The following is a 72,089-nucleotide window of genomic DNA, read 5'->3' on the forward strand; positions in this document are numbered from 1 at the left end:
GCGTCGTCATCACTTCCTGCTGTGACACAGCCTTCTAGTGTGTACCTCTATAGCGGGTAGAGAGGCAGGGCGAGGAGCCAAAGAGTTCGCATTTCGATATACTATAGTTCCGGTTATGTTGCCCCGGAAGAATGGCTGTGCGAATCCCGTTTTTTTTTTTCTGCGCTAAAACGGAGTCCAGGAGGATGAGTAATGGGCCATCCCTGTCTTGTCCGATATAGCGATGTAGTTCAACTGAGTTGTGACGTGACTCCGGCGTAATAAAAATTAACGGCAGGCGGAGTGTTCTTTGGGTATGGGCTCTGCGGACTATATAGGTCGTATTATGCCCTGGGAATTGCAGATGTAGCTATGACAGGGTAGCGTATAACGTGCTACACTCAGAATAATGAAAAGCCAGAATTATCAGGAATATGTTCATTGACACAAGTCATTCAAAGTGATTGTACTATTTTCAGTCCAAATTCAAAAGTATACCAAATAGATGTAGATAATTAGCTCATACTGATCGAGTGATATATCGGGTTTAATATCTCAAAGCAGCGGTGGCCTAGCGGTAGAGCATCCGCATCGTACGCGAGAAATACTGAGTTCCAATTCCGGTGACGCTGGCAACCCACCGGTTCTTTTCTAATGGGTAGAGGCGTCCCCTGGGGTAGAGGTGTCCCCTCGGGGTTTTCTAATGGGTAGAGATATCTCCTTCTTGTGGGGATAACATCTCGAAAAGGGTCCCAATAGAGATATTCTGCGTGATCTCTGGGTGCCTCTTGTCCAACCACAGACGGCCTTGTTGAAGAGCATCCGCCGCTGCTAGGGGAGGCAAGTGCTGTCGCCCGGTACCCTACCGGCCAAAGTATGAACAAGCGCGCTCCCGGCCTTGTGCTCGGCCATTATGCAGACCTCAACGCTTGAAAAGGGGTGTTTTGTCCCCAACCCGAAGGCGTCTCCACCTCAATAGGTCCACTTGAAGCGCTACATGGGGAAATCGAGATGGGAGCGGCCCAAACCTCCTTAGATTCGCCATCCATCGAGCTATGATATAACTTGGCCCGGTGGCTGTACAGAACTTCTTGCTCCTCACCATGTGCGTACCTATTGGGCTGCTGCGATAGACGCCGTATAGTGAAGTGCTCCGAATTAATTGTGACCACCTGAGGTTATGCGCCTAAATATAACTACGCGAGCGTTCTTGCATTTATCCGCAATCAAGATGTGGCCGCCACAGCCAGGAGCTGCAACTGTGATGATGATTCGGTTTTAATGGGGCAAGGGTCAGTTGTGGCCAAAGAGCGCCAAAGCGCTGCAACTCTCGCTGCTGAACGCCATAGCCCCTGAGCTTCCGCGAAGGGTAGTTCAGTTCTGAACGATACGCGTATACTCAGTTCAGCAGAGTGTTGAACCGAATATTTTAGTGTGATGGCAATAGATACTCGAACCTCGCAAACCTTAACCGCCGTGGTGGCGTAGTGGTCTTGGCGTTGCGCTGCTATAAACCCGGGTGCGCGGGATCAAGTCCGGGCTGCGGCGGCCACCTTTCTATGTCAGCGAAATGCCAATAACGCCCGTGTACCATGCATTGGGTGCACGTTAAAGAACCCCAGGTAGTCAAAATTAATCCGGAGTTCTACACTATACGGCGTGCCTCATTATCATATCGTGGTTTTACGAGGTAATGTCGCAGAGCTTCTTTCTTCTTTTTTTTTCGTAGCTTATCTGCTGGTCCACCCGAGGCTTATGGTTCCACTCCTTCCGTGTGCTCTGCTTATACGCTGGGCTCGTCCTTGACCTCCTTGTCACCGGCTGCGGTCGTTGTGGGGCTGATTTGGTTTAGTTTGGTTTGGTGCCTATACATACAGCACGACCCACTACGGGGATTGGCCATGAATCGGGTGGCAGTGGGTAGAAAACTGATCATCCTAGCCTTCGAATGATACTCGTGCCGACGATGAAGCTCGTCGTCTTCAGCCCTGATGGCTGCCACGCGGGAGCCTCGCGGGGCGTGCACAAAACCTGGCTGAAATCTGGTCCCTGCACTGCAGAGATCCTACGCCACACAGGGTCTCCAGCTTGGCGGGTCACGGGCCACTCCGATACCTGTGCAAGAACATGAGCGCGACACGATTTTATCCAGCAGGCAACATTTTTTAACAAACCCACTCTTCTCTTACCTTACTCACTTTACCTTACCTTACCTTACCTCACCTTACTTACCTTACCTTACTTACCTTATCATATCTTAAGTTCCCTTACCAACTCCTTCTCAGACAACCATCCTTCTCAGACAACTATCCTTCTCAGACACCCATCCTTCTCTGACGCCCATCCTTCTCATACAGTCATCCTTTTATGGCAGTCGCCACGCATACCTCGCGTAGCACGAGGGGAGCTTGTACCCATTTAGTGCAAATAATAAGCACCTTTAACAATCCGGGAGTACGCTATTAAGAAGGCTTCGCTTTAACAATCACGCCGTGGAAGCGCACCTCAAAAGGAATACGCGTCATTCTTTTGCACCTACTTTGCTCACTAGTGTGAGGAAACGCAACCACCCGTTTGACTGTCACCAATTTCAAGTGTCCACAAACGTGTCCTGCCTCCATACGCGACACGGGTGAAACTGTACTTAGGATACAGCCACTTCTGAAATCACTTGACGCTAGCGCTCGGTTACAAATGAGGCAGCATATAGTTAAGTCACAAACGCTGACAGTGCATAGATCAAAAGCTTCAGAAAATGTGGCCAATCTGAACGAAAAACTGTTATTATTATTTTTTTTCATTTCGGTTTCGCTCCGGAGTGAAAAAAATCATAATGTTCGGCTCCAGTTCTGGCTTGTTCAAACATACCGTAGTTATTATTCTCAGTTTTCAGTTCAGTTCCAGTTCAACATCTTGCTCTTCAGTGACCTTTCACAAGTATGCACAATAAAGCGCAGTCCAACGATTTTAAAACGAAGTTCTTCAGACCTCCAAGATCGTTCTTTATATAGGTCGCTCCGTTGTAAAGATCGCGCACCGCACTGTTCACAAAAGAGCACATTCTATGCATGTTCAACAACATCTTGTCGTTAACAACAACGATGTATTCGTCAGCCGTCGCACCCGTTGTTGTGTTACAACGAGCAGCCTACGAGTGATTCCTGAAGCAGTGCAGCAGTACTCAACGCTCGCCAACTTCGGCACGTTCTTCAAGTGCATCGTCGGCGCTACCGTTAGTGCTAGCGCGGAGAGCAGCTTACCGGCGTCTGCGGAGGGCAGCGGCGTCCGCGGAGGGCAGCGGCGGCACCGGTATTCGTGGCGTTCGTTGTCAAGCAACAATTTAGCTGTCGGGGACGCCTGAATTTCTTGGTTGTAACAGCGAATTCGTTATAGTGGTCTTCATTGTAGAGGCGTTCACGATACGTTTGAAATATAGGAATTCGGCCGGGGCATGGCTAATCCTCCGTTATACAAGTCATTTTGTTGTAGAGGCGTTCGACTGTATTATTAAAGTTTGGGAAGTGCTAATAAGCCATGTCTCACTGTGAATCGAGGCTTAGCAAGGCGGAAAGGAAGCCAGAACTGAAACGTTATGACAGTTCACATTCACATTCGCGTGCCTCGTAATAATCATATATTGGTTTTTGGCAAGTAAATCCCCAGTATTTATATTAAATTAGCGCTAACAAATTCAAATAGAACCCCCGTCCTCCCTCGCTAAAGCTGTCCGTGATGTTATCGATATGAAATCGAGCTGCGAGGGGCTACGGCTTATCAATCAATGCGCATGAAATGCTGTTCAGTAAGCAATTAGTCAACGTTGCGCCTTCCGACGTGTTCGTGGAACTTCAGTCGGAATAACAGAAGGGTTCCCATTTCGCATACGTTGGTCCCTAAACTACGTCTGACGATACGGCTGCTGCGATTTTCCTACGGTACTCACCAGCGATAACGGTTGCTGACGTTTAGTACAGCCCCGCGATTCCATAAATGAGTATCGCTTTGTTAACCTGAGGCTCAGTTTTCGGGCCTTAGTTATAAAGTGTAATTTAGGTGCCGTGTCGCTGCTACAGACTACAGACGCCGGATCTTCGCTCAATGGGCCATTTGACGCTTTCGTATCAAAATAAACACCATGCCAAGCGGACAACTGACGCAGGGTGTGCAGACGAGAAACCGCAATAAATCACTGATAGGGTCTAGGCGACACTATAGGGAAGCGGTCGCGCGTCAAATCAACACCTCTGTGTCCGCCGCGCTATAGCTTTGCGGCTATGCCATTTCTGGAGGTCGCGGGTTCAATTCCGACCACGGCAGCCGCATTTCGACGGGATCGAAGTGCAAGAACACTCGTGCACGGAGATTTAGATGCACGTTAAAGAACACCGAGGTGTCAAAATTAATCCGGAGTTAGCCGCTACGGCGTGCCTCATAATCCTATCGTGGTATTTTTGGCACGTATACAACCACATAATTCAATTAAAGTTTAACACTTATGCCACGATGCGATGTGCCATGTGAGGCAATGACAATGCTCAACCCTTTTAGAGGTTATGAACACTGGCGCACAACAACGTCTCAAGCAAACACGTGTCCCGCTGTGTTCTGTGTACTATACGCAGACAAACAGCAGTGGTGCACGCAAGGTAACGCTTAACATCGACTCACCGTTCTAGTATTGCACTAAACGATAAAGAAATCAAACATTCATCGTCAACATCGCCGCTAATTATCGTCAATCCAAGCAAACAGCACAGAAAGCTTAGCTCACATCGATTGCCACAGCGCGTGGGATCCGCATAATTGTTTTTCTTCTTCTTCTTAACCACTCTTGTTTTTCGTCAGTGCCACGTGGCTAAGAGCGCGAAGTGTTTCGAAATTGTGGCTTATGTGCTGAGCCAAATATATCAGTATTTGGCATCTATTTTCGCCGACGAGTGGTCGTCTATAAAGTGCTACACTACACCGGCTCTGAGAAGTCGCACAATAGCCTTTCGATCAACCCACGTCGTTCTACGCAGTAAAATTGCCAGAGCGCGTCGTGTTCCCGACGGCGATGCACACGTGCCCACAGTATCTTGTTCTGTGTGTTTTCTTTTTTTTAATTATTGCACGAGAGAAGCTATTAATTACACTGTACACTGCACCTATGGCGAAGTCTCAACAGGGAGTAAAGTGGGACGTCTTTCGCAAGCGCGATCACTCTGCTATTTCTGCAGACAATGAATAAAATAACTCAGCTGTAAGCTTTGGTTTCCACAGTTATTTTTGTCAGCCTCAGACGGGCCGGCTCATGACAGCTCTCTTTCTCTTGATTTTTACTCATCGAAGTATCAAACCAGTGAGCTAAATGCCTACGAAAATAGGAGGGTGACCTACGCGACACTCGACTGATGCGGTAGGAGATTCCTGAACAGCGAACAGGACCGCCCACTAACCTACAAAAAAAAAAAAAAAAAAATCGCGCATGGGTTTTGTCATGCATACGTGATTTATACTTTCGGAAATGCAACGCTCACTATCCAGCGCATTGTCGTTCCACATCGCTGTGGCAAGCACACAGTAGCTTTTAAGCTGAATTGTTGTACTGTTGTTTCGCGTGACTATTTGATTAATTGAAATGAAAGTAAAAGAATGAGATTGAAATAGCTAATCATACTTCATTGATCCGTTGATTGATTTAGTGGTTGGTTCGTTGGTTTTAATGAAAAGGGAAACGTTAGCATTGGCAACAATTTTGTCCCCGGTTTCCCCGAAACTATGACCCGCTCGACGGTTCTGGCGACTGTCATAGAAATGGTCATTTTCATAGCAGACTTGATCTTTGACTCATTTCTGCAACGAACATTTTTTTTTTTTTTTTTCGCAGGCGTCTCGACCTATAGAACACATTTCGGGTGACTGCAATTTCAAGCGTGTTTATTGTACCTATAGCTGACAAGCTTCGTTCTCGGATTGGCTGCGCGGGCGTATAAGAGACATGAACAACTGAGTAATCTTCCATACACGCCTGCCCTCGACACATAGGGTCGTCTTCCTGTGGCGAACGTTTCAAAACCGGCCATAAGCTCCTGCTAATGTCGTTTATTGGAACATTGGTAATCATTTAGGGGGCTTTGGGTTTTCCCCCAATATGTGTGCCAGGTCTACTTAGTTGCGCAATGTTTTACCTCGATAGCTCTTTTCTAGGCAAAATGACTGAGCAAAATTGACAATGTGTTGTGTCGGCGTCATACCAAGATCGGCGCATGCGCAGTACGTGCCCTTTTCTTCTCCCCGTTCCCAAATCCTCTCCCACTTCGGGGATAAAAGCAATCCTACGCCCCAAATAAAGGCTTTTGTATGTTCGAGCTGTCTGTGCCTCGTAACTGCTCCGGCCCGCGTGCCGTGGCTATGCTACACAATGACTCAGCGAAAAAAGATTAACACTCAAAAACCACTGAAATCGGTTCGGACGTGGGTACTAAGTGAAGGAAACACTTAATGATGATAGTAAAAATTATAGTCATGAGCATGACTCAGCAAAAATGACAATGGCTCAACGAAAAAAGATTAATACACAAAAAAACAGTGAAAGGGGTTCTGACGTCGGCGCTAAGTGAAGGAAACACTGAAGGCGCGTTCTGAAAGGAATAGAGGATGTTTACCCACCGATCGCTCTGGTACTGGCTACTTGGAGATATCCGGGAGAATGGATTTATTTAAGTATAATAAGAAAATGTGTGTGGCAATATAAGATTCTCGAGTCCTTTCGACACGTATACATCACTCTGCCAATTATTGTTCGCTGAATAACCGCTTTAGTGACATTTTAAATGCGAAGCATTTCTTGGGGGACATTTGCTACTTTCACAGTATCTATCTATCTATCTATCTATCTATCTATCTATCTATCTATCTATCTATCTATCTATCTATCTATCTATCTATCTAGCCGCCTACGTCTTTGTGCTCTCGTGGTCGTTTTGTTAACTTGGTATGTACCAAAATTGTCATACTCTGACAAGAGTATATGACGAACATAAATTATATGTCATGAGTGTCATGACATGTGTTTCATGTAGGTCCTGAAACAGCCGCTTGCGTCTTGGCGCTCTCATGGTCGTTTTGTTAATTTGGTATGTACCAAAATTGGCCAAGTATGACAAGAGTGTATGACGAACATATGTGATAGGTCATGCCATAAATGTCATAACATGCGTGTCATGTGGGTCATGACAATGACCCAGCGAAAAATATTAACACACAAAAACCACTCAAAAGGGTTCGGACGTGGGTACTAAGTGAAGGAAACACTAAAGGATGCTGGTAGAAGTCATAGCCATGAGCATGACTCAGCAAAATCGACAATGACTCAGCGAAAAAAGGTTAACACTCAAAAACCACTGAAATCGGTTCGTACGTGGGTACTAAGTGAAAGAAACACTTAATGATGATAGTAAAAATTATAGTCATGAGCATGACTCAGCAAAAATGACAATGACTCAACGAAAAAATATTAATACACAAAAGCGCTGAAATGGGTTCGGACGTGACCACTAAGTTAAGGAAACGCTAAAGGATGGTGGTAGAAGTCATAGTCATAACCATGACTCAGCAAAAATGAGAATGACTCGGCGAAAAAAGATTTACACTCAAAAACCATTCGAATGTGTTGGGATGTGGTACTATATAAGTGATGGAAAAGGCTAAAGATTGATGGTCGAAGTCAGTCATGAGTATGACTAAGGCTTTCGCCTGAAGGTCTCTTAGATATAGCTAAAGGGACTCCTGAAGACTCATGACATGAATGTTGTGACATGCGTGTCATGTAGGTCATGAAAGAGCCGCCTACGTCTTGCTGCTCTCAGAGCGTGGGATCGGCCGGCTTTTTAATCTTCCGTTGTACGCCACCGCGATTTTCGAACAGCCACAGTGAGCTAAAGGGCCTCTAACGATGACACATAGCAAATTTTGGAACCTTCTGTGGTGGTATAGTGGGTTTGGTGTTGCGCTGCTAAGCCCGAGGTAGCGGGATCAAATCCCAGCCGCGGTGGCCGCATTTCGATGGGTGCTAAATGCAAAAAAAAGAAAAAGAAAAGAAAGGCACCCGTGTACGCTGTATTGGGTGCACGTTAAACGGAACCCTAGGTGGTCCACGAAAACCAAGGTGGTCAAAATTAATCCGGAGTCCCCCACTACGGCATGCCTCATTATCATATCTTGATTTTGTCCCTTAAAACACCAGAATATATAGATATGTATAGCAAATTTTGGTTGAATGCTGGAAGTTGTTACGTGCCCTCTTGTTAGTCACCAGGTCATATCTAGAATGTGGGTACAAATCGGAATTCAGGTGTACCCGCGTGGTGACTAGTCATAGGGACGAATATGCTGGCACTATCGCTGAGCCTGCGCGCATGGTGCGGGAAGATAATTGTGTTAGCATAGCCTTTTGTGGCATTGTCATAAAAATAATTAGTCTTTTTAGAAAGCACAGGCATGGGGAGATGGATGGTATCGTGGTCGTGTTTTTTGCAGTTTTATTTTCTGAATATGCTGTTTTTATTTTCTGTTTGTGATTTCTTTTTTTTTTTTTTTTTGTCACGTCACGACTTTTCCTCTGCGTATATAAATCCGGCCAAAAAACAAAACCCTATAGTTGCAAGTTAGTGCTTCTTCCCGTGCATCTCTTTTTTCTGTTACCTTGATGCAAAATATCTACTGGCCCCATCTCTCACAATTACTAAGGGGAAATGACGATGATAGAAATACCACTATCACGATGGTAGTAGGATAACGAATGTAGGACGGTGAGTGTGCGACAACAACCCAATGATGGTGATGACGTGACAACGGCGGCACAATCACCATTGAATTGGCGACAGCATGATTACAGTGAAATAACAAGGAAGAAATGACGTCGATGGGATCGACGAAGGTGGTATGAAATGCTGGCAATATGACAGTTAATTAGATGACGCTTCCGAAATGATGACGATGGCGTAACGATACGCCATGGCGAGAGCAAGATGGTGAAGCAGGAATGACGACGTTGGAATGACCATGACGGCATCATGACCAATATATCTAGTGGTCGCTATCGGCACATTTATCCAATGGTTCAAGACAACTTAGCCCACTGAGTCAGAGTAAAAGGATAGATAGATAGATAGATAGATAGATAGATAGATAGATAGATAGATAGATAGATAGATAGATAGATAGATAGATAGATAGATAGATAGATAGATAGATAGATAGATAGATAGATAGATTCGAAGTGTCTGTAGTAGGGAAAGAATGCTAATCACGTTAAAGGGTTATAACAGTACAACAACGACGCGAGCGTGAACAAGCCATAACAGAAAGTAAACGGCTTCCCACAGCTGACAAGTAAAAGGTTCATTTTTTATTTCGGTTTAATATCGTGAAATAAAAGGCATGCGCGCCTTACAAAGTATTCAAGACATTACGGCGTGTGATGCTCATATGAAATATTAAATAACTGCCTAGCTAAAATAAGACGCGCAATAAATGAACGGCATTTTGGTGTTTTTGAAAGATTGCATGCAAGAGGTATTTGTTCTACCACTACGGCTCCGCCGACGCCGTCTCACATCGCCGTTTGCATTCTATGTAGCTTGCAGCATGGCCAGTATGCACATTTTTCAAGGTTGCATATTTCCCTGTTGAACTTGCGTCTAGAGTTCGTATCAGATATACCGACGCAAGTTGAAAGCATTTAGTGCAAAAGGGCATGGAACACTTTCGCGTTTCGTTGAATAAGCTTTCCTTGGTCACCGCAATTTTCATGTCGTGACAATAAGGTAATATAGAGATCACTGAAACGCTGCTGAATCTTAATCGTCTGTGACGTAATAAATTTTTCCTTAAATACAAAAGTTTGCGTATCCATCACAAACAGTCGAACCTATGCGAACCGACGCTTTAAGCCTGCTTTACATATGGTGCGGCCTTGCTTGCGATTTCGTGCTGTCTTAATTCGAAGTGCGGCAAATGTGCCCTGAGCTAGAGCACGGCACGGGCCGATTTTTTCAGCCCGGGCCCGGCCCGGGCCCGTTTTTACGTTGGTCTGCCCGCCCGGGCCCGGAAATAATCTACGTTACCCGCCCGGCCCGGCCCGCCACCCCTTTACCTTAGGCCCGAGCCCTGCCCGAGACCAAAAAAATAATGTTTTTCAGAGTTGAGACGCCCGAGAATAACTCGCTGCACGTTACATGCGCACCACCAGAAAGCCCGAGCCCGGCCCGGGCCCGCGTCAAAAAACCCGAGCCCGGCCCGAGCCCATGAAAAAACTGCTCTACCCGGCCCGGCCCGTGGGCCGGGCCGGGCCCGGGCTTTCGGGTAAGGCCGAGCCTGTTTAGTGCTCTAATATAGAGATCACTGAAACGCTGCTGAATCTTAATCCTTCGTTACGTAATAAATTTTTTCTAAAATACAAAAGTTTGCGTATCCATCACAAACAGTCGAGCCTATGCGAACCGACGCTTTAAGCCTGCTTTACATGGTGCGGCCTTGCTCGCGATTTCGCACTGGCTTAATTCGCAAGTGCGGCAAATGTGCCCTGAGCCCCTTCGTTCGTACAATGTTACGATGCTCCGAGGGGCTCAACTGCTCTGCGAAATCGCACATGCGATGTGGGCGGGGAAGCCAGTGAAAACGAAGATCCTCATACGCGTCACTGTGGCCTGTTCATGTTCTGTTCTGATATAGCGATGAATTCAACCATCAAAGTCGTTTCACCAGTAGATTCTCTAGCGACAATGGGAACTTTGCCTTTGCGGAAATTTCGGCTGCAGAACACGCATTGTATACCGTCACTGCACGTGAAACAGGCATAAAAATTATTTTTTTTTTATCCCATGCAACGTGTAACGTCGTACGATGTTTATGTTTCTCCACTGCCCAGGTCCCAATTTTAATCTAACGCAATTTATATGCGCTACGCCATTCCCAAGCTATGGTGAAATGCACACAACAAATAACCCGGATGCACGTCCGTGATGTTATGAGGACGAAGGTGATGTATGACGCTGGTCGATCAAAGAATAATGGTGATGAGAGGTTTATGCTCATACATATACAACACATATGTAAATAACATTTGAGGATTCGACAACTCCCGATATATAAGCAGTCATGGAGGCATTGCGAAATCAAGGAGTACAGGAAGCATTCGTGAATATCTTAGCAAATATCTGTAAGTACTCCACAGCTACCCTAATTATCCACGAGAAAAGCGGCAAACACCTATCAAGAAAGGGGTCAGGTAAGGGGACACAATATCTGCAATGCTATTTACTCACTGCATGTTTTGAGAAAGTATCCAAGATGTTAGGCTGGGAAGAATTAGAAGCGAGGATCAACGACGAATGCCTCAGCAACCTATACCGTTTGCCGATGACATTCTCCTGTTCTGTAACGCTGGTTACCAATTGCGACAAATGATTGAGGACTTTAAGCTGAGAAAGTGTAAGAGTAGGGTAAAAGATTAATATGCAAAAGCAAAGGCAATGTCGAATAGCCTGGCAAATAAGAAGTCATGATTGTTAGATGACTATTAGCCAGCAGTCAGCCACTACAATTTGTGAATGGGCCGGTTTATGTAGGACAAATACTCACAGGGGATCGACTTTGATCATGAGAAGAAAATTTACAGAAGAACAAAAAATGGGTTGGATTGCATGTGGCAGGGATTACCAAATCACGACCTGGAGCTTACCTCTATACTTGAAAAAAAGGTAAAATCCCTGCATTCTTCCAGTACTAACTTATGGGGTACAAACTTCGAGGTTAACATAGAAGGTTGAGAAAGGTTAAGAACCATGCATCGGAGTGATGGAACAAAAATTGTTAGGCGTAACGTTAAGAGACAGAAGGACAGCGGTGTAGATAAGAGAGCAAACGGGGGTAGCCATTATTTTAGCTAACGCAAGAGAAAACAAATGGAGCTGGGCAGGCAGTGTAATGCGTTGGGCAGTGGACCTGTGGGCTATCGGAGTTACAGAATTGGTGCGAAAGAAAGGGACGCGCAGTCGAGGATGCAGAAAATTAGGTGATATGCCGAAATCGGGAAACTTTTTGATGACCCCATGTGGCCCCAGTGGTACATAGCCATTCTAGAGTATTGGGCGATGATGGGCACATACCTAATAGGTATGTTCCTAATGGCCTAACGCTGGGGTAGGCCAAGCGTAAGGCATTTAGGAAAACCATAGCAAGAAACCGTTGGATATTGTGCGGTGTTTCAGTAAGACGTCCATGTGCTTTAATATGCTTAAATAGACCAACATTATTGTTATCATCATCAGCCTATATTTATGCCCACTGCAGAACGTAGGCCTATCCCTGCGATCTCCAATTACCCCTGTCTTGCGCTAGCTGATTCCAACTTACGCCCACAAATTTCCCAACTTCATCACCCCACCTAGTTTTCGGCCGTCCTCGACTGCACTTCCCTTCTCTTGGTATCCATTCTGTAACTCTAATGGTCCACCGGTTATCCATACTGCACATTATTTATTTATTTATTTATTTATTTATTTATTTATTTATTTATTTATTTATTTATTTATTTGAAGTGCCTTACAGGCTCGTAGGGCATTGTGTAAGGCGGGCATCAAACTCTCAACAGTGCATACACAACCAGATAAAAAAAGTACAATACATGGTAAATAAACTTTGAGCACATAATCGCAGTTCAGGAGGGGAGACCAAGCAATGCGGAATTAACAAAGAGAAATGTGGCACACAGTTTAAAGCACACGATAAAATAAAAATTGCATGACGCATGGATAAGCGCACAATTCATCAAAGCGTGTTATAGCACGATGTAAGGCAAACAAAATGTAAGAAAAAAAGCGGACGAAATGCTTAACACGAAATGAAAAAATAACACTTCAAATGATGAACTGAGACATGCTAAACGACGGTCTCAGTGAAATGTGTAATAAGTTGGTGATGGAATGTATCAGGATTAGACAGAGATGCGATGCTGTCTTGTAGGTTATTCTATAATCTGATGACTCGTGGAAGTGCTGTTGAATTAAAAGCTAAAGTGTCACCATAGATCCGTGTAAAGCTCAAATTATTGTGCAAAAGCAATGATTACAGGGCCTGCCCAGCTCCATTTTTTTATCTTAATGTAAAATTAGAATATCGGCTATTCCCGCTTGCTCTCTGATCTATACACCGCCCTCTTCCTGTCTCTTACCGTTTAGCCTAACATATTTCGTTCCATCGCTCTTTGTGGGGCCCTTAACTTGTTCTCGAGCTTCTTTGTTAACCTCCAAGTTTCTGCCCCATATGTTAGCACCGGTACAATGCAACGATTGTACACTTTTCTTTTCAACAAGAGTCGTAAGGTCCCAGTCAGAATTTGGCAATGTCTGCCGTATGCACTCCAACCCAATTTTGTTCTTCTGTAAATTTTCTTCTCGTGATCAGGGTCCGCTGTAAGCAATTGACCTAGATAAGCGTACTCCATTGCAGCCTCTAGAGGCTAACTGGCGATTCTGAATTCTTGTTTCCTTGCCAGGTTATAGGACATTATCTTGGTCTTCTGGATGTTAATCTTCAACCCCACTCTTACACTTTCTCGGTTAAGGAGCTCAATCATTTGCTGTAATTCATCCACATTTTTGCTGAATAGGACAATGTCATCTGCAAACCGAAGGTTGCTGATATATTCGCCGTTGATCCTCACTCCTAAGCCTTCCCCATCTAAGAGCTTGAATATTTCTTCTAAGCATGCAGTGAATAGCATTGGAGAGATTGTCTCCTTGCCTGACCCCTTTCTTGATAAGCAACTTTCTACTTTTAGGTGCGAAGCACTTTATGCGCCCGGCTGTCGGCGTCTCCTGTCGTAATCGTCGTCGTAGTCACGGTAAGCAAGCGGCTCGCGCACGCACTCGTGCAACTGCTCCGGCAGTTCGTCGTCGTCTTCCACAGCTGGCTGCGTTGCCGCTCATCATTCCAGCGTAGAATTTCAATTCTCTTTTCTGTCGTCGTAATAGGGAGGCCACGTTTGTCATACTGCCTTAAGCCAAATATTGCTTAAGGCAGTATGAGCCCATTAGCGGTGCATGACTGCATGCTTCGCACCTCCCCATGTTTCACGTTAGTGGAGCTGCATTTTTTTTTTAATGGAGAACCAAGGTAGCTGTAGAATTTTTGTATATATTTGTCAAGATATTCACGTATGCCTCCTGTGCTCCTTGGTTACGCAATGTCTCTATGGCTGCTGGTATCTCTACTGAATCAAAAGCCTTTTCATATTAAATGAAAGCCACTGTAGAGAGGTTAATTGTACTCCGCAGATTTCTCGATTACCTGATTGATGACATGGATGTGATCCATCGTAGAATATCCCTTCCAGAAGCCAGCCTGTTCTCTTGGTTGGCTGAAGTCAAGTGTTGCCCTGATTCTTTTGGAAATTGTCTTGGTGAATATTTTGTACTAATACGCAAGCAAGCTAGTGGCTCTATAACTCTTCAATTCTTTAACGTCTCCCTTCTTATGGATAAGTATAATGTTGGCGTTCTTCCAGCTCTGTGGTACACTTGAAGTCGTGAGGCACAGCGTATAAAGGGCCACAAGCATTTCGAGCATGATATCTACTCCATCTTTGAATAAATCGACTGTTATTCCATCTTCTCCAGCAGCTTTTCCCTGGGTCATGTCTCGCAAGGCCCTTCTAACTTCATCGCTAGTTATAGAAGGAGTCTCCGTATCCTGTTCATCGCTACTTCGAATGAAAGTAGCTTGGCTGCTCTGGGGTCTGTACAGGTCAGTATAGAAATCTTCCGCTGTTTTTACTATGTCATCAAAATTGCTGATGATGTTACCCTGCTTATCTGTCAGTGAATACATCTTGCCTTTTCCTATGCCAAGTTTCCTTCTGACTGATTGCATGCTGCGTCCATATTTTACGGCTTCTCCAATCTTTCCCATGTTATAATTTTGAATATCCCTTACTTTCTTATTGTTGATCAGTTTTGACAGTTGAGTGAATTCTATCTGATCAAATGAGTTTGACACTTTCATGCTTTGCAGTTTCTTTATTAGGTCCTTTGTGTTGGGACTCGGGTAGCGTTTAGGCAGGTGATCCTTAGCGATAGAAAAATGGGTTTATACTACATATTTACAGTGGCTCCAAATATGGAAGCCCACTCCATGAGGGAGCACTTTGAAAGTCTCAGCTCACTACATGTCTGAGCACATATCAGAACACGTCAGGACACTCCACTGCACCCAAGGCGCCTCCTTATAAAACATTCGTCTTCCCTAGTAGACCCGACTAGGGAATCAGATGACCTTGATGCGGCCAATCAGAGGGGTCGTATTGTTCACTGAACTCCGCCTCTAATGCTGCACCTTCGAAGCAAGGACGAGGCAATCCGGAAACAGGGAGTTCACACTCCTTCCACGAAAGTCGGTGACTTAGTTTCGTGCCCTCCGACGGTCATCATGCCAGGGTCGGGAGAATGGCCTTCGCGCTAATCCCCGCTTCTAACCAAAGGGTGGCGGTTGTGGTCGGTCGCTTCTAAGAGAGCTTCTTTGTCATCGCGTCACTGCCAGTGTCGGGCCGCGTCGCCAGGTAGGCGGCCGCTGATGAAGGGAAGCACCCAAAGAATGCGCACTGCCTAGTTGGGGCACTTGATTGCCCGTCTCGTCGGTGTCGGGCATTGTCGCCGTTTGGGCGACGGTGCCTCGATGGGAAACAATCAAAGAATGCGCCCGGCCGATTCGGGACGCAACATTTGTTACTTGGGAGAGCTTACCTACTGGTTGCCTTGGTGCCTTACCTCCCACTTCGATTGCTGCTTCTGAAATTAGTCTAGCTACGCTTTTCATTCATTACATGTATGTTATCTGCATGCTCCTGTTCTAAAGCTGCATATTTGTTTGTGAGCACTAGCCTGAATTGGTCTGCTTTTACCCTTACTGCATCTATAGGTTGGCCTGTTTCTCCTTGACCAATTTTACTCTTTCTCTCTTCATACTTAGTGAAATCCTACACCTCACCAACGTACGTATGGTCAATGCACTTTACGCTACCTAAGGCTTCTTACATCCTGCACTATGCTGGGGTCGGCAGAGAGTATGAAATCTATTTCATTCCTTCTGTCTCCATTAGGGCTTTTCTAGGTCGACTTCCTGTTGTGCTTCCTGAAGAAGGCATTCGTTATTCGGAGCCTATTCCTTTGCGTGAATTCTACCAACATCTCTGCTCCAGTGTTCCTAGAATCGATGCCGTAGTTGCCAATTGCTTGCTCCCCAGCCTGCTGTTTCCCCACTTTTGCATTGATGTCGCCCATTTGCACATTTGTTATCGCTAATTCAACATCTTCACAAAGCTGTTCTATTTCTTTATCATCGTGACTGAAGGTTGGGGCGTAGGCTTGTGCTGCCTTTATTCTATACGTTCTATTCCGCTTGACTATATCCGACATTATACCTACAGCTTCTGTGTCGTCATTTATTGCTGTCTTTTCAAAATAGAGCTGCTGTAAAGCGTTAAGATGACTGGACGAGTATTCCGTCTCCCGGACGACTCCCGCATGGTAAGCTGGGACTCGCTGCACCTAAGGACGTCAAGGGGGGGGGGGGGGGGTATTCTGTAAGAGTCCACCTAGTGGACTGTCCACTTCGGCTGTCGCCATTGGCTCCAGCTTCACGAGCGCGAAGGAGACTGGCTGGCACCTTCGCGCTCGTGAAACTGGAGCCGAAGTGGACAGTCCACTAGGTGGATTGTAACAGAATACCTCCCAATTAGTTTTGTAGAAAGGCTCAGGAATATGGATGAAAATAAATGGGCGGCTAAAGTGCACAAGTATCTGTACATGAAAAGCGTGAACACAGGCTGGAGGAAGAGGTCAACGAAGTTGGCAACAAAGTACAGGATAATCGAAACTGTAAATAGACAACGAGGAGTCATCAGAAAGAAAGTGAAAGAAGTAGAGACCGTGAATTTAATGCAAAGAATGGAAACAAAAAAGGACAATGGAGATTTAGAAGAATGAGAAGAAAGAAATTAGAAGGGAAAATCTGTACGATATAACACAAATGTCAGTGCCTTGCTATTTGAGGCTCGAGTCAGTTGCCTAAGGACCAAAACATACCGGAGCAAATATTCGGAGCTAGATGAGGCATGTGTATGCTGCAGTAAAGATCCAGAGACCACTCGGCACATCCTAATGGATTGCGGCGGGATCCACCCAGTGAGAACCGTAGGTAACGTGAAATTCCCAGAAGCGCTTGAGTTTAAGGTGGAAGGAAACATCAACAGGTCAGCCGTAGAGATAAGCAAGAGACGATTAGAGTACTGGTGGAAAAAAAGCAGGGAAAAGATGGATACGACCTGATCTCTTAAAATCATAGGTAGCGCGGTATAAGGTAAATTTTTGGAAAAAAAATGAAAAGAATAATGAGAGGTATACAAAAAGGCTAGATAAAGAACATGTATAGTATACCTGATTAAATCAAGCAGGCTAGGTGACTATTTGTCGCCGCCCCGTTTCAAAGGGGATCCCAGTAAATCATCATCATCATCACCCTAGGTCTCGGCCACTGATCTCCACTATAATTTGCTGGATGCCGCATCGCCGCTCACCGCGGCGGGCGCAAGTGAAGTCACCGGAAGTTAGGAGACGCCCGGCGGCTTGTCCCGGAAGGAGGTGTCTGCTGCCTTTACCAGTGCGCGTTTTAAGGGGATCAAGCTGCGTTAGAATGGTTTTTTTTTTTTTTCGTTCTTTTTTGCGCAATAACAGTTATTCTTTTTTTTCTGTCAGGAACATGCCTTTTTGCCAGTCTGAGCCTGTATTCTTGTAATTTTATTCACTTAAAACAATAATATTGATGACCAGCGTTCGAGTGTCCATCATTCACAATAGCGACGCGATCGGCGCGGGATTCCAGCTTTGGAAAGCAGCTGCATAGAATTACGTGAAACATGGCATCACATCAGGAACTTTCAATTGCAGTAGGGATGTCTCAGGATCGATCGCGATTGGGCTCGCGCAAAACGGCCAACCACATTCGAGAAATTCGTTCCCGATCACGCTTGAACGCGATCGAATATGCTCGGCTACTTATGCGCCAGCAAGGAAACATTTTCCATTTTGGATATGTGCTCTAAATTCCGCTTTGCTGTTTTCAGACGGAGTTTATGTATGCTCGTGACTGATATAGCCAGTTTACAGTGCATGGTGTTATAACTCCTCACTGATGTCCTTCCTTTAATACATAGCAAACACGGAGTGGTGAATAACAAAAAGTTTGGTGAAGAAAACTCATGCGCATTTATTTCAAATCATATGTTAACTCTATTAACGGTGCAAGGATATGGTACAAAGGATGCAGGCTAATGCACAAAACATCTTGTTTACTATTAAAAAAAAAAAGCCGGCAGATCCCAGGCCATGTGAGAATCGATGTTATGCGAAGCAGTGTGCGGGGAGCCTACAACGTTAACGAAACGACCATGAGAGCACCAAGACGTAGGCAGCTCTTTCATGACCTACATGACACGCATGTCATGAGTCCTCGGGAGTCCCTTTAGCTACACCTAAGAGACCTTAAGGCGAAAGCCATAGTCATGCTTATGACTATGACTTCGGCCATCAAGCTTAAGCCTTTTCCTTCACTTAGTACCACATCCGAACCCAATCCGTTGGTTTTTGAGTGTTGATTTTTTTTCGCTGAGTCATCGTCATTTTTGCTGAGCCATGCTCATGGCTGACTTCTACCAGCCCCCTTTAGTGTTTCCTTCACTTAGTACCCACGTCCGAACCCGTTTCAGTGGTTTTTGAGTGTTATTCTTTTCGCTGGGTCATTGTCATGACCTACATGATACGCATGTCATGACATTTGTGTCATGACCTATCACTTATGTTCGTCATACACTCCTGTCCTACTATGCCGATTTTGGTACCGACCAAGTTAACGAAACTACCATGAGGGCACCAAGACGTAGGCGGCTGTTTCATGACCTACATGACACGCATGCCATGACATATCATTTATGTTTGTCATATAATCTTGTCATAGTATGCAAACTTTGGTACATACCAAGTTAACGTAACGACCATGAGAGCACAAAGACGTATGTAGCTAGATAGACAGATAGATACTGTCAAAGTAGCAAATGTTCACCAAGGAATGCTTCGCATTAAAAAAAAAAAATTCTGGAATCTTTCTTTGTGCACACACTTCGGCAATGCTGATGACTACTGGTTGTGAAAAAGAATGTTAAAGTGAATTGAATATCGTAGGGACAGCATCAGGTCATAGCCGCGTTCGTGCTCGCGTGCGGTCGAAGCACGACTCCGCGAAGTGGTCGCTACAAAGGCTGCTTCCCGGTGATGGCCTCCACTTGTCTCGCCTTAAGTTTGCAACCCATCGACTGCACAAATCTCTCCGAGACCACGGGAACCTCTGCATAAAATGAACCAACTTGTAGTGCCTGTGGTTTGCAGTGTTGGGATGCACGCCGAAATGCCAGCGGTACAGCCTTGGTTTTATGCAACGCACAATGCAAATTACACTGATTTGAAAAATGCTTACGCGTGAAACATTTTTACAAAAGACTTCTCCGGCCTGCGTGTGCAATTCACGGCACAACAAGCAGACATTTTTGGGCAGAAAAAGAAAACACGTCGAGCGCATGCGAGCTGCAAAGCGATGCGAAGCCGCAAACGGCCGACTTCCGGGACAAGGCCCATCACTTCCGGTAGCTTCAGTTGCGCGCGCTCGAAGCGCCATCCAGCCCCCTATAGTACAGATCAGTGGTCTCGGCCGCGCGACTTCTTTGCCGCTACCACCGGACAACCTTTGGCCTCCTCCATCCGGTACAGCAGGACTGGTGACGTGCAGCCTCTACCCGCGCGAGCTCTGCGGCACTCGCAGTCTTTTCTTGTGCGTGCGACGACGCTGTGGCAGTCTCTGCTAACGTCACTAATCCCATCCCCCATCTGACACAACTTCCGTACAAGCTTTCACCAAAAATGTGACGTTGCACCTGCAAAAATTATAACGCCCCCTACGTGCTCTCCCTTATTGGACAGTGAGTTCGTGCCTGTGGAACTTGCAACCAACGTTTATAGATAATTAGATATACTTGCAACAACACTTACCACACCCGACCACCTCCTCAATACTCTTTCCATACTTTACTCTTTCCTCTACTTCTCCCTATCTTCTTTTTCTTCATTCTGCTCTCTCTCCCTTTAAAATGAGTGAACCACAAAGTAATAGCTTAAAGCGTGCCACAATGGCCGGCAGTACACAGTACCTTTCGCATACCTTCGCATTCGGCTTTCAATCTATCCCTGCCACATGAAAGCTCAACGTGCCATTTAAGCCATTTTAACAACAATTGATAAATATGTCCGTTATTCCTAACTCTCTTTCTACTTGCCACAGACCGCAAACTGCGTTACGTACACTGACACCATTTTGCTGTCGGAGTACCGCCGAGTGCGTGTTGACCAAGTACTGTAACCGAAACCAAAACTCGCGGCTACCGATCGTCATTGCCAGCGGGGAGTTAAAAACAAAATGGCGCGGCCCTGCGTTTTTTCTTGTGCGTTGGCATCTGCGCCGATCATGAGCGTCATGTCACGCAACACGAAATGTGCGCTCGTCATAACCTGGGCGAGCGCCCGTGATATCTCTGGCCTGTCGTGTTAGCTGTCATTATGACAGGACAGCATCGTCCCGCCGCTTCGAAACCACGCCGCTTTCGACCGAGGCCCACGAGTGACGTAGTCGGCGAGCTTGCGTAGCGAGTTCGCAAAAAAGTGATAACCATGTCTGTAGCGCGCATATGGCGTGTTTTTCTAGTCTATTCTACGCTAGTCGTTGCGCTGGTTGTCATCTGCTTGACGTCGGGGTGTTTAGCCCTTGAGAGGAGCCGACCTGACTACAGTGTCTATCACAATCTGTCCGCTGTGTACGCCGAAGTCGGGGCCTTGGCAGAAAGTTACCCGACCTACGTTCAAGTCGATCACAGGTAATGCGTGTCCGTTTTTCCGAAGAAACTATTCCCTATGTCGTCACATATGCGTTGGGAAAGATGCGAAGCACATCCGTTCCTTTGATTCAAAGTTAAAGCTCGTCACTTGGTGAGGTGACGTTTATCGATCATAATGGTTTCTCTGCAAACCCGTTTCCTACCACCTTAACGGATATATGCATTGCCTCAGATTGTAGCTTCTACGTATTTATTCGAGATGTCTGACTGCTTACCGTACAGCACCAGTAAAGAATCAACTTGGTTGTAAATTAAATGTTTTGCCTTCGCATCGCAGTTTAACGCAGACTACTGCACATCTGCTTGTGCAGTAAATTTTCTTGTAGACCACTTTGATGATATCAGGAGGGGGCCTCCTGTATACTGCATCCCCTCCACTTATTGCTTAGAAAAGTTCCGTGGGTATGAATTATAATAATTTAAAAAATTAATACCGTATCATTTTATTAAAACACCCGAACGTTTACATCCATATTTCCTGTAGCTGTTTTAATATATAGTGTGGCTTCCTATTGGTCCACCCATATGTAAACTTGCATTAAACAGGTAATTTGAATTAGAGAAGGATCTCTAACCGGACAGTTTAAGTTAGCATTGACTTGGGAACAAGCCTTTGAGGTGAAAGAAGCATTCTAACGGAGGAAGCGCGTAACCGTCGTAAATTAAACACAAGCAGCAGCTGGATGTGCTGGTGATTGATAGTGCAAATGCACAAATGTACTCCGCTGTTGTTGACATTATATAATGCACTCAAGTGTTCCTGTGTGCCTGAACCTTGGAGCTGTTGCGATATGGCCATGTCAAGTCTTGCACTGCATTGTTGCTTTAGTGTTGTTCCTTGGGCCCATTGTTGAGGCAGGTATTTGCATCGCAGAAGGAAGCAGTAGAGGATGAATGCTACATCTGTCTTTCAGTGTAAGGGGAATGCACGGTGAAAAACAGCACGATAGATGCGGATACAATACGGAAGACAAAACCATCACCAACATAAGATTTATTCGCAAAGCTTAGAAACACACACCGCTGTATTCTGTTTCCTTCTATGTGTGTATTGGAGCTATAATTTTCTTAGGTTTCTGCAGCCAGTAGACTTGGGCGAGCACACGCTAGTATATATTCTTTGAGGCAAGCAATCTGTAGACTCAATTTACACATTTGCGGAAAGAGGAACTTTGTGCTACAAGCCGTCGATAACACAGCAGTTCTTCATTTGGTGTACCTTCTGGCATAGCTAAATACTCTTGCCACTACCTCTGGCATGTGTAGTGGCCTCTGGAATGGCCTGGCTTCCCCAACTAATGGTTCCACATGCTTGCATGATATTGGTATTTTTGGTGATTACTGACATGGCAGGTCTGTGTCAAAGTTTCTTGTGGCATTCCGGCAGACATTATTGGCACTTTCACCTTGGTTTTGTACAAAGTGTTCTTGTCAGCTGAAGTTGTCAAGCGTTTTAAAGCAGTAGTAATGGAAGACATGCGTAAAAGCACATCAAAGAGTCGCATGTGCAGTTGTGCAAGATCGTGTTCATTGCGCAAGGCGGCAAATTTTACTGAGCTTGTTGTGTCAGTCTGTACTTTCTGTTATGCTGTAGTGGTTGGGCCACCTTACTCATCCCTAGTTTTTCTTACATTCTTGCAGTTGTCAGCAATTTGGAAAAGAAAATCTGCTTATGACAATCATCATCATGTATATCATCATCATCACCATCATCGTATATTTGTGTCCACTACAGGATGACGGCCTCTCGACAATCGGTAGATTCTAAATTTTTCTCTTAAAAAGGAACTTACCTCATCAAAATTGGTTCAGTGAATGTTGAGTAGAACAATTTCCTTATAGGTGCTTCAGAAGGACCGGCTGCTGGTCTAGTTCTTCTTACATTCTGAATATGGTAGCTTAACGCAAAGTGTTGGACAGACACAAAGAAAACATGTCCTTGCCTGTTTTGTTGTTTTGTTTGGGCCTCTCCACCACTTTGTGCTGAACTACCATAGTCAGAATTACATAAGGGCTCCCAACGTAAAGTGTTGCATTAATTTAAACTTCCTGGCTGCCCATTGTCAAGCGAAACCAGAAATGGGTGCTCAGAGTGCTTGAACGATGAGCGTGCAAACATGGGATATTCAAGTTGCCGTGCAACTGCCAAGGTGGCCAAGTCGCCGTGCTGTCGGGCTGCCGAGCATGACGTTATAGGCAGAACGCGAAAGCCCCTGTGTACCAAACTTTTGTGGTGCATTAAAAAATTTCAGCTGGTCAAACTTAATCTGGAGCCCTGTACTGTGGTATCTTCCATAAGTCCTTGCGTTGCGTTGGGATGTATTAAACACTATCAGTTAACCAGTCTAACAACTTTGTATGCATTGGTGGCTCAAATATTTTGGACGAACGTGTGTCGTGACTCTTCCTCTCAGCAGTGGAACCTCGTGATAGCCAATTGTTCAGATTGTTCAATTGTTGCTGTCCTGGGTATTGCTTTGCAGGTGCATCTGTTCACATACTGCTGGTAATGGTTCGTGCCATATTTTATAGAATGTTCGGTAATCTCTGCCTATTGTTGCAACTAGAACACCACCACATCAGGAAGGGTGACAAAATTAAAACAAAGCATAGCTTATAGGCATTTTAACTGTCTCAGCAGACTGCTAAAGAGACCCGCTGCCAAGGGGAGGACAGAAAAGCTCGGGGGACAGTACTAAAGCTCGAATGAACAGATGCATCCAAAACAAGCAAAAATTGTCAATAATTAAATTATAAGCAGACGTGAAAGGGCAAATTTGTCATCCACCTGACTGTAGCACAAAGCTACAGTCGAAACTCATACACATTTCTCAGAAAGAAATCGCAGTTGAAGAAAAATATGTCACGCCGCGATGATTGAACCTGGAGCCAACGCCTTTTTTTGGTGGTGGTCGCTCTACCATCTGAGCTAACCAAAAGGCTAGTAGATTTCAGGGCAAGGCTGAGTTTATCAGTAATTTGATGTGGCAGGGATACTGAATGTGGTAAATCAGTTCTGTGGAAATCTGCAAGAAAGTCCAGCCGAGTTCAATTTCCTGGACCAGGACAAATTTTTTTTTTCTCCAACTGCAAAGCTCTCTTTCTAAAGAACTTGTACAGTTGAAACTCGATTCAATGAAGTGTTGACCGCGCTCAGATTATTTCGTTAAATCTGGAAGTGCGTAAAATCGAGTAAGGGGGGTTTTCGGTCCTTCAAAATCTAAAATTATGACGTAGCAACACCCAAAAGCTGCCGTGGCGTTGTATTTGCCGCTAACCCATGCCTGCGCGTGTGAAACGTCTGTGAGGGTGGCCTGAATTGCTTGTGCGATGCAGGCCAGGTAGATGGTCACGTGTAGCTATCACAGGCAGCTGTTATGCAGAGACGCGGGCGCAAAGTCCGTGACTAGGGTGCCTAGATGTTTTAACACAATAGCGTTAGAGCGCGCGCTTGAAGAAAAACCTGTCTGTGTTAAAGGGACTGACAACCGATATTTATGGACCCAGTTTTTTATGACGCAACGAAAAGCTCACCCTCGGTAGTGTTTACATCTGCAGCGGTTACTTCCAAAAGTGCGTGGATATTTTGTAAGCAGAATTTTTCGATCTGAGCAGCCTCTAAAAAAATAAGAGTCCCTCCTCCAGCAATGCTGAGAAGTGATAGCGATGCCGATAGCCCGCCTCGCAAATTGTGAAAGCCGCCCATCGTCCTGCTTTCACTGGAGAAAGTGCAACTGTGGTTAACCACCTATATTGTCAATTTCGAGCCACTTCTAAAGGTAAATAGACTGGTACAATAAGCTTGCGTTGCTGTAGAGACCTGTATTGTAGCTGCACCGTGTTTTTTCCCAAGTACACGCCTACGTCATGGCTGGCTGGCCCCCGTCGTCGTTATTCAGTCGATAGACGAGCCGAGCCAAGTCATCGAAAATGAAGGCGAAGGCAGCGCCACTTTTCTACTCACTACAAACGAAGGCTTATCTGCACATTGTAAGTTACAAAAAACTTATAATAGAAAGAATGTTACTGCATTTCAATATTAATAAAAAGACCAGGAACAGCATACACTGGTAGCAAGTCACGTGGTAGACCTCTTAAATAGGTTCATGCTTTTGCCGCATGGGGCGCCAAAGGTCATTTTTCACGACTTTTAGTGAAGAATTAAAAATATAAAGCCACGTTTAATGAGAAAATCAGAGCCCGTTCTAGCCAATAGGATAGACGATCTTTCCATCCGCGGGGTTATCTCAATTTATGTTCTGAGCGGTTGTCTGTCCCTTTAAAACTAGAAAGGAATCACCTCTTTTTGTACTCATTTATTTCAAAAAAAACTTTGTTAAATCGGTTTTGGTGGCCATTCGTTTCGTTAATTCGTGTTGGTGACAACATTGAACCCTAAAGGTACCTGCCGGGAGATGGAAATTTCTTCGTTAGATTGGGAACTTCGTAATAAAATTGGGTTTCGTTAGGTGGAGTTTTAACTGTATATGTGTTCTTTGTTTTCTTAGCTTTATGCTATTGTTAGGTGGATGCCGTTTTTGTCCCTTTCATTCAACTTCGTCCACCTTGTGGGCTACCACAGAACTTATTTGTCATAGAGGAGCTATGTGACATTTGTCCGATGTTGCACCTAAGGTGCAAGAACTGACATCCCTTCACTGTTGAATGCTTCTTGCACGCAGGTTCAAATCTCGCAATGGTCTTTCCCAGCTGGTGGTCAGGCTCACAAACTTCTCGGACAGCACACTGCACGCGGCGCCGCAGTTGCAGAGCTTCAAGGTCCGCGCGCTGCTCCTGTTCGGGCAGCATGGTGGCGAGCTTGTCACTGTCGAGAGTGCACTGCACTTTCTACGGCAGTTGTTCGCGGGACTCTCGGCTCCTAGTCACACCATCGAAGGGGCCTTCAGTCGAACGCTTCTATCCAAAGTCGACTTGCACCTCATTATTGTGGTGAATCCTGACGGCTTCAACCATGCTGAGCGGACAGGCAACTACTGCTTCGATGGGACAGCATCTGGAGCCAAGATGGACTCTCTCTTCACCTGGGATTTGGATAAACAGCTGATGACTGGTATGCATAGTGTCACGGCTTTCAATGTATGAGACAGACGTGTATGCAGTTAGCAATGAAAAAAAGAGAAAACATTTATGGACTTCATGTCGAATGGAGCAAGCTAACTAAAGCAACTTCTTGCCTGGTTTTTTCACTTAGGAGAACACGAACCTGTGAATATCTTCTTTGCGTCGATACTGAATATCCTATTTAACATTCATTCTTGAAACTCGCTAGTCCAAAGTCCAAATGTCTGAGTAGCTGCTGCCACGGTGTGGTATGTGACCAGAGGTCAGTCAAAGCACCAACGAAGGGGGTTGTCCTTGTAGCACAGCAAGGGACCAGTTGTTGTCAATGGAAACCTTGGCTGAAGTCCCCAGTGCGAAGCCACGGAACGTTGACGAGATGCCCAGGCTGGTCCGACGCCACGGTTTCCTTGCTCCAGCTCCATGTCTTCCACTTTGACACCGTACCTATTCCTGCAGTTTGCTCGAGCTTTATTTTGCTCGTCAAACGCCCTTTAAACTGTCCTTTTCTTTTTTGCTCTTTCACGTGGGATGCATTGCTCGTTGACCGAAGTGCTTTACTTCTCAATTGTTGTTGCAGCCTCCATACATGGCTCGTACCCACCAGAATAGGCCGCACTGGAGGTGACGAAAAGTACGCACAAGGACAAGTGAAAGCAACAAACAATCGGAAAGGAAATGTTGGGTAACATACGGACAACAGAATATCAGTGTAGCTTTCTTTTAAAAAAATTAAAGTGCACAACGATTGACACCTGTAGCAGTGTAACCTTCCAGTTGCTTCAGTGAGCTTGTGTAGAGCTGCTATATTGGGCCTGCTGCTGTTACCCGATTGACATGTGCCAAAGGCCACTAGGTTTGATGTTAGTTCAGTTGAGCTTGGATTTCTAATGCGAAATACCAGAAACATTCTGCAGTTGGTGGAAAATCAGTGACAGGAAAGAAAAATATAATGATAATTTGTTTCTCGTTTGTTATAAAGATAACAAAAGTTAGTAATGAGGAAAACTTTAGACGGCTGCACTTGACTAACATCATGTTGGAGCATGGGGATGCTCTAGCTCAGGTATGAAACTGGTCATACTTTTGGCAGGAGCACTTGCTCCCCCAATCACTTTGATGGAGAAAGTCACTCTAGACCAGCAGTACAACAAAATGCCGAGGACATTGTGGGGGGTTGAAATGGTTGCAGGAGATTTCGGGCAGTTTTGGGAGCTGCCTTTGCTAAATGCTTACGAAAGATTTCACAAATCTTCCAGGGGTACCTCGGAGTATCCTGGGGCTGTTTTGTGTGCTTTCTTACTCATGAGTAAAAGAGGTTTGAAATAATGTCATACTTTTATCATACTGTCAAGTGTAATGCTGCTCTAGTCCTTGAAGATGCTCCTCCAGAGTGTTGGACTGCTTGAAAAGAACCTTGAATCTTTTTCCCATAAGAACTGCTATAAATCGTGCTCTGCTGTTTTGTGCTTGCAGCAGAAGCCGAGACCCAGGTTGTGCTGAACCTGAGCCGGGCGCAACAATATGACGCATTTGTCGCCTTCCGTTCAGGCACCCGGGAGATCCACCTCCCCTATGCAGGTACAGTCTTTTTGGGACTGGGTGGGTATGCTGTCGTGAACAAAAAGATGCAATCAAGACAGTGCTTACTTGTAAAGACGTTTATTCAGAAAAATTTCTTGAGCAGGTTTCTGGCAACTGCAAGATGGCTGAAAAGAAGTCACTGGGATCAATGTGTTACTTGTTAATATATTTGCTGTTGTAAGTTTTCTGCTGCTTGTGTGCTTCATGTTAAGGTAAACGGTTTTTAATGACGTGCGGTTGTATCCCTCATGAAGTTCGTGCTCAGGCCAAGCTTTTAAAAAATGTGTCTTATTCGTTGTCCCTCTTGTCAAGTTCGTTGGTTTCTCGCAAATTTTAAAGTTCGCAGTGTGGCAGGTGTGCATTTGTCGTTGTTGCAGCATGTCCACGAGGCCTGTAGACCGCAAAGATATGCAAACTGGCACACTAATAGTCTTTAGTGCAGACATGAGATGGCCATGCCATTTATTCCTGTTGGAAAGTGATGTTAAAATCGATTTACCATATTGGTCTTTCTTCTCGTGTGGTCTAGGCTACTCCTGAAACTGATAAAAATTAACTCCTTGTGAAAATTAGGTTGGTGTGCCAACTGTGCAACGTATTTGGCACTGGACTACATGAAACAAGCGGTTGCAATCGGCTGGGTTAGTAACAGCAAGAAAGAGGTCGGAGGAAACGTGTGCTTTACCGGGGCAACATGCCTCACATTTTGAGACGTTGATTGTTAAGTGTTTGGGATTATGTAGTTCTCCTAACTCATATAGCGTTTGTGCTGTGTGTGTTTCTGATGGAGCAGCACAACAGTTGATACAGAAGATAGTGGTAAATATCAGAGCTTCGCATTTTCAATGATGCTTGCCACCGACACGACTGAAAAAAACAAGGGCAAAACAAAGTCAAGCTATTTCAGAGGAGAACCTTCATTTGAGGTACTAGAAAAAAATCTAGAGTTTTTAAGCTCTAGATCTTGAACATGAAAGAGAAACACCAAATCATTTTAGGCTGATGAAGTAGTCTTTCAAAACTTTATTCGCAGTAACAGGCTGATTATTAGATAAGAAAATGAAGGTCAGTGTTCAGTTTTTCGCATGTCACGCCAAAATCCTAGCGTCAGTACGCCACTGTGGTGTCACGAATTTTAATGTTTTTTTCATATCTGGACCATTGCGGCTCAATGAAGTTTCTTGAAGTATGCCAATTAACTGTTTGTCTCTTTTAGAGTACAAGACAGCCTATCTCTAATGATAAAACATTAACTGGGCTTGATCAGACGGCATCAAAATTCACGACATCGCGCCGAGCTGGCGTGAGATTTCATGGCAGTACAGTTAAACCTGCTTATAACGAACCTCCATATAACGAATTCCTGGATATAACGAAGTTTTTCTATTCCCCGCCGTTACTCCATAGAAGCACATGTATTTGAGACCTCTACGTAACGAAGTGGCAACGGGAGACCTCCTCAATATAACGAATTTTCCCCTCCGACAACCTAGAGATTTCGCCCCAAATTTTGTCATTTTTGCACGAGCAGCAACCGGAAACACTTTCTCCGCCGCGACGGAATACGAAGCGAGCACACATGTGCGTGCGTGTGCGAGGCGGGTCTGCATCCCTCGACCCGGTGATCTTGCCGCCGCGGGCGTGACCTTCCCCCCTCCCTCCCTTCATTCAAACCTGATCCTGCCGCTGCAGCTGGCCTAGCCCGCCAAGCCGGCACTCTCTCCTTTTCCAGTTAATGTTGCCGCTGCGCTGGTGCACGCTGTGACACATTGCACTCGATCAGCGCGAACACGCGCTGTCAATCGCTGGCGGCGTGTGGAAGCGCCGCTGGAGAAGCGAGCGAAGTGACCTTCGTGCTGTTGTCTATAGCTTCAACGCAAACTGAGCGCCGAGAACACACAGCACGCACAAAGCTACGAGCCGCCGACGCACCTGCACTGCTAGATTCTGCCCCAACGCAGCTCGCTTTCAAGATACGGCCTGCGCGACCGCGCGCCACCGCGCAGCACGCAGTTGATGCCAGAGTACAGTACAACGCTGCCCTGCTATCCCTCGCTCCCTCGTCAGTGCCTTGAGCGCAACGGAAGAAGGCACGCTTCCTCCCTGCTTTTCTTGCGCGCGCGAGATTTAGACACGGTCGTCGGCTCTCTTCGCTCGTTTTCACTCGCACACACAGCATATGGCGCACGGCGACTGCGTTATCACCCTTGGACTTTATACGGAATATCTATGAGCCAAAACCAATTTTAGGGCCACAACGCATCACAGATACCATCTTTATATAGCAAGTATGGATCTCAAGGGCCATACTTTTGCTGGCGGAAACCGAAAATACGCCATAGTTGTCGCCCCCGGCACTTTGGGCGGCCAATTCCATCATCAAGCCACCAAGCCAAGCGACATGAAAAGTCAAAATGGCCGCTCGGGCCGGCGCGGGGTGGCAGTTTGCAACGTATGATGCGGGAACGGTCCCACAGTTGCTACGCAACAGTGGGGTTACCAATGCATTGGGTTCTATGGGAGCTGTGCCGGGACCGGCTGAAAACAACGTAACAGCCGGGAAAACGCAGCCCCCGGGAACGTAACAGCGGGGTTCTATTGTAACACTATACGACGCTACGATGCCATTGTGATGCTTGAACGACACGCGTCCACGCATCCGGTACCTGGTGTGACATTCCAAGGATGAGTGCTTCGACGAAAACAGAAAACGGGTGTGCGTTACAACTGAGGGCGCGTTAGAATCGAGTAAATACGGTAAGCGTTTCTTTTTCGAATTTTCGTGCCGAACCTGCATATAACGAAATCCTCTTTATAACGAAGTTTTTCGGGAATTTGTCAATTTTGTTATATCCAGGTTTAACTGTATTGCCACCTGTCTTGCGTTTTTGTGGCTTTCCCGGCTTGCGAGAAATCTCACGGCAAGAGTGGCCTTTCTTGCTAGTGTAGAAGATTGATAACAGGTGAATTTGCTTTAGTGTCGCTTTAATGAGGAAAATAGGTATAAAGTAGATACTATAAGCAAATGCCAGACTGCAGTAGATGTACTAATATAACCTGATTAGATCAAGCAGGCTAAGTGACTAAATTTGTTGCCGCCCCTTTACCTGGGATAGTACTCATTAGCATTTCTTATTTTCATATAGTACATGAGGGGAGGTTCAAAAGAAAAGTCACCGATGTGGCTTGAAAGACCCTTAATCCCCGTTTACATGTTAACATGACAGCAAGTCTTGAGTTAATGAGGTTGTACAGTGTGGTCGATTTTACAGCAAGCAAGAATTTGCGAGTTGTTACATATGCGCCAAGGAAGAACCACCAGAGTACTTACTGTGTTCGGGAACGTGCCTCACAGAGACTATGTACATCTTCCAGGTGTACAGCCTGGGAGGCACGATCAAAAGCCAGCCAACCTGGAAGCAATGACGGCATTTGCCAAGGAAGTTGCTTGGGCCGTCAAGCCACGGTTTATCTACGGACAGGCACGGCATCTGCTTCTGAGGCCGCTCAATGGAACGGCTTTGGACTTTATGGCCGGAATGCGCAAGGTGATAATTTTTTATCTCCAGAACCAGACAAGGCCAAAAATGTGAGGCACAAATGTAACTCTTTATTGGGCAAACTTGTACTCAAGAAAACAAGTTGTACTCAAAACGCAATGCTAGTGGCGAGCAGAGTCGCCAATCTACGAAATGTGATCTACGTGCCAAGTGATTTGGCCATTGGTACATGACTTATCATACATTCCAGCATAATCGCTGGTGCTTTCTTATGCTCCAGAATGTACATCACTCTTCATATTACACGTGCAGTCTCATTAGACAAGATTCTTTCTCTATAGAATCAGCAACAACATTCAGCAGTGATGGGATAGCTGCTCCAGTTGCTCCAAAAACTGCTCCAAAAGGGCAAATCCTGCTACGTTCTTGCTAATGTGCTCCAAAGCTGCTCCAAAGATGTTTTCTGCTACTTAAAAAAAAAGAAATCTCTCAAGTTCGAGGCACTTTACCATCAGAAGCAACATCGTCCATCAGATGCACTCGTCATGCACGGACATAAAGGAAGAAAAAGGTGGGCGCAAGTGTAGGGCAACTACGCGTGTAGAATGTGGCAGCTCCATGGCTAAAGCTAAAAGGTGAGAGCACGCAATTTTCTTAACGCTTTATGGAAACGTGTTATATTGCTACAGTGAAGCCTTTGCGCGATGCGACTTTACCATGGTTGCGTAAAGCGGATAGGTTATGGTTGAAAATTTACTTACCGTAAAATTCCGAGCAAGCGCCGCCCCTCGAGCAAGTCGAAATTACCGGCCAAGTTAGGGGGGGCGCTATCCCGGAACGGCACCAAAATTCAAGATGGCCACGACAAAATTTTACCGCCAAAAAAAAAGAAGCGCAGTGGCAATAGCTATAAAATTTTATTGAACATGAACTTTATTAAGCCAAAGATTTGTTAGTGGTGTTTATCACTCTCAACACCACCGTTACTCAAAACCACCAAAAGAACTACAGAAAGCACATCGACGCTGCACCGGCGTGTCGCCGCGACCGGTGACGCGAACGTTGGTTATGCAGCTTCTATTCCAGGCAAAATTATGTCCGCGAGAGTAAAGTGACGCGTAATGTTCACTTTATTAAAAACCATGTCCACGGTGAAACGTTTAGCACTAATGAGAGTTCCGATACAAGTGAAGCTCAGCTGCAGTGCATGGCTACCGACGGCGGACAGCGAACCGCGGCTCGGCCATGCTCGCATCGCAGCTGGTGGCGCCGCAAATACCATGTTTTCTTCATCGTGTGAAATTATTGCGAGGAGAGGGTAAAGCGGCAACGACGATAACAAAACATTGCTGCTTGGGAGCGTCGGCGGTTCGTGCTGAAGCGCCGTCTGCTACAGATTCGAAGTGAACTGAAAAAGGCCTAGTGACGATATTGGTGGCGCGTGATTAGCAGCGGTGAAGCTGCTGGCGATGCCAGAGTGTAGGCACGACCACTCCTCTGTCACCGAGTGGTCACGTCGCTGTGCCGCAGGGAACTCCTTTGTGCCGTGCGAGAGGCAGATCTCGCCGTCGGCCCTGATGCACTCGTGTGCCCACTGGGGCGCCCGCGTACGACCATGATTCGATCAAATGGCTCATCGGGGCGCCCCGATGTGCACCGGTGCGATTTGCCGAATTTGCCATCATTTTCGTGGATTGGATGTGGCAGGCCAGTGTTGGTGCGGAGGGGGTGGGGGAGGGGGGGGGGGGGGGCTTTCCCGGTATGGCGCGGAAATTTGAAATTAGCAGTGAGGTTAGGGGGGGCTCTTGCACGGGTGGGGGCGCTTGCTCGGAATTTAACGGTAAAGCACAAATCATTGTGTGTTCTACTGAGCTTGTCTCTTTTCATTTCATTGCTGCCATTTAGCTGTTTGCGGCTGGCAGAGCGTAGTGAGCATTGCACATCTGTAGCTGTTGTATAAGTAGAAAGTATCTGTGTCTCGTTTCGCCTGGGCTTTGGAAGCACTCACGCTAGAATCGGCACGTCGACGGTGAGCCCTTTCCCCAGCGCGTTCGTGGCAGCATCGCTCAAACGCGTTAGGACACGTCAGCTGCTCATGAATGGCCCATACCACTGCAAACATGGCCTCCCCATTACGACAACAGAAGTGAAATTCTACGCTGGATAGAGTAGATACTAGAACTCGATGACAGTTCTTCCCATTTTATCTACTCTTTTCCTCTCTTTTAGCGCTTTGTGCGTCTGTATGTTGCATTGCTTTCCTCGTGTATATACGTTGCCTTCAGCACAATAAATTAAACAGTTGGTGGTCGACACAGTGCCTGCGTTCTCTCTCTTGTCGTGTTTTTCACGCTGTTGTTACCTGATGATCACTCACCAACTAGCTCATCTTTGTATTCTACTTGTTAATTTTAGAGTACTGCTACTCCTCTACTCATGGTAGCACGGAGTAGAGGTAGACTGTCGGGTTTCTATGCTCAAGGTCTCAAATTTGTATCCTAGTCCAGGCCACTACATTTTTAGGCTTGGAGTTATGCCTGAGATTAGCAATACAAAGAAATAGACGAGAATCTATGAGGTGACACTGGCCTGCATGGTGAACAATTTCTGTTGTGCTGCCAAAGCCATCACAAAAGCCCAGACGTTTCAATACGCCGTGCTGACCGCAACCGTTGAAAAATGCTTAGGATGCCACAACGGCGAAAAGACATTAGCTTTTGGGGGGTGCATTCTCGCCTCCTTCCCCACAGTTTGCGTGATGCCTTCACCAGTATTGTTCACCAGTGCTGTCTCCCTTCAGCAAGCAGGACGGTTAAGCTTCGTGTGTGCATTTTCTCCTTCTCCTCCTCCACAAGGAAGATTCCAGCAGTATCTGTGTTCTTGTGTGTGTGCGCATCAGTGCCTTTCCCTCTGCTGGGCCAGTTAGAAAATTTGTTGAACTTCCTTCTATTTACTAAGCGGCGGCCACAAGCGTGAAGAGCATTCGCTCTCTCCTTCTTCTGAGTGAGGGCATTCCAAAGGCTCTATAACCCAACAGACTTCAGCCTTAAGGGCAAGCTAGAGTGTGTGTCGCTCTCCGTCGGGAAGCTTGTGGAGCTGACCGCTCTGTAGAGATGTAATTAAACATTCGTTGTTACTCGTTACATCAATCATCTTGCGTCTCTGCCTGGGCCCGTCTCTGCTGGCCAAGCTCCAGACCGCTAGACCCATGCTACCTCGACGGTTCTAGGTGCACAGTTGAAATGGGCTATACTAGTCTAGGTGCAACGAAATTAGGGATGCCTACTGAGCTTCGAGACACTCCCTTACCAGAGCAGGAATTGGACTCCCTGGTACAGTATTTGTCCACTATCTCTCTCTCGTGACTCTTGCAAGGCAGGGGCAACTTAGATCGCCTTTCTCCTGCAGTGTACATGAATAGGATGGTGATGATGATGGATTCTATACTGTAACTGGTACTGTTTCTGGCCATCCGCATGCTTTGCATCTGTTGACCAAGGCATGCCAAGTGCATGCAGTGTATGGCTTACCTAGCAAAGGCTGGCAGGTGGTCAAATTAGTAGCGGGGTGGTGGCACGCTAAAAACTCTTCGTCCCTACCCACAGGTTCCGTTATGCCTGTCTATTGGCCTCTGGGAAGAGCTCGGCCGTGCCTTGAGCTCTGATTGCTTCCGGCAGCTGAATCCTGACAGCGCTTTGCTCAAGGTAATGCATCTCTGGCTGCACGCCATGAGTTGTCAGCACTATCAGTATTTCCTGCAAACTCTGGCAGTGAGAGCCGTTGTTTCTTGTCCTTGTGCCTGCGTTGGCACTAATTTAGTACACATAAGAATCCACAACGCATGCCATTAATGAAAAGGAAAGTTGTCAGTTCTCCAGATGAAGAATAGGATCTGTTCTGGTTTAGCAATTGAACACAGTGCCTCAGCCTTTGCAGTGCAGTCTCTATAACAACCAGCTAATCAGCAAACACTACGTGGCAAGGCGAGGTCAAATTGATCTCTCAAAGGTGCCTCAAACATCCATTAATCACATGAGACCTGTGAAAGCTTAAAACTTAAGAGGAAGCTTTATGAAAGGGAATTTAGTTATCGAACAAGCTAGCATCCAGTGGATGCCCACTTTTGCAAATCGAACATTAATTTAATTATGGGGTTTTACGTGCCAAAACCACGATCTGATTATGAGGCACGCTGTTATGGGGGACTCCGGAAATTTGGACCACCTGGGGTTCTTTAACGTGCACCTAAGTCTAATTACATGGGTGTTTTTGCATTTTGCCCCCATCTTTGCATATCAAACTAGCTAGGCATCCAGTGGATGCCCACTTTTGCTGTCTTTGCACCTTTTAAGCTTCTTTCATAAATAGTCAATCAGGTACGATTGACTCTATAAAACATGTAAAAGTTGAGTGCTCGTTAGGCACCATGTTACATGAGCTTGTGTCATGGGTGTATGGAAAAATCCGCTTACGGGATTTTCCATTACAGTGGGTTTTCCATAATGCTCGATAATGGTATGTTACTAGGTGTGGCTTTCATCCATAGTTCGGACATGTAGTCAAACCTTGTGCACTAGCGAGGAAAGCAGAAGCAAAATCAGCATCTTATTTTTAGTGCTAATTGAAATGAGATGTCAAGGGCACATCTATTACGCAAGTGATGAAAAGAATGTAGAATGTGACTTTCATCATGACATCCTGTTCAATCAAAACGACCTTTGTTGGTGGCACCAACACACGGTGGCTCCATGAATCATTCGAATGTGTTGTTACTTCCTATTGTTTTTTCCCACCAAAGGTCGTAGGTACAAGTTCCTTAATTAACTCTGCCTTAATTAAGGCAGTATTCATTAAGGGGCTCGAATCCACGACCTTTGAGGTGGCACCGTGTGGTATGGTGCATGGCACAACGCATACCCCGAATTTTGGTGTCATAACGCCGGGCATCAGATTTTTCGACCCATGAGTCTAGATTCTAAGGCTTCGCCTTAATATTACAGCTTAGGTGGTATATATCGAAAGACATTGCAGTAACACTGTAGTAACAATAAAACATCCAAATAAAAGTTTTGCTACAGAGCAATTTCAGTAGACAATACGGAAAGACGAGAAAAGCAACGGCTGAAATAAAAATTTGCGGCAAGGCATTTTATGTACTGCTCTTGGATACACTTTGTAGCGAATAATATTAGGCGTGTGCGAATACTCAAATATACGAATCGAATTGTAACTTCTCGAATAGTTCGATCGAATCTTAAGTATTCGGTTACTCGAATATTCGTTACATTCGGCGAGCCTAGTTGGCGGGTAATATACACGCTCTAAATACACAAAGTTTGAATGCGACGAACCTGATAGCACACAGATTTAATTGTGGTCGTGACACAGCCGAACCGTGAAACTGAACTAAAACAGCCTTTTGTTTGCGCCGCTCACACAGGCTGCACCATGTTTCATTTCCTTCACAAGCAAAAGTTGTATACAGTCGCCGACAGATTTTTCGGACTCATTATTCTCATTTTTTAATTCGGACTTGTTGGATATTCCGGACTTCAGAAATGCACCTTCAGGGTTCCCATAGAGCTAATGCAGTATCGCGATGGATTTTTCGGACGAATTTAGGCACCAATGATCGATTTTCCAGACTAAATCGCTCGTTCTGAGCCACGCTACCCGTTCTTGGAGGACGCCATGTTGGAATTTCGCCGACTTGATCATGCTTGGCTTTCAGTGGCCCCCTCTATGCCCTCCAAAATTGGGACACACGCGCGCGCCATTCTCTCGTCTCGGAGACCACGTGCGAAATAACGGCGCTCATTTCTTCGACCTCCATGGCGATCTCCGTTAACGGAGATCGCCAACGCCATGATGCTCTTGTCGACTGCATGCAGAGACGGCAGTCTTGCGCAAATCCAAGCAAATCTGATCGCCTCCAAGCATAGTATGAGGCAGGGCATTATTAAACATTTTTTATACCACTCTAAGCCTCATAAATTTTCTTTTTTAGGGTGAATGAGTTTTTCGGACTTCGATTTTTCGCACTAGTTTTCGGTCCCCGTAAAGTCCGGAAAATCGGTCGGTGACTGTATACATTTGAGAGGGATCGGAGACTGCAATTCGCGAGCACAAAAGGAAACCGCCCTAACGAACCGCGAAACCGCGCACCACGGCGTGCTGTGTTGGCTGCGTCCCGTCGCGTGGCCGACGCGGGGCACTCGCGGCACCTCTCGGCTGCAGAGCCAACCAATTGCTCTCCTACTTTTGCAAGCCGGATAGAGGTGGCGCCAGTGTCTCTTCCCCCGTCGCCCCACGTGCTCCGCGCCGTTGGCCGTTGGCGTCGTTTCGCCGGACAATTCGAAACCACCAAGTCCCTCACTAGCGGCAACCAAGCCGGCGTGTTCTGCTCGCGAGTTTTATCTGCATTATCTGTCGGAAAACGTAGTCCGACGTCAGGGGCGACATGACTGAATTAACGAAAAGTGCCATTTGGAAACATTTCGTAAAGAACTCGGCCCAAGAGGCTACGTGTAAAAGCTGTGATACGAAACTTTGAACGCCATCGAGTACTACGACGCCACTTGCGAACCATCTCAAGAACAAGCATTTTTCTTTGCACAGTGTGTTTTGAGAGACAGCGGGAAGCAAGGAAGACCAGAAGGCGCACAGCCGCTCATCGAAAGTGCGCTGAAGTCGGGCAAGGACCTATCGCAGCACGAGAGAACGGCGATAACCACCAGGATTGCCCGAATGCTGGCCTTCGGCCTTACAGTCTGTGTTGAAAATCGAGGTTTCAAAGAGCTGATGAACCACATGGAGCTGTTGTACAAGATACCCAGTCGCACGACTGTTTTCGAGGACAATCATCCCGGCGTTGTACAGACACACAGTCACGGCTGTCAAGGAGGGAATGCATGCGGACTTCCAGGAAGGCATAGAGTCGATCTCGTTTACAAGTGACATGTGGACGGCGAGATCTAACCAAAGTTACATCAGTCTTACCTGCCACTACTTAACCTCCAACTTCGAGATGAGAAGCTTTGCATTGGACAACTGGAGTGTGACCGAGAGTCACACTGCTTGCAACATACTGGAGCACCTACAAGCAATGATGGACAACTGGGAGCTGCCACTGCAGAAAGTGTCAGTCTATGTGGTGACAGACAATGCACAAAACTTCCGTGCGGCCCTTAGGGGCATTTCTTGCGTCCCAATGCACTGTATGGGCCATACACTGCAACTAGCTATAAAAGATGCCAAGGAAGAAACAGCAGGAGTTCCTGCTATTCTCAAGAAGTGTCGCGCAATTGTTGGTCATTACAAACACAGTGCCCAAGCTGCGGCAAGACTGCAGGATTGTCAGCGACGGATGGAGCTTTCAGTTTTGGAACTTATTCAAGACGTGGAAACAAGATGGAACAGTGAGCATGACATGCTCTCACGTCTTGTGCAGCTGAAAGAAGCCGTCTGTTTAGAGCTTGCCACCTCCGAGACAACTGTGCCCAACCTGGCACCACAGGAGTGGAAAGCAGTGGCTGGGCTCGTCAAAGCTCTTGAACCAATCGCATCTGCGACCAACGATCTTAGTGGCCAGAAATATGCAACTTTGTCGTCAGTAGTACCATTTCTCTATCGAACACAAATGGTCCTGAAACACTGCATTGCAGCCGATGATGACACCTCAGAGATTGCAAGAAACTTGCTGAAAAGCATGAGGACAAGGTTTGTAGGGCAGGACTGAGCAAAAGGAGCATGTGTTGGCAACCGCCTGTGACCAAAGTTTAAGAACCTCTTTTGTGCTCAAACATTCGAGGAAACAAGGCTCGTGGAGCTTGCAAGAACTGAGTTGCAGAGCTCTCCAGGAGAAGCATCAAGTGACTATACTGAAGCGTCAACATCTACAGCTCACAAGGAGCGCGTCAGCAGTATCTGGGACAGCATTGAGAAGCTGGCAGCGTCATCAGAAAGAAGACACTCCTCGAAAACAGCCAACATCGAGGAGTTTCAGCGGTACCTTCGAGAGCCCACTTGCAGTAAAGACCAAGACCCTCTAGCATTCAGGAAAGAGACAGGCAAGCAACACTTCCCAGGACTGTGCAATATGGCCATGAAGTACATGGGCATTCCAGCAACGAGTGTACCAAGTGAAAAGTTGTTTTCGGCGGCTGGCAACATTGTTACGGCCCGGAGGGAGAAGTTGACCCCAGATCACGTACAACAGCTGCTTTTTTTGCATGAGAATTTGTAAATATTCGAGCTTCTGTTAAATAATTTTGCTATTTGATATTCGATTCGATATTCGGCTTTTTATTTCTTGATTCGATTCGGTATTCAATTCGAGACTTACTATTCGGTATTCGCACACCCCTACTTATTTTTTATCCACGATCTTCTCTGAATTGAGGTTTCAACGAATATACGCTCACATTTGCATGTGATGCAATGTGCTGCCAAGTTTCCCTGAGCACTAACGAGGCCACATGTGTGCTTGCATTCCCTTAGCTATTATGTTTCAATGTCACATTAGTATAATCAATCTTTCCATGGAAATGTATGCATTTGACTGAGTAAATATGGTAAGCTATGCTGTGGCCTAGTTGATGAACATGGTGCTTTGGTTGCAAAACTGCATTGACAAGTTTTTCTCATTTCAGGTCATCTTTTGTGACCGAGGCACAGAATCTTGGCAGAGATCTTTGGCAACAACAGCTGCGGTTTTATAGCAGGAATAGAAAAAAATGTGGCGCTTGCTGGCCTAGTGACACTACCTCTTACAAAAAACTCTGGAAAAAAAATATATATGTATGTGTTTATGAGCACCGTGCTACACATGCATTTGTTTAGAGCAGGAGCAAAATGAGTGATAATGCAGCAGTTTTACCCGGAGCATAGCTGTTGACAAGAGCGAGTGACCTAATTGACGCCACTGGAGCATGCCGATGTCTGTCGCACACGAGGCCGATATAACAGCAGTCATGAGCTTCGAAATGAAATTGTTGTGAATTAGCCCCATTTGTGGCACTGTTTCTTCACATGTCCATTTCTACGACATGTTAAGCATATTTTTTAAAATTCATCCAGGCCTGATGATTTGGTATTTCTTGCTTGCAGTACATATTACACGAGGGAACCCTGCAGACCATTGAAATGCGGCGGTGCAAAGAAAAAAAAATTTTTGTGTGTAGCACTCTTGTGCTTTGCTTTATTTTTTGCAGAAAACTTTGGAAGAGCTGCACCCATTATACCAAGCTCTGTTCCTGCACCTGATACGGTGGAAGGAGCAGCAGTCACGCTTCGCCTTCAGCATCGAGGTACGTCCACTTTGCATATCAACTGAACAAGGGTACAGTGGGACCAAAAAAAAAATCGGGTGGTTAAGGGGCCATGACATGGTCGTCCAATTGTTCGCAGTTTATCATGGTGCAACTGAGTGTAGAGAGGCCTTTATGGTTACACATGGGAAAAAGAAAACAAAAAGAACTTCAGCTTTCAACACACATTTTAAACTGAAATTTCAGCTTGAAATCACTGCCCCTAAGCTCCTCCCACTGACTGCGACAGTCATGTTGGCACAGCTTGTGTGACGTCAAGTGTGGGGCCACCATTGTGTTGTCTACTTCGAAGCATTCTGAAATCAAGTGCACGCCGTGCTGTACTCTTGTTGCACGCATGCTGTGGCACCCAATGGCACTGCAAGGTTGTCACCATTGCATCGTGCCGGCAAGTTTTTCACTCTCGCAATAAAAAATAACAGTGTGAGCTAGAGAATGCCTGAATGGGCCGACTGCCAGGACTCACAGTTGAAAACGTAACTATCAGTATGCTGCTTACTTTGACCACGCAGGCAGCATGTTGTTTCGCCTTCCATCAGTGTTGCCAGACTGCTGATGTAGTCCAGCTGCCATATATAAAAATAAAATTCAAATACAATCGAGCCCACTTATAACGATCCCTGATATAACAATCCATCGGTTATAACAACCACATTTCAGTGCATTCACAATTTTCCAACCCTCCCTATGGAAACTGCTTCCAGATATGACAAACGTTTTTTAAATCGCCATGCTGCTACAACGAACATTTCAAACCCGGTCGCGTTGAAAAGAGGGCACAGGCGAAGTGCCAAAGCACGGAAGCTGGGATCCAAACTGGGCGCACGGCAGCTCGCGCCCCACTCCAGTCCAACCGTGACGATGATACGGCCTTGGAGATGAGCGAGCGACCGCCTTGTACGGCTTTCGGAAGCCTGTGAAGAAGGTCACTTGTGGTCACGCATTTTCAAGGCATGCCTCCAGGGTGGAGGTGTGCCGTGTACAGCATAAACAGCATAGCGTCAGGCATGCACCATGTGCATTACGTCTGTTTGAACGATTCGGAACGACCATTTATGTCTTTCCACCAGTGGAACAGTGGGTGCTGAAGCGTTCCTGTAAATGCGGCCCTATTTGGCGAGAGCGCTGTACCATGCGCTGCCGACACTCAATGTTGCAAAGTGTCGGCGGTTATGCCGTTATCAGGAGATCACGGTTCGGCAGCGTTTCGTTTATGCATTGTTGATTGCTGATAACGGTTCGCGGTGACATTCTACCTTTCAACATCGCATTTTTTCTCGCCCGAATTGCCGTATATAACGTAATTTTACAGCTCTTGTGTGACTGATGCACAGTCGTAATGTCGATACCATGGTGTCCGAGACCTTCGCAGAATGTCGGCATGCCACAGTAGTTTCCGAAGTGTACGCTTCTGGCCAGCTAGAACGCTTCGGTCTCGTGTGCAGAATAGTCATATCTCGCTGGTAGTAAAATATATCACAAGCTCTCGAATAAAAAATGGCGGCTGCACTTGCAGTTTCGAAATGACAAGTGATTGGAACCGGGCGCTGTTTTGAGAGAGCTACATATGCCACATTTAATTCTTTAGATGGACGTTCCTAACGGAAGTTTGCAGCAGCTAGGTGCTGGAACGCACTGGGAACAAAAATGACACTGAAAATCTGGTTTTCAGACCAAAGTGCTGCCTAATTGTGACTGCTGATGCCAGGTTCAGTGCAGTTAAATTTTGAGCGTTTTTAACCCTTTGAAACGCTATGTACACAATTGTGTACACCAAGCTAGTCCATCAACAGCAAAAGCGCTGATGAAAGCAATGATATTTAAAATGTGTTGCATGTATCTTGAAACACTTGTGATTGGAATTGTGCTGCAATTTTGGATAACATTTACAAAATGTTTTAGCAAAATGAGTCGGAAGGTAGACTGTTGGTTGTTTTTGCTAGGTGTCACTGTGTTGTTGTATGTAGCGGGTTCACTTCTTTCATTGTTGTTCACAATGCCATGCACCAGGCACGATTTTCAAGCGGCTGGATAAGTGCTTTCAAGGTTTTCATTACACGAAATAGCTGATGTTTTCATATTTGATGTTCCTGTAATGAGTTTTCGCGTGGAGTCCACATTCTGTACTTTTGACAAAACTCACTAAAGAATTGAAAATTGTTAATCTTTTCTACAGCTGTACACTTTTTATGATTCTGAAGATGCAAGAAATGTGGTGAAAGTAAGTTTAATCAACAGGATAAAGTGGCGTCTAAAAGGGCGAGTCCATATATAGCGAACTATTGATATACAGTAAAAGCTCGATGATACGATCATGGCTAATACGAATTTCCGGATGATACGAATTTTTCTGTGGTCCCGGCCGAGCCCCATTACTTTGCAATGTGCTAGAGAACGGTTGTTACGAATCGATTTTCAGCCTGTGTCGGTTGATACGAATAAACGCCGCCCCACCGACGGCTGCGAAAGACAACAGCGCGCAGTCACGCGCTTTCTCTCCTTCTCTTTTGGTGCGGAGGCGCGGCGCCGGACAACGCGGACTCCGCGACTGGGCGCGAAGAGTTTGAAGCGGTGGCGCTTTTGGTGCTTTTGTACTTTTCCTCCTTTTCTGCGAGCCGTCAGATGGAGTGGCTGCTGCGCTTCGGGCCGCGTTCTTCGTGTTTGCGCCATTTTGCCTAGTCGCAGCGAGCTATGTCTCGCAAGCGGAAAGCACTCTCCTTTAAAGAGAAATTAGACATTCTTCGAAAGGTCGATGAGGATCCCAAGAGGAAGCGGACGGAGTTGGCTAAGGAGCTAGGCCTCGCAACGTCAACACTGAGCACAATTGTTGCACAGCGAGACTATCATGAAAAACGTGCTTTCGTTCAACGTCAACGCGAAGCAAGCGAATTCGAACACGCTTATTTCAAACATACCGCGCACCGACAATGCTCTTAGCAGCGCGCCAAATCACGCGGCGGCGCCTCCGACCGGCATTGCTCCGACACCGCCATAGAGCAAAAGCTCAGGAGAGACCCCTCAATGCCACGTGCGAAGGAACGGAAAAAAAAAAAAGAACCCGCGGCGGAAATTTCCTTCTCTCTCAAACTGCAAGGTCGCCGTTTCTGCATCGCGCCGGAACAAGCGTGTACGTGCCGACTAGAGTGTTCCAGACAACCGTATTCTAGCACACACTAGTGCCGACGTCTCAGCCACGCGGATATAATGGCAGTGAACCCTTCTCCTCTATTTTCTAGTCACATGTTGACCTTGCACGCTGCGGCAGCAGCGCAGAGGGAAGCAGCGGCGGAGGCACAGTCGGGCCAACGAAACTGCCACGCCCGCAAACGCTCGCTTCCCGATAACGGCAGAAAACGAAACTTCAGGGTGCGGCTAAAATCAGCTGGCGCCAGCACGGCGGCGGGCGCACCCGGCGATGTGCGCACGGAGCCGAAGGTGAGAGAGCTACGAGGGAGTTTGGAGGGAGGGCGAGGGGAGCCACCGAAGCGGCGGAGTTGACGCGGCCAAATCCGCTTCCCTGCCGCCCTCCTCCCTCACCTTCGACGGTCTGCGCGCGCACCCGTGTGCCGGCGCCGCCCGCTCGCTCCCTGAAGCTTCGTTTTCTGTCGTTATCCGGAAGCGACCGTTAGCCGGCGTGGGCAGTTTCGTGGCCCGCGCTTGCTATGCGCTTGCGCGCCGCGATATTTCACGACTCACACCGTTCGTGCATCGTGCTATGGTGCACGAATACTTAAAAAATACGTCCTTTTAATTCGAACAAATTTTCGGGCCCCTTCGAGTTCGAATTCCACTTTTCGTGGAACTATCGAGTTCGTTAGAAACGGGTTCTGCTGTATGCAAATTTTCTACTGCACCGAATGCGCTCAAATTTTGCGAGCTTACTGTAAGATGTGTGTCATCTGACATGCAATGCATAATTCGAACTCAAAAGTTTGGTGTCATAGTTTCTTTAACCAGAGGCCAATTCTGGTTTACTACCCTATGCTGATTAGAGGTACAGGGATTGAAACTAGTGGTGTAGAAATATTCAGAAATTGAATTTTTCAATTTTGCATCGATAGATACTCGATTTCATCGAACCACAAGGTAGAAACCTTGATTGATACGATTCTGCGTAATACGTTTTTCGGGATGATATGTTTTTTCTCGTTTCTCGGCCAACCTGCCTGCACCCAGGTTTTCGCATTACGTGTGTGAGCATGCATAGGAGCAATGTATTTTCATGTGGTTGATACGATCGCGTTTCCACCTGAAATTGGATGATACGACTGCAAACTGGTATATCTGAAACTCGTAGCTTTATATTCAAGTGTACAAGATTAAATTACATTCAAATGACCCACGAATGACGCGTTAAGGGTAGGGATGGGCGAATATTTGGTATTGTCGAATATTCGATCGAATAATTCTATATTCGTTATTCGCTTCGATTCGAATTCAGGTATTCAATGTTTTCGAATTATTCGGCTCTCCCGAATAGGCAGCCAGAAGCCACGGACGGCCGGTACACATCTCGGAGGCTATGCTTCACATCATAGCTGGTATACATCAACCATAAATCTCGAAGGCTATATGTTTTGCAATAAAGAGCCGGAAATGTGCGACACAAAAGAGCAGAAACGGCGCTAGCGTACAACCAAAACGAAGCGGCGGAGTCTGCATCACCGCATAGTCATCAGCGGAAATCGTACGTGAATCAGCAACGACGGAATGCTTCGTGCCTATTTGTGCCTTTATTGCATTTACCGCCACGCATAACAACGCGTTGGCAACGGGATTTCATAGTCGCAATCCATGATCGCGTCGATAGCTGCCGTGGTTTCTTCTGCAGCGGTTGCGGCAAAAAGTAGTTTCATTCTGACTCAATACGCACGTCGGCCACATGCCTAAAAAGCTGTGTAGTGGCCATCCATGATCGCATAGATAGCGACCGCAATTTCGTCTACAGTTGTGGCAGAGAACGGTAGTTTCGTTGACTCGGTGCGTGCGTCAGCCGCGTGCCTTAAGCACTGCAAAGTCGCTGTTCATAATCGCGTAGATAGCAGCCGCAGGTTGCGACAAACAGTTGTTTCGGTTGGACTCGGTGCAAAGCTTTCGAGGATGAAGAGCACAGGCTACATCAAGATGGACGTGCGATCTATTGGCGGTCAGCTTACTGGCGAAACAATAATCGGGATATGCGTGCGGTAGTGCAAAGCGCGTCGCAAATGATGGCGCGTGCCGCGGCCGTGCTGCGGAGGAAGTCGTGAAGCCTCGATCGCCGCTGCGAGAGCCAATCAGTCACGAGATGACGAGAATTGCAGCTTCCGCACTGGTTTTGTGCAAAATAGCGAAAGGATTTGCTTATCCATTACACTAATAAAGTCGTGCTGACGTAGTAAGCATTTGCTTATCGTTTTCAGGATACCCTGATAATTCAGCATTCGGTTAATTCGGACATTTTTTTTCGATCCCGTGAAATTCGAATTAACTGTAGTTTTACTGTGATATGTGATAGATACTATTCGAACTATTCGATTCGAAATTATTCGACTAAATCGCTATTCGCTTCGAACCTCAAATTTACTATTCGCCCATCCCTAGTTAAGGGTTAAAGGAAGGCCAGATGATGACATGGCGAACATTAGGTGTGCCATCGATCACTTCTTTGTCATCGCAGTCCACCCGCAGTCGACTGCACGGCTCCTTGGAATCTGTCAGTCTTTCTTGTGTGCATGTGTTTTTGCTCACAATAAATCAGAACTACCCGAACATTGAAGATGGAGCGGGTGAACATTGGTAACTTGTCATTGTGTCTGAAAGATGCTGGGCAGAGTTATGCAATCAAGACAAATGGTTTGCAGGAAGATGCAGACTTGAAATGATAAACAGCAGACGAGCAAGGAAGGCCTCAGATATTATTCACAAAGACGACTCGCAGAGGTCGCGCAACCAAGTTGGTCGAAAAGCAATGGTTTTGGTTCAGTCGCCCACTGCTTGATTTTTTTAGTCGCATGACTGCAGTCACAAACCTACTGAAGCAATTAGCAGTGCAGGAGCAGGATGTCTGCTCATTTTACGTGGCGGTGGAGATGCGAGCAGACATGAATGGCATCATTCACGACACATTTTGCTGTGGCAACAGGCCGATCGCACTTGCTGGTGAGAACATCAGTCGCCCCTTGTCACCAGTCAGGATCGGTCTTGGTGTGGCGCGACCTCTGTCAATCGTCGGTGTGAGTGCGCCCTTATTTTGGAGTCACTGTTAACGACAGGGGGACTGATCATCACATGCCTTTTCTGTAATGAAGACATCGCAATAGCTGCTTTGACGAGAAGTGGGGGTGCTGGATGCCGAAACATTGGCTCCAGTCTGACGTTTTCCTGGTTTGCCCACTAATTGATGAGAAAAATTTTTGTCACAGTGGCCAGAAGAGATTCTATTAGATGTATTGCAAAAAAGACGGTGAAAGTGGTTAAAACTCTGTGTCACTTTGGCTATTTTGATTGCGTTGAGGACAGTGGAGAAATGCGCTATTATTCACCGCAACACAAGACAAGCAGCCAAATCGAGTAGGCTTAAGAAAACACAAGCACTGCCTATCAGCTGAAAAGTTATCAATACCATCTAGCTCAGTGTATCATAGTTTGGAGAAATTTATGTTGACAGTTCAGCAGAGAAATTTCCTGCTTACACCCTGTGCAGGAGAGATACTAACTTTGTGTTTTCTTTATGACCTCCTCGCAGAATGACGGGCCGTCCCTGCTGGTCTGCATCGTGATGCTCTCTCTAGTCGTGCTGGTGATGGTCCTCTTCACCTGCCAGCGCCGCCTGCCCGACTCGATGCGCTTCTACCCGAGGCGCCGTGTTGTCAGCCTCAAGATGCTGAGCTCATCGCTCCACGGCAGCTGATGGTGGCAGTCGCTGCTGTTCCACTGAGGTGTGCCGAAGGAGCTGCCATCTCTTCCCAAGTCACGTGTTGCCTGTTGCGTTTACGTTGAATTATTTTGCCGTTACTGTGTGTGTTTGCACGAATATGACACGGGGGTGGGCTTTCGGCTGCTTGGAAGTGGGGGAAAAAAACAGAAAGAAGTAAGCCCACTTTAGTACATGTGTGTTCAAAGTACTAAACAATGATGCTAGTCTATGAGCCTTGTGCGTCTAGATCGTGCTGTCTAGGCGCCAGCACCAGCCTTCGGCATTGTGCAGGTCACTGCCCCTTTAGCAGACAAAACCTTGTGAGGTGGTGCCGTGTTAGTCCAACAGAGCATGAAAACAGCAAGTGGACCGTGCGACCACGTGCAGGGCTCACCAGAGAAGGACGATGGCAAAGGGCCCGCTATCCCAAGAGAGGGAATGAAAGTATATAGCTGCCAGGCCAGGAAACGCATGTTCTCCCTGTCGAACAGGCCATAAACAGATGCCGCAGTCAAAAAAAAAAAAGAAACGAGCAGAAACATTTTAGCATGAACTGGCTACGCATAAAGTAACTGTAGCCTTGTGCTTGGCATGGGGCCTTTTAGTATAGCACAGTGGGCAGTCCGTTGCTACAATGTTCGCAGCGTATTACCACCTACATACGCGCCACAGACAGCGCAGGCGTGCTTCACAGTGACAGGTAACCCATTGCGGTATGCAAAAGGCCTTAACGGGATAGTGAAGCATTGCACAATTTATATAAGGCCATATAAGTATGTGCATGAAGTGGCAGCTGTGCTTGTACAGTGAGGCCATGCGTATGTCTATTGCATCAGTGGATTGGGTCATTGTACCTAGAGCCTCTAGACAAGATTTCTGAGCTTACTTGAATTCTTTTGCACCGTCAGCCTCATCTCTCGGTGTTGCATGTGCTCCCCCTATGCACAGACCCACGCTTCCTGCCACCCAGGGGCCAGCTTTCCCACAAAGCTTTGATGCATAGTGGCTGTAATCGCCGCATCTTGAAGCACAGGACCCAGGGAATAAAGTGTGTTATATTCGGAGCATGATTTCAAATGTAATGGGAGGCACCTTGTCAGGTGGCAACTCTGAAAGAGAAAAACTCGTAATATTCGTGCAAATACATAATGTCAATGGGGGTTCAGGGGCATATTTGTTGAGTTGCCCATGATATCTGTTGGTTTAGTTTAATGCATTTAAGATGGCAGTATTGACGATAACTGTTCTGCTTGCGACAGATTGTGTTGGACGTTGATGGCTTGTTCGAGCAGAGCACAAAGATCTACCTTCTGGACCGATTTGGTTGGGCTTCTTAACAAAGCTAGCTGGTTAAGCATATTATGTACATGATGCACTTAATATAGGTGGACAAGTGTTATTAATTAATCTGTGTGTTTTAAGCGCATTGTACATCTCATTGAGCTTGGCAGGACACTTACTGCACGTGTCCACAGTTGCAGGTTGTGCTAAATGCTGCTTGTCTTGTGTGTCGAATGCTAACCCTAATAGTGAATCGACATAAGGCACTGCTGTGCTAACATGTGTTGTAGTATGCCACTGATACTTGTGTATTGTTAGACTCCTTAATGTCGCATCTAGTGGTAGCATTACGACACAGAACACTGTTCCTAGTTTGTATGCCTTGCACTTTTGTGAAACGTGTAATAGGGAGGATGTGTGCGCTAGGTATGAACGTTTCCTTGACGGAGTCTCTTGTGCCTACAGCTGCCCATGTCTGACTGGTTCAGGCACCTTAATGACATATCCCAATGTGGTGTTGCAACACGTTATGTGCGTTTTCTTGTTTGGACTCTGCGCTTCTTTCTAGGGGCAACAAAGTGTTTTACATTGTATGTGTATTGTAACTAGGGGTGTGCAAATACCAAATAGCAGATTTCGAATCGAATATTGAACTGAGTCAAGAAAAAAAAAGTTGCATGTTGAATCGAATATTGAATGTCAGAAAATGTTTCACAAAATGTAATACTTAACATTTTGTGCGAGAAACTATGGTTCTACACATGCTCCGGAGTCTCCTAGCCTGGCATAGCGAGAATGTAGCAAACTGTCAGTAACTTACTTACATAGAAATCGAGATATACAGTGCAGTCTACTTTTATTTAAAGGGAACACCAAATTAGTATTCCAGAACTGTTTATAGCTCAGTTTTAGTATGTAAAGGTCTGGAAAATATTTTCTTTATTTATAGAATATCAGTTAAATTGAATTAAATGCTTTATTTTTCTCTGAAACTAATGAATTAGTGGCATTCTTTTGTACTTCATACGAACGTGGTCCTCAGTTTAATAGGGGACCAGTGATTTGCATCAATTCTTTATTTATTGCATAGAATGTTTTGCTTTCCAGTTTTTCTCCGATACACAAGGGCTAGCCCAACTTCAAAGCAGGTGGATTATCGTAAGGCCATTCTGCACGTCAGACGAAGTGACTGCGCATCATGCGACTCGATCACCGCTAGCACGCGTAGCCGGCACCTACGGTAAAGAGCAGGCGCCTTCCGCGCCGTTTCATTGTCAGGTTCGGCGTGATTTGCCACTTGTCAAGGATTCTGAAATCCGGTGGGTCACGATAAGTTTGTGCACTCAGACGAATGACCTGAGACGAAGCTTGTACAGACAGAGGCGGCCCCGGCCAACGCGGCGCTGCTCTGCAAATTGCGGCATTCGGGCGCAGCGTACGCGATCCTCACACCAGGCCGACGTTGGGGAGCGCTCGCAGTGACAAAGTCCGCTATCGTGTCAGCCGGAAGCAGCACTGTCTGCTGTGTAGTCAGCACTCCTTTTGCACTAAAAACGAAGTGAAACTCTGAATTGGGCGGCATCGAGCACTAGGGGTTTGTTGCACGCAACATGTGGCACTGCATGGGTCTCTGCACCGAAAAGTAGATATTCGATTCGTTAATTGAATTATTCGAACATTCTCAATTCGATTCGGTGATATATTCGAGTATTTGCACACCTCTAATTGTAACTGATCTGTTGCGAAGCAGGTGTTGGTGAGCAAAGTGCTGGTTTGGGCTTGTTGGTAACTCATTCTAACAAATTAACTGGGCAAGTAAAAGGCAAGCCCAGAGAAAGCTCGTTCAGTCGCTTTCTTTGTCCATGTCTTTTACCTGCCCTGTTAATATGTTACAAAGTGGAGGTGATTTTTGTTTGTTATGCATGAAGATGCAATGTTTCTAGTGCCATATAATGTAACGTTAGGCATAGTTCTTGTGAGTTTCTGGTCTCTGGTTGGCCAGACTTAACAAAGCTTCGCAGCATAGATATTACTCTTGCGATGCTTGCAGACAACTTTTTTCTGAATAGGAAGGCAAACTTGCTGACCTGAGTCACCTGTGTAGCATTTTACAGTAATCAGGAGACGGTGGCCCCATCATGTGATCCTTCTGCTATCCTTGTTCACCATGTCCCTGATGGAACTATGTATGATGGCATGGAAGATTCAGTGACAAATTGAAGCATGTTAGATTGAAAATTGTACGTTAGTATTTTCTTGTTGTGAGAATGAAATTTATGAGAAAAGTGTCATTTTTTGGAACTAATGTGCCATTTCTTCCTTGTCATTTTATGTACATGTTGTGACGACATGAGGATGTTTTTTTTTCTCCTCAGTGCTGTTATATTCAGTGAAGTGAATTGTGCTTGTACGAACGGCCATTTGAAATACCAGACACTTATGTTGCTGAAACACCACATTGTTCTTGGCTTCCTGCATTTTCAAGTTCATCTCTGAGAATTTCATTAGCCTGATGGGCCCCTAAATCACCCTGGGCTCGAACATTTGCTTTATATCGGCAGCGGTGTACCATTCTACAATTGAACACACAGCCTCAAGAGTTTTTCGGAATGATGCTATAATATCAAAGTCATGGGCATTTGATGGATGGCTCTGCGGCTTCTGTGGTAAATGGAATAGAGAACTAAAAGGATGGCTCCACAATTGTCCGCTGCTGATCACCCTCCACATGACACTGACTGAATGAAAGCTTCACGGAAGAATCAGTGGCGGACAATGGGCAAGCCTCCCTCCTCTCTTGAAACACACAGCCGGTTCTTGTGACGTTTGGGATTCTCGTCCCTCGTCAGTCGACTCATCAACAGCTTTTACCTGGCTGATATCACGTGCAGTAGCCTTCGTGCGTCACAATGTGTGGAAAATGGACACAATGCATGCAGCTCTGTCATGTTAGCCAAACAGGATCGTCATGGCATTTCGTACGCAATACACGCATTTTATTAAACTTGGAGCAGAAGCTTTGTAAAATAACATCACTTGAGAAAGGGTTGACAATGGCACCAATGTCTGTCCTTTTCTCACGTCATGTTATGTTGTGCAGTTTCTGATCAAGTCATGAACCATCCAGCCGAAATGCATATGCTTCTGCAGTTTATTTAAAATGTGTTCAAAATGTCAGGGGTGGTTTTGCGGCCATTTAACATAGGTAATGCACTGAAGCAGAGTAAAGCAGGCACTGTAGAATAGAGAGGCAGTTTTGGAAGTCTTGACTTTTTCAGTGAATTTTGTTGTACAGAGCCTAAGATTTCAGTGATTTGTTTAAGTTGATGGGGTGGCAGCATTTTTGAGATGTGCCTTTCATGTGCAAGATGACAGCTACGAAGTGATAGCCTGTTACTAGGATGAGCCTGTTACTGATGAGGGCATTATTTTTGGGAGAAAGCTTGTGGTTGTGAGACAGGTAGTTCAGAGGATTGAGGGACGCGTTATCTGAATACCCTGGTTTGTTTTAATGCGGTAGCGTTTAGGGAGCCCCGTGTCGCAGAAAATCTGGCGTCAGCAATGCCGCCCGCGGCCGAGAAAATCATCCTCAACCATGCAGGCCCTCCAAATATATTTTACCACTAAAGTTGCTCACAATTTCTCTTGCATTATTTACAAAGTTATTCCTCGGAATTTTGAGAGTGACAGCCCACAAACAATTGTCATGAAACAAAACACCGACAGCGCATGCCTTTTATGCTAAATCTTCTCAGGCTGAAATATTAAAGGTGCAAACAATAAAAGAAGGCCGGCCCAAGAAAGAGGCTCCATTTCTACCAGAAAGCGTGCCTTCGTGCATAGCGTTCGCCGCCAGCGTTTCCCGGTAAACATTATGGTTACCTAAGCTGCAGTTGCCGGGAAGTGTGAGAAACAGTCAAGGATCTTTGAAGGCGAAGCTTAAGCGTCCTCCAAATTTTTCCTTCTGTCATCTTAAAATTACAATGCGCAGAAAAACTATTCTTGTGGGCAGGCCTTGAACTCGATAGACTCGAATGGGGTTGTGAGCTGAGTGTTCTAAGCATTTCACCACTGCAGCAGCTCCACTGCAATGCTAGAATATTATAGCATGCCTGCCAACTTTTATGATGTTTTCATAGCATGCTTGGTTTTTGGAGCTTGTTTACGATTTTCATATCCACGTCAAGATACTATTTTTCATTTGCATGTATTGTAGTGGAAAACTTCATTCCGAAAGATTAGAAATACACTACGGTCACTGAAAAAGTTTTCATAGCCCGATTTTTCAGACCCATCAATTACACGGACCTACTCGCGCAGCAGCGACACCAATGTCTAGAACTGATGTATATAATGGTAACCTAAATTTCAACCACCGTTATGCGAATATTTCATGAATACTGTTCCAAGCGGTTGTCGCGCTGACTATTCTTACTGCAATTATTGAGCAGGGTGTCTGTTGATAGCATCCTTACAGAACAAAGCCTGTGGATATAATAGTTCTCCCAGTCATGAGCACGTAGGCGATGTATGGTGCTTGTCGTAGGATAAACGTCTGTGACCACTGTATGCACAGGGAAGTACGACAGTTATGTAAGGCAGTGGAACCTCGGTGATACGTTGCTTGCTGATGCATTTTCCTAGCTGCTACGTCACATTTTCGCAGTCCCGATCTAAAGCCCATTGACTCCTATGTATTATGTTCTCATTTGATGCGTAGTCATTCTGTAATGTTACTGCATTTTACACTACACTTGTACACGGCGGTCAAATAAATTTAGTGGTGCAGAGGCAAATTCACTCTCGCACGTTGCTACAATGATTATTAATGTATACTCACAGTTGCACCTGTCAAGCCCCACCCATGGTCTCGCCCTGAAATGCCGGAAGCACACAATTGTCGGTTCCAATAAGCATGTCTCAGTGCGTTTGTGTGTGTTTGGCCGGTTTCCCAGAGTCAGCTTTGCCGCAATGCAGTCGCTTTGCGTGGCGAAGCATATCAAGAATAGAAAGGCGTCGCTGTCGTGGAACCTTGTATGTGTCCCCTAAATATGGGTCTCTTGTGACGGGAGACACACATGCACGTCTCCGGTCACAGTACAGAGTGCCGTACAGAAGTGTTTCTGACATTGCTGTGGTGATTTGGGGCCTTCCTTACGGTTAGGTTTTCCTGGCTGTTACATATTTTTTCTGTGGTCCCTTGAAAAACGTATTAATGGGGTTCTACTGTACATAGGAAACAGTTTGAATAATCAAATAAAGCAAAACTTAGTATTTTTGGTTACGAATGTAGTATCTTTCAAGTTATAGAGTTTTATGTGTCAAGTAGGAGAATATTATGCAGCTTCATGCGCTTGTAGCAAGACAAATAGATGTGCCACCTAGTGCATTCTTTGCAAAGGACTAGAGTCTGGTGTTGCAAGCACCGGATTGCTGTGGTGGTAAAGGGAAAAGGCATATTTCTGTGGTTGCTGCAGCCAAGTTCCCTGTGTTATGATTGAGTCTGAAAACATTGTAATATAGCTTCAGCACGTTGTGAATGTCATGGCTAACCAAGCTGCTTCGTAGCGTGTAACAAAGAACAGGTTAGCAAAAATTAGACACAAACAAGGTGATGCATGATGTTGTTTGTAACCTATCTTTTGCTGTGCTACGAAGGAGCCCATTTAGCTGTGATCTAGTCTCTGTTGCACCAAAGCACATTGTGAATGACATAAACAGGTTGTGAAGTGATTGTGTAAACGCACCTGTGAGAGGAAATGTTGGTTGCCTTCAGCTATCGCCACTACATATCTTGTCTACAGAGCAAAACATGTCGCTTTTCTTACTCTTGCAACTTAAAAAGGACATTTCGAGTTTACTGCCTTCTTGTAGTGCAATTTTTCCTGATTGCAATTTTTGGCCGACATCATTCGTTGATGCAGTTGGTATGTTTGCTTGCATGTTTCACCCAAAAAAAAATTGTTAGCTGCCATTTTATGTGTACCTCATTATCTAAGAAGCAAGCTTCTGCAGAGACATGTCGTGGTTTCTCCGTATGTCAGCCAGAGTTGTAAGCGTTAGAGAAAAAAACTAACCACTTACAATTACTTCATTAAAAAATGAAACTGATTATAGTGGCTCATTACTGCACCACAAACATATTTGAGCACTTGCTAAAAAGCAGTTCATTACTTTTACGTTACTTTCCTCACAACTTTTATTAACATTGGGCAAATACAATATATAGAACAAGCAGGCCTGGCTATCTTAATTGTGTCCTCTGCAGCCCTTCACGCCTTGTTCGCCTTCACTAACCATCGATTTTTTTTAAAATTCCGTCGGTCATATTGCCCTGTTTTCTTGTGGGGACATCATGCAGCAACACTAAATGCTCACTCAGTGTATGCGCTGAAGGAAAGGGCGGTGTTGTAACATATGAACACCTTATGCCAGGATTGTGCTTACACACTGCAGTGAGGCTCACGACTGGGTCCTCCATGAAGCATGGCACTTCATTACTGCTGAAGCTCGGAGAAGGCGCTCCTGGTATATGACCAATGAGAAGCTGAAAAGTTACGGTAGAACCCATCTCACAATGAGCGTCGACAGTTGATGCGATTAGCATTGATGTAACGATGCACCTTATTGCCAACGCCAAAACATGTATGCAGCTGTGTTCCTCTCTTGCACTTAGAACTACACACGCTGCAGCATCTAGCTGCATCTAGCTAGATGCAGCTAGTTCGATTCTGCCAAGCACAGGAGAAATCTTAAAGGATATTTTTTGTCATTGAAGAGCACCATACACGTGGCACATACCCAGTTACCCAATTTGCCATCAAATGGATGAAAAGTGGCACAGAACTAGTGGCATACAGTCAAACCTCGATATAACAAAGTCGTACTTGCAATGAAAAACTTCATTATATAGAGAATTTCGTTATATCGGGGTTTCGTTCATTCAGTAGAACTAAGATGGGGAAATAAAGTACTTCGTTACATCACGAATTTCGTTAAATCGAGGTTCGTTATATCGAGGTTTGAATATACCCAGTGACCTAAGTTGTTGTCAAAGAGGTACATTAAAGTGCACCACAGATTGAGTGTCACTGACCCAGTGCCAGTGACCCAAGTTGGTTCTACAGTTGGTTTCCAACCCTGTTCTCTTGGTACAGCAGCTCGATGCACTACACATTCGGCCATGGACTATGAAGTGACCCAAGTTGATGGAAAAACGGTCAGAGATTCAGATAGGCAGACATTCAGACTCAGGGGAAGTGAATCAAGTACCGTGAGAGTGCTAATTCTATTAAAAATTGTGCGTCAGGAGATTTCATGGCTCAATATTCGAAGTGGCCATTAGTATGGTGCCATAGCACAACCGGTTCAATTTGTGATACATCTGGTGGATCATTAAGATGAAACAAATACTTTGCGCCCGGGTTTTGCCTGTCTGAACATGTACATCTGGGAGGCTGCTGCGTGGCATGACTGCTGGCATTCTACTGTAGTTCCCTGCCAAATTCAAGTGCTCAAAGATGTGTCACCTGTTACAGCTTGTTCTTCAGGAAATTAATTGGTTGCATGTAATTTGTTACTGAAAAAGTATTTGAATTACAGTGAGTGTTACCAAGCCAAAAAAGTGATAAATCAATTACAAAACTACTAAAAATGTAATTGATTAAAAGTAATTATATGTCATTCATTATGCACAAGTCTAGTGTCAACTAAACAAATTCTGTTGAATAGGCAAACGTAGATGCCAGATGTTTTATTGATGATGTGGACCAATGAATACAAAGTTATGGAACTTGAGTGAAATTAAAAGCAAGGCATGTGGAAGATATTTTTTAAAGGGCGTTGAAATAAAATGGGAATTCACCTTATCTCATCTCGTTTTTCAGAGGCATTAGTATTTCCGGACATTTTGTCCATGAGACACTGAACTGCCACGAGCAGTCCTCCAGCTGGGTGATAGAGATGTGGCCGGAAAACCACCGGTGTATGTGTCGTACTACCATATACTATATTCCTCATTGTGTATACAAACAATGTTGCCACATGAGTTGCAGCAGCATTGTCACATTGCATTCTGTGCCCGATAATTATTTGCCCAGTGACTTATGTTAATTATGCAAATGGGACATGCCTGCAAATGGAGACGCAAGCGACTGAGCAGCTTTGGCACGGAATGTGTCTGGCCACCGTTCAAGGAACGGCGTTTAGCTGGAAATGAGGCACCGTAGGCATGCAAATAGTTTTTTTCTTTCAGTAGCAATGTTTCAGCTCGTTTCCGTGTGTCTTTCAATTAACAGCAAATTAGTCTGATTACTCTTGGGAAGATAAGGTCGCGGTGAGGGACAGGGCTGTCCACGAAGTGTTGTGCGGCTCTGAAATGAGTTTTGTGCAATTAATAAATTAATAGTACCTGCAGCCACTCGTGGTGTCATCAGTGTAGTGGGGGTGGTGAAAAAAGTTGCACCTTAACGAGTCGAAGCACTGCGTATAGTTTGATACATTGGAATTCTACAATAGGTGGAGCTTGACTTGCTCCCACAACTCACCTGTGCTTTCTCTACGAGGGGTTTCCATGGGTATTTTTGGTTAGAAGTGTGAAATGCTGGGCTAGTTGGTTCATGTTCTGAAGCGAAAAAAAAAATATATATATATATATAACCAGCGATAACCAAGACTCGGGACCAGAAGGAGGCACACAGATATTCCATGATATGGAATATCTGGTTTTGATGTAAAGGTCTTGAACACTCGATCTTGTATGATGCGGTGAAACAGTGTGGTTTGTCAGTTGGTCATCAGATGCTTGTTTTCATTGCAATATTGAATAGAGAAATAGCATTTGTGCACATGCAACACCCTCGAAAAACAATGTGTGTAATGCCTTAACGCCGGATGTTTCAATGCTTCAGATTGAAAGATTTACAGCGTGACCTGATTTCTGGTGTATGTTTTCCATGACCTGGCACCTTGCATTTGCATGTAGGTTTGCTAAAAAAGTTATGCCTCTTTGAAAGATGTACATCGAATTCTGCTTTAATTTTTCGCATTCCACAGGTGCCATTTATGTAATCATTGTGTTTTTTTATTGCAAGTGTGCATTGAATTTTATTGCTGTAATTATAATGCAAATAAAAAGCTTCGGACCCTCTGGTTTGTGAATGAAGGCATGTAAACGTGGCAGACGTGACTGATAAGTTTCCACGTGAGACTTTGAGGAAATCATAGTGTATCACTAGTACTTGTGCACTTGCCATAGTCATTTGTAAATGCAGGAGGGAGAACTTCGAAAAGAAAAAGTTAGTTTCGACCGACAGGCGAAGCATTGGTGGCGATAGCAAATTATTAGACAACTATACGAAGTAATGTTAGTCCATTTTATAAGCTGCGTGAAGCTGCTGTAAACATTCGCCTACTATCTAAATTGACAAGCATGTAACGCCTTGCACAGGCAATCGCGAGAACATCTCGCACTCGGTGACCGCAGACACTCGCTGTCAGAACGCTGGCGTGATAAGTGGCTGCAGCGGCGAGCGACATTCCCTTCGTGCTGCCTCTCGCTTCAACGCGAACTAGGCGCGCAAAGTACAGCGCGATACGCCTGTACTTTGATCCACCGCGCTTCAAATATTGCTACCTTTCTGGCACAAATAGGCGTATTTGGGGCGCCACATCATGGTAAATGGTCGCCATGGGAGCGGCCCAAACCTCTTCTTGCAGGCTTTCAAATCTTAGTTTCTTTTTTTCTACAGCGTATTACAGCGTAAGCTGTTATGGGCTCATTCCAATAGCCGTTTCGGGTCGCGATGATGCCGCCGCCGGCGGCCGCGTAACCGCTATCGGCGGAAATGCGAAAAAAGTACCCGATTCTCGCCGGGATCGAACCCGCGCCCGCTGCGTGGGAGCCGGATACTCTACCACTAAACCACGCAACCGCTTGCTATCGGGCCACGGAAAATACCCTAAGGCAAACGCAGGGTGAGACGACTCGAGCCTCTGCCAGTATGGTGGCGCCATTTAGGTAAGACGCCTGCAAACGCAGCGTCCGCAGGCGCAGACGACGATATGCGATTCAGACGAGGCGCGCAATCAATGCGCTGCCCAGCCTCCGCCAGTATGGTGGCGCTATCTAGTTAAGGTGCCTGCAAACGCGGTGCGCCCGACATGTAAGTTGTAGTTGTAAGGCTTGAACGGGCTCAGTCAGCAGACTGATGTGGAGAGAGCATTACAAGCCGCAGCTCGACGTCGACGCCGGGCGGACAGTTCAGATTGTCTCGTCAAAACGAGGCGTACAGACTGCCACGAAGACCCTGTTGTGCGTGGTGCCCAAATTGGAGCTACTCTTGAGCCGCTCCACCAGCTTACGCTGTGACTGTGCTGCGTGTGCCGCGCAGGCTTGTGACCTTTTTTTTTTTCACGGCGTATCGCGAACCACCTTTTGAGCCTGGAACAATTCGAAACTACTGAGCTACAACTGGACCAAAGCGCGGTTTACTGAGACCTCTCCCAGACGCACACCCAAACGGAAGAAAATTAGGCTCGAAGTCTTCAGCAGACGGACGAGGGAGAAGCGAAACAGCGCGTTGCGTGAAACTCGCACGAAACGGTTGCGACGCGCAACCGTTGGCTTCGGCTGCGGTCGGACGATTTGTGGCAACTCCGTGGAGTTGTAGAATGTAGCTCAAATGCAGTTCCAATCCAGCTCAAATCAAGCTCAAATCCAGCGCTTAATGTAGCTCCGATTCTGCTCAGATCCTGCACTCGTGTAGTTAAAATTCAGCGCTAATGCAGCTCCACCAACGTGAAACTTGGGGAAGGGCGAAGCAGTGATGCGCCTGTGCAGGAGTAGCGCTGGAGGGAGCCGTGTTCACTCAGCTCTCAATAAAGCGCTCGTTTGGCCCATACATCACTCCCCATGCTAATGCACGAGCTCTCGTCCATTAACGGCATGAATAAACACATACATGAAAAATGGTTTTCGCAGAGAAAATGACAAATCATTGAAATTGAAATGCCGTTTAAATGCCGTTCACGGCATGAAAAAGCTCACGCCGTTGTACGTACATCTCTACGGAATTCTGACGGACCCTGACACGCCGCGTGAGTTTTACCCATGGATGCGCTTCGCGAACGTTGACTTCCCTTAAAACGGTGACGAAATCGACGAGTTCTGAAAAGCTGCTTGCAGGGGCGGCCATGTTGCGATCCATAAGTGGCGCCTCAAGGTAGCTGCTGGTCTACCTTAAGGAACGCTCCTTTTCCCAGGTGATAAAGTCAAGGAAAGGTTCGACTTAAGTATAAGGTTTGTTTATGAAACACGTTAAGGCAACGAAAAAGTAAGGAAGGCAATATATAAGTATAAGGTTGGTTTGTGAATACGGGCCTAAGTGGCTGGTCGCTCACAAGCGAAAGATTCTAGGACGGTTCATAAAAGCGAAAGACACCAGACGTGTTTCCATTGAACGCATTTCTATCGGCTTGCGTGAACATCATCAGATGAAAAATGCATTGCTGTTACTGCGAAGCTGTTTACCTCTGTTTACCTGCTTCCTCCGCATTCGTTCCCAGGGGGGTACCGCGGCCGGCTTGCGTCTGTATCACGGCGCGTGCACAGGAATGCGTGGGCCGATCCCGGAAGCAGATTTCAAGCATTCCGCCAACTTGTAAAAATAAGTGTAATATCTGGGCTCCAAATAAAACCACATAAATCCGGCGTTGTAAGAGAAACAATATATATATATATATTGCCACGTGATTTATTGACGTGTGAACGTCAAGAAACGGCGACAAACGACGGGCGAACGTCAAAAGGCGGCGGGGCGACCAGCAGCCAAAATCCAGGCAAGCGCAAGCTCGGGGCGCGTGGTTACCATCAACACTGTAGCTTGCTTGCTGACTGCTTCGTCGTCGTCTTATCTTCTTCATTACAATATATATATATATATATATATATATATATATATATATATATATATATATATATATATATATATATAGATGTAAAGAAAGTGCACCTAGTGTAGCAAGTTGGCCTCCATGCGCTTTCTTTGTTTTAAATCATGTTTTACGAATAATGAGAGGGAGAAAGAGTGTGGCGACTGCGCCCGTGCACGTGGCCTGCGCTTCTGTGATGATAACCAATTGCGATAGCAAATTAGTAGAGAGCTATATGGAGAAAGGATAGTAGTTTTATCAGCTGTATAAACTTGGACATGCAGCAGCACCAGCAACGCGCAGAACTGTTGTCGACGCCGTCGGCGTTTTGCCCGCGTTCGCACCGGCGGTTTTATATAAATACGTATTTGGTGCCGCAGCAAAACGTCGCCTCCCTTCCCTACCCCCACAGCCTTTCGCGCGAAGGAAGAAGTTGCGTTTGCTCTGTATATATGGAAAGAAGGAAGGAGACGCTTAATTCTGCAGCCCTTCAGGGAGCACGGTGAAGAACGCGCGTTTGCTCTCCGACGTGCGTTCGCTCCCCGTGAAAGCGCGCGTCCCTCGCGCCCTTTCACTCGCACATACAGCATCCGGAGCGCGGCGACGATTTCATCGCCGTTGACGTCATAGGGAACCTCACGGCGACGACGACGGCGACGCCGACGGCAGAAATCTGCTTTGGAGTGTCCATATAATTGCTGTCGCAATAAAAACAAATGTATGATTTTGTAAGGTATGCAGCACATGTACGCAACCTCAACAGCTTCGCTGCTAATTCGTCCCCACATAAATGTTGCGACTCCACAAAATTTTTATACTAACAAGAGCTTAATTATAATTAGGTAAGAAGAGACATGCTAAGAATGAATGTCTTTGGATTGCCGCTTGAACTTTACAGTATTAACAAGCACTGAAGGAAAAGTTGAGCAAAAGTAAGAATTATACTTAGAGGCGGCAATGGGGTTACTCATTATGACTTGCAGGCAGTGTTGCACAGTTGCATTCGGCTCCATTTCAGAATGGAAGCCAATTAGTTCAATTTCCTTAGCCCTCGGCGATAAAAACGCTGTAACACTAACAGTGCAAGACCATTTCATTTCCCCGGTGCACTTTCGGAAAGTAGTGAAGTCGCGGGTACCAGAAAACGAAAGAGCAGCTTCCGGCATCACGTAAAGCGATCCACGCACACCTACGAGGGGCGTTAACACGGCAATAAGAGAGCCGCGGAGAAGCGGATATCACTCCTTAGTTACTTAAGTTAAAGATTTGTTGAACTTCTGTCTTTTTAGCCCTTCATTATGGTACAGTCAATGACAAACATGATCAAAATATATCTGCATGACTGAACAACCGCTCTCTAATTTCCTGGGATATTTATGGCGGGTGTTGGTCCTTTAGTAAACTAACAAAATTCGCTATAGCATCAACGGATGCGTGAAACTGCGCGCCAGGCTCCTCACGTCATCACTCCAATCAGGAAAAGTGCTCCTGATGAGTTTCTCTGGATGCACTGCACCAACAGCTGTGGTAGTAATACGAAATGGCACCAGCCTAATGAAGAGCGCGCAAACAATAACTCTTTGTATTTTAACCTCCTACAAAAAAAGAAAAATCAGCCTGTCACAAAAGAGCGCGTAATCCAAGCGCGCGCCGCGTGTCACGCAAGCCAGCGAAAGAACACGCCGGCCCCGCGGCAACTTCAACAGAGGGGGAGAGCGCATACGCCTCAAACAGCAACGCGAACAACGGCGCCTAGACGTCTAGAAGAGCATCGACGAAGCGACGGTAACCGGAGAGAGAGAGAGAGAGAGAGCATAAGCGCCCGCCGGTACACCTTCTCACCCGGCGAGTCGAGAGAGGTTGCTACAGCGTGAGCGTGCGCAAACGGGATGAGTCATCAACTACGCCCCCCCCCCCCCCCCGCCTTGACGACGCTCCGACGGCGGTGGTCGAAGGTGCGAGAAAAGACTCGAAGATTCTCAGGCTTTGGCGAGCTACGAGATCACGACTCCGATAGGAATGTTCGAGAACGCCTGTGACGGCTATATAACCGCCGTGTGAGAATCAGCAGGGGAGGAGTTCAGTCCGCACCGGTGAAGTGATGTAACGTGAAGACCGAGCGTCTGCGGAAGGGGATTCCCCGGCAAGCTAGTCGACGAGTTCATGGAGCGTCTGCATTTCCGGAAAAAGTTCCTTTTTCGAGATTTGCCCCGAGCTACGCCGAGATCGTCTGACTCCAGGACCAACACAGTGAATACGATTGGACACATAGTGTTCCTATTCATTTTGTAATTTACCTGTTGGACTCTTAGTGCTTGTCGTGAATTATTTTTCTTGTGTTTGTTATGTCATATTATGTCATATGTCATTTGTCATATTATGTTGTGTCTAGCCTATAAGTGTGCACTTGTGTGTGTAACTGCCTTGTGTGACGAATATATTTTGTTGTGTTTGAGAACTCTGGGCTCTGACTCGGCCTTTGGACAGCAACCGGCGTTGGCTGGCGCACCAGAGGGCCCATTCTTAATTGTCCTTGCTTTTGTGGGATTATTTTCGGAAGCTGATAAGTCGGCTTTGGAATTTGGTCCGGCGTCTGCGCCTTGTTCACGGGGTCTGTGACAGAGCCCTTCCACTACTTTGAAGATGGAAGCCAGCGAAGCTGTGACTAAGGCGGGTCTGCTATAGTGCATATTGCTATAGAAATTCATATATTCGTATTATCATTATTGACTATATTGAGCGTCCTCGGCGTGTTCGTCAAAGAACAAGGACACTGGCGTCTTGTTTTCGGCCGGCGCGATGGCCTAGTAGTGCGTTTGCTGCGCCAAGTCCACCCCATCGTCATAGACTAGCGTATGAGCCACAGCGTTCATAGCTGCGGCACACTGGATGGCATCGTCAGGATCCTGACGTCAGGATCCCGGAAGATGTGGTTAAACCAGCGTCCGTCCCATAGCGAGTCCACAGGGCAACTGCTGATAACAGCGCTTGTGAAAGAGGCATCGGCGGTGGCGAGGGGCATAACAATGGGTCATCCATCATCCGTTTTTACACCTGTGCTATGGCACAACTGGCCGGAAACCGCTACGCACATGGAGCCAAACCACGCACATGGAGCCGAAATTGTTGTTCTACGAGTCGTTTCGTTGTTGTGCTACGTACGTGTCGTTAGACTCCGAGCACGAGCGCGTGCTCAGCACGCGCTCCATGCTGCATCCAACGCTGCATCCAACACGCATGCTGCATCCAACGGCACGAGCGCAAACGGAGGGGTGCCAACGAGCCAGCTGCAGAAGAGACGACGCTCGAGCCAATGCTGGTGATGATAGTTTTTTTCTACACTGCGGACACGATACCGGGGAACCTAGCCCTTAACAGCTTCGCTGTAAAAAAAGCGTGTTTCGGTTAATGCATATTAACTAAGCAGGCTGTTCACAAACTGTAGACAAATCCCGCCGGAAAATGCCACAGTGAGTGAAGCACACTTTCCCGCGATGCCTTCTCGGGCACTCGGTCGCCTGCGTTTAGTAAGGTGTACTTCACAGCAAAGCAAGAGCGCCGCGATCCAGCACTGTAGCAGACGACGCGAAGCACCTCCCCTAGGTCCCTGTGCGCCTGCGCCGCTTCGCTTCGATGCGCGGCCGCGCAGGAAGCACTGGCGCTCCGCAGAGCGCGGCCACGTTTAGCCGTGTTCACCCCAAGAGTGGACGACGCTGTACACTGACCAACTATAACACAATTGGCACAGATGCGCCAGCCTATTAGATTCGCTTATTTACCTGACGTCAAGCGATTTCGCGAGTTTGAAATAACTGTTTTAAATGCGTAAGCATTTCTGTGCTTACTCAACGAGGAAACTGCCGGTACGTCCGTCTGTCCTTCCTTCCTGTAAGACGACCACTTTCAATATAGAGCCCGCAGCAGCGAGCGACTTCCCCTTCGTGCTGCCTGTAGCTTCAACGCGAACGAAGCGGCCAGAACACAGCACCCCCGAAGGTCTCAGCACACGACATACCCTGGCCCTTTCTCAGATCGCTTTCAAAATGTGGGCCCGCGCGTTTCTCTTCAACGCGAAGCAGCGAAAACACAGCGCGCTGAGCTATCGGCAGTCGGCACTCTCTGTGCGCTTCGCAGATCGCTTTCAAGATATGGTCTGCGCGGCCGTGCCACAGTACGTTTCAGCAGTCCGTGCCGCCGCCGCATGCAGTCTTTTGATCACGATTCATAGTGGTTCGACGCGGATGGACAAGGCGCTAAAGAACGCTAATGGCTCATGGTGATCGGAACGTCATCAGCGCACCTGGCGCCACCACCTGCAGTACTTTGGTTACGTTATCAATGCACCTTTCCAAGCTGTCGGCACCATTTCGTTCGCCACAGCGCTGTCGTTTGTAGTGGCCTAGGGAGCCTACATGCAACGCCGTTTTAAAACGGCGTTGCATGAAGGCTCCCTATACTGGCCCGATTAAGTGCCATAACACTGATAATGTCACTGGGCTGCGTGGAGATGAGCAAGTGGCACAATGCTTACTCGTGCTTAGACAACTCCCAGAGAAGTTTCTGCGTGAATTTGTTTTTTCCGTGCAGATCGGTCTTTGTGTCAGTGGTTTCAGGATGAAACCTGAACGTCTAGGCACATTTCATAGGGAATCCTGGTGTCACGGCTCAGCGGGAGGTATTATCTTAGCTTGAATGAATTAGCTTTTATTTTATAATTAGCCTAGCATATACTTTAGCCGACTAAGGTCATTAATCTGTAAGCGGACTCCAGATGGTTCAGCTCTCTTTCAGAGGTGAAGAGCAGGTGCACTGCGTTTTTGTGGGTGGAGCTTCTTCGTAATTATTAGGTCGTCACCGACGAGGGACCTAAACGACATTAAATTTCTCCACCGACGGTGCACAAACTCGTTGCGCTCAAGAGGTTAAAATTTGACGCGAGGTGCAAAAATGACCAATTATTGGCTGAAAAGCCCTGCGCGAAGAAGTTGCATATTGCAATGAGGAATACGCATTGTTACGTTTACTTTATAATGATTAGGAATTACGTTTTAAAGCAAATTCTTAGTGATGGCCCCCTACGCAGGCTGCATTGCAGCATCAAATAACCATATTTCATCGCCGTATCCATATACAGGCTGTCCCACGTAACTTGAGCCAAGACTTCAAAAGTGAACCTTCAGAAACCACCTAATTGTTTTCTACATGATTTGTCTCACGTAGTTACCTTTTCCGTGGGCCACAGAAAGCCCACGAAATACGGAAAGAAAACACGCGATGGGGCGCTCGAGCGACTGGTATTGTGCTGCGCTCAAGCGTGCAATAAGTGAACAAGCGCTGCCGGAGCCCGACTGTGGGCATGCCCAGCACAAGGGCAGTGCTGCCCGCCCTGCCCTTGTGGTGGCAGTGCGTTTGAATGCGTAGCTGCATGGCACAACTCTTAACCCGTACTCGATTTTTGCCCACGTGCTTCACTGTGCTTACATGTCTTAAGTTACCCTTTCCCAATGACACGCCCGCATCCTATGCAAGACTGATTCGCTACAATAGCGCATCAAGATATCATAACTGGGTACACCCTAACATATACCGTAAAACAGTCCTTGAATTTATAAAAAAAAAACAGAGGTATCAGCGCGGATAAATATAAAGGTCATTACCCTCGTGCCACGTCTTGCATGTAATAATGGACGCCGCCGTCTACCTTTTTTCAACGTTAACACGGAAGTGGTCATGTCAAGTACTCATCCGGTACATATGAAGTCGGATGCATGCGAAATAGTATGAAAGTAGTTTATGCACGTTCTTTCCGTCGGATTTTGTGGAAACTTACACGGAATATGCATACACCGGTGTGTCCTGACAGAAGACGAAAATCAGCCGTGATGTACGCTTTGAATATCACGAGTTGGCATGAAAATCGGGTACGGCAGTGTCCACATGCCAACCAAGCAGACGATGTTACATATTCATCTCTGTTTAGGCCAAGAAAGACAAGACGAAATGGCTACTTTCTGTATGCTGTATAGAGATGTTGGCTTCAGCATTTAAACATATGGTATTCATTTTCTTTAATTGTTTCTACCATACTATATCTATAGTCAGAAATAGTAGCCGACTTGAAAAGCGATTACGCCGATGAGCTGTTTTAGGGTCTTAGAAGGATATAACAAGTCTCCATCAAAGAATGAATGAATAAAGCCTATATTTTAAGGAAGGGGACGGCTCTAGGCCGCTGTTGGGGATTAGGTGGGAAGGAATGTGAGTTCCCGGATTGTTGGCTGAGGCACATCTTCATCTCAGTCTTTGATCTAGCGCTTTATGCAGACTCAGGTGCATGTTCATTTCCATCGCTCTCGCATGGGCTGGTCGACCCCCTTCTACACTACTCGAAACAAGCCACTTTGTCTGCCATATGTCGCAATGGCTTTCTGCCATATGCTATATGTCGCAACTGTCCATTTTTAGGCCACGAGTTTATACTCTACTGTCTTCCACCTAGTATATTTAGTTTTTCTAATAAATTAAAACCTGTATACAGGGCATTTCAGAGAACACTTTCTATAACAAAACTTCGTTTTATGCATTGAAGCTCAAAAGTAACTGGAACGCCAATGCATTACTCCGCAAAGTACGGGAATTAATATCTCGAAACTGGTCTCATCCTAACAATTAGTTCCAAGTGGATCCGCCTTGCGAACTCCACGGATAGAATTTGTAAATTGCAATATGGGCCATAAGGTAATTAGTTAAAACATAATTATTGAAATTTTGTTAATTCGTCGATTATGCATTTCAATTTTTTGTGCAAGTAATATCCGCCTCTTCAAGTAGACCAGCTCATGAACTAGAATTGTGCTATCTGCCACAAGCAACCTTTCAAACTTTTTAGAAGTGTTCGCTGAAACACCCTGTATAGTGTGTGTATGTTATCGGAGGGGGGGGGGGGGGGTTAGAGTTGGGACAGGGCATTAAGTGACGGCAGGAGGAAGGCTGACGTGCGCATCAAGAATTTGTTGAGCGCGCGTACGCGTGATGTACCGCGGCGACAACGTACACGCAAAAGAGCAGATATATGGAATACAGGGTCGACAGACAGAAGTTTGCCAGCACCCGCAACGAAAGTGAAAACATATCGAAAACGACTTGTTCGGCTTTATTATTGTTCCGTTCAGTGAGGGGTCGCACGTCATGGAGGACCACAGGAAAATATTTGTTCCGTTCAACGTTTGTTCCAGTTTAGGCGTCATGTCACGTGTCACAAGCGAAGAAAAAAAGTTAGTGTGGGCTCATTGAGCAATGTTGGAGCACGTATAGCTGGTAACGTCAGTAGTATTCGTCCAAGGAATGTCGTAGACGATTGCTGAACACTTCTTGTTCACCTAATCAGTGGAAAGGACAAGACAATCAATCAATGAGAAAATGTCATAATATAGGACAAATTGGGCAAGTATATCTATAGCCAATGTTTGAAAAAGTTATTACGGTGAGCAGCGCAAACACAACGAAAACAATTTTTTTCTTCAAGATTCTTATATTGCGCGTAGAGCCTGCAATGTAACAGCAAAGGGCGTACCCGCTTGTGCTATAATTAACGCCGTTAGAGAATTTTCGTACACCGCGAGTGTTGCACGCTTACTGCGCCCGCATACCACCAGAGCAAACGCAACAACGAAGACAAGCTTTTTTTCTTGTTCAAAATTCTTCTATTGCGCGTAGAGATAGCGTGCACTGTAGCAACAAAGGGAGTACCCGCTTGTGCTATAATTAACGCCATTCGATAATTTTCGTTTGTTCTAAGTTTACTGCGCTCGCACGCCACCAGAGCAAACGCACAAGCGTGACAGAAACCAGCCGTTGCTTCTACATATAAGCGCCGGAGGTTGAGCATCATGGCGGTTTGATGGCCAGCTTGTCATGTGGGCTGTCTAAACGACTGCTTTCCGAGAATCAGTTTATCGAGACTAGCAAATATTAATCGGTCTCTAACGCTTTACTATAGATTGCTCACCGAAATGAGCCAATGACTCTTAATATGAGTTGGCGTTTGGGAGCATATTAATGTTTAATGCGATGGCAACAAATGTATCATCTATACTGCCACCAGTAGGATTTCGAAGTTTTGTTCTCACTTCTCTCAAACATGTATTTACACCTCCGAAATAATCATTAGCCAGTAAGTACTACACACGCATCTAGATGGTGACGAAAGGTGTTCGATAAAATGTGATAGTTTAAAGAATAGATTGAGCTAGCAGATTCCTTGGTGTGTGTGTGTGTGTGTGTGTGTGGCCTACGTGGCTGAAGTGAACTAAAACTGCGCATCTGTGAACTTAAGACTAATCAGTGCACGGCCAAAGGACCACCACACAATTGCCTTTTGCAGAGACTATCGCGCAAAATCAATTCGTTCAAACCTTGTTTCATTTTTCCTTCGCCGGAATTTTGCAGGCTTAAATTCGCTCCCCAATTGTATTTTCGAGGTTTTGGAAGTTATCAAGTGCTATAGATTCCTTTAGCGTTGTTTACATGGCAAATATAGGTCTTTTAGACATAACACCGCAAGAACGACGGAACGCCAACAATGCGTGCGGACAGAACACTGTTCTTCCCGCCCACTTCGTTTTGTCGTTTCGCGCTGTTCATCTTAATCTCAAGTCAAACAATCTCGCTCGGCTTTTGTCGTGCAACTATGGGATATTCCGTCTACCCCATCAAACATGACTTAATTATGCTGCCTAGCTTGACATTGCCAATTTAAACAGGTTCTCTAAAATGAAAAAGGACAAATTTGCGTATTAGATATATTGTGTATTAACTAGGTGAAGTTTTGTATATGTCGTGTAGTGTCCATCTCAGGTAATCGACCTGAATAAGCCACAGTGTGCTATGTGCTATCAGCACTAAACTGAAACAAAAGTTACACGCACAGCTGGTATGCGTATTGAACGATGTGGCCCGAAAAATGCGACCTTGGGGCGTAAATCGACCGTAAACGAAGCAACGATAAGCGCAAAATTTTTTGTTCTTTGCGTATTTCCTAAAAATAATAGCGCTGGTAGCGCTATGAAAAATATAAAACGTGCGAGCCGTTTATCCTTGCAGCAGCCCCATAACAGCTGTTCGCTCTCGGTGACGCATATTTGCTGCATGTCACGCTTTTCGATCCCCATTTCTAAAGCACTTCTTTTAGAGCGCCGGAAACTGCTAGCAATGTGTCCGCAAACGTAACCACCATCTGTACTCCGTTTCGAATACAGCAGGCAACGCTACGAATTGAGGCTAGATGGACATAACCTTCCCGCGTTTCTGACAAGAAAGAAAATAAAAAAAAAAAATAGCGCGTCATATACGAGGTGACCACTTTAAACTTTCACACAATTTTTAAAGATCGCTTGTAGCGGAAAACACAATTCTAGTCCTTGAGCTGGATTATTCAAGAAATCGTAGCTTTCTTGCGCGAGAAATTGAAATAACTTTCTCATTACCTATTTTATGGTACATATTGCAATTTACTAAATGTAGACAGCGCGTTGGCAAGGCATATCCACTGAGAATTAATTTTTGGGATGAGACCAGTTTCGAGATATTCCTTGTCAAAGCGTGCCACAAATTACATAGGCGTTCCAGTTACTTTTGTGCTTCAATGGATGAAAAAGCGTTTTGTTAAAAAAATAAGTGGAACAACAACACATTTTTACGGCGAGTTTGAGGGCGCATATATCTCGAAACGCATGGCTTCTTCAAAATTCGTTCCAAGTGGTTATGCTTTGCAAGTTCACCTGCTTCAATTCGTAAATTGAAATAAGTGCCGTAAAGTAAATCATAGGAAGCTAATTAGTGAGTTTTCATCAATGAGCTGATGATGTGTTTCGATTTCTTGCGAAAGTAATGTCCACCTTTTTGAATAATCCCCCTCAAGGCCTATACGCAATCTGCCACAAAATGACTTCAAAGTTTCGAAGAACTAAAGTAATGTTCTTCTTCTTCTTTCTGGGGTTTTACGTGCCAAAATCAGTTCTGATTATGAGGCACGCCGTAGTGGAGGGCTCCGGATTAATTTTGACCACCGGGGGTTCTTTAACGTGCACTACAACCCAAGCACATGGGCGTTTTTGAATTTCGCCTCCATCGAAATGCTGCCGCCGCGGCCGGGATGCGATCCCGCGATCTCGTGCTCAGCAGCGGAACGCCTTAGCTGACTGAGCCAGCGCGGCGGGTGAACTAAAGTAATGATCACCCTGTACGTGAACGAATGGCATAATTTTTAGGTACGAGGTCGCACAGTCCTATGCAACATTAAACCTCACAGTGTTATATTTCAGAATACGACGTAATTATTCAATCGATGGTGTCGCAGATCTGAACCTACTTATTAAACAACGAGCGGAGTGACGTTTCTGCGGGAAGCGGTCACAGTCCACTGCTTGCGTTCGCGACCAACACCCGCCGTGGTTGCTTAGTGGCTATGGTGGTGGGTTGCTAAGCACGAGGTCACGGGATCGAATCCCGGCCACGGTGACCGCATTTCGATGGGGACGGAATGTGAAAACACCCGTGTACCTAGATTTAGATGCACGTTAAGGAACCCCTAGGACCACGGCGTGCTTCCTAATGAGAGCGTGGTTTTGACACGTAAAACCCCTAATTTAATTTTTTGGTGATCAAAACCTTAAACGTCAAAAACAGGCAGCTCAAAAGTTCGCAAATGATACGTGAATTCAGGTTACGTAACTTGCACAAGTTGTATGACCATCACCAGCCTATTTTGACGGCCACTGCAAGACGAAGGTGTCTGTAAGCTGCAATATATGAAGTAGTTACGCCGTAGAAAGCGTCGCTGAACAAAATAAACAAGAGAGAGAGAGAAAAAAAAAACCGTGCAAGAACACCTAAGCACTTTTGAGTTGTGAATACGAAAGGATTAATGTCCAATTGAACGCCTTTGAGTAGTCCTTCGAGTTATGAAAGTCTCAGAGATACCACAAGGCCGGTGCATTTCGATCCGTGACGTAATGCTACATTGCCCGACTGCCAGGGTTTAATGGGGACGCTCGCGAGTAAGCCGCGGCGATTCTGACGTCACCGCTTTCGTCACGCCGGGCTTGGCAATGGAAATGTCGGTCCAAGCAACGTGATGTCATAAAGCAGAGTGCACAAACCTACTATCTCGGGAGCGCAGGCTAGTGGGTCAGACGTCAGACACTCGGCTTCTGAGCGTGGGGATGTAGGTTTGAAACTCACTACCGCCAACGTGTTTCCTTTCGAACTTATGTTTTTTATACATTGATTTCTTTATAGCGAGAACCGATTAGAATTAATGAACAAATTTATTTGTCAGGATTAAAACCCTGCCGGACCTACGGGGGTGGGAAGTGACAGAGACATGTACTCGCGGTAGAGCTCCATCACCTCCACGGCCCAGCGCAGGACGACAAGGAACATGTCGATAACACAGGCTTTTTAGAGCGAGG

At 46.0% G+C, this 72,089-nt stretch overlaps 2 protein-coding genes across 5 annotated transcripts in view; one reads left to right on the forward strand and one right to left on the reverse strand.

Moving 5' to 3' along the window:
- The first annotated feature begins 20,540 nt into the window (after positions 1-20,540).
- Positions 20,541-57,837, forward strand: LOC119458240 (uncharacterized). 3 transcript variants are annotated; one of them, XM_037720069.2, is made up of 7 exons: positions 20,541-20,995; positions 25,699-26,087; positions 27,572-27,676; positions 31,055-31,227; positions 34,785-34,883; positions 40,392-40,487; positions 47,236-57,837. In XM_037720069.2, exons 1-7 carry the CDS (start codon positions 20,793-20,795, stop codon positions 47,398-47,400), a joined length of 1,230 nt encoding a protein of 409 aa, XP_037575997.1. In that variant the 5' UTR covers positions 20,541-20,792; the 3' UTR covers positions 47,401-57,837. The 3 variants fall into 3 exon arrangements, with proteins under 3 accessions (XP_037575997.1, XP_049526845.1, XP_049526846.1); XM_049670888.1 differs by having other exon boundaries at positions 27,575-27,676; XM_049670889.1 differs by lacking the exon at positions 34,785-34,883.
- Positions 57,838-67,750: 9,913 nt separating this feature from the next.
- Positions 67,751-72,089, reverse strand: part of LOC119458242 (salivary cystatin-L-like) — a 21,757-nt gene continuing 17,418 nt past the window's right edge. For both annotated transcript variants that reach the window (XM_037720072.2, XM_037720073.2), the window contains exon 4: positions 67,751-67,997. In XM_037720072.2, coding sequence (XP_037576000.1) covers positions 67,905-67,997 — 93 coding nt within the window. In that variant the 3' untranslated portion in view covers positions 67,751-67,904. The remainder of the gene's footprint in view (positions 67,998-72,089) is intronic.

Source organism: Dermacentor silvarum, chromosome 7 (assembly GCF_013339745.2).
Source record: "Dermacentor silvarum isolate Dsil-2018 chromosome 7, BIME_Dsil_1.4, whole genome shotgun sequence".
Taxonomy (NCBI): domain Eukaryota; kingdom Metazoa; phylum Arthropoda; class Arachnida; order Ixodida; family Ixodidae; genus Dermacentor; species Dermacentor silvarum.

Coding starts and splice junctions, on each gene's coding strand:
- LOC119458240 (XM_037720069.2), top strand. CDS start 20,793: ATGTCTGTAGCGCGCATATGGCGTGTTTTTCTAGTCTATTCTACGCTA. Junction 26,088..27,571: donor GGATAAACAGCTGATGACTG/GTATGCATAGTG, acceptor TTGTGCTTGCAG/CAGAAGCCGAGACCCAGGTT. Junction 31,228..34,784: donor TTATGGCCGGAATGCGCAAG/GTGATAATTTTT, acceptor CCCTACCCACAG/GTTCCGTTATGCCTGTCTAT.